Source organism: Balaenoptera acutorostrata, chromosome 14 (genome assembly GCF_949987535.1).
Source record: "Balaenoptera acutorostrata chromosome 14, mBalAcu1.1, whole genome shotgun sequence".
NCBI lineage: Eukaryota > Metazoa > Chordata > Mammalia > Artiodactyla > Balaenopteridae > Balaenoptera > Balaenoptera acutorostrata.
In genome coordinates this window covers 265,661-336,720 of record NC_080077.1, presented here as the reverse complement: position 1 = coordinate 336,720, position 71,060 = coordinate 265,661, and the positions used below count along the sequence as shown (strand labels likewise).

At 54.3% G+C, this 71,060-nt stretch overlaps 1 long non-coding RNA gene across 1 annotated transcript; it reads right to left on the bottom strand.

Moving 5' to 3' along the window:
- Nucleotides 1-32,381: 32,381 nt before the first annotated feature.
- On the bottom strand, nucleotides 32,382-67,287 carry LOC130704749 (uncharacterized). The gene is made up of 7 exons (XR_009005212.1): nucleotides 67,183-67,287; nucleotides 38,807-39,009; nucleotides 38,570-38,732; nucleotides 37,714-37,795; nucleotides 35,071-37,478; nucleotides 34,153-34,833; nucleotides 32,382-33,733 (listed from the first exon to the last, which is right to left on the bottom strand). It is a non-coding gene; the product is annotated as an uncharacterized LOC130704749 (long non-coding RNA).
- Nucleotides 67,288-71,060: the final 3,773 nt, after the last annotated feature.

Genomic DNA, 71,060 nt, shown 5'->3' with positions numbered 1-71,060 from the left:
TCCTTGGCCTGTTCCTCTGGGCCAAGCCTCAGGCAGCTCTGCTGAGAGAGGCCCGGCAGGGATATTAGTGAGGAAAGGGTGCTGGGCCTGCCGCCCTCGTGAAGCAGAGGAAGCCACGTGTTCCCTGGAAGCACCAGTTTACGTCTTCGGGCCAAGGGTGTCCCCTCTTTACAAAGCACCTTTCTCCCTCCCAGGCCGGCAGGCCATCTGGACATGAGAAGAGCCGATCCGCTCTGCCGGCCCCCCGGCTGTTCCTCCTTCCTGGGTGCAGCCCAGCCCGTTGCCCTGTCCCTCAGGACGAGGCAGTCGATCCACCCGGTGGTGCCCAGGGAGCCTCAGCCAGGTCCCCGGTTTAGGGGTCAGAAGCTGGCGTGGGGCTCAAGGTGGGTGCTGGCAAGGGTGGAGCCAGTTTCCATGGCGTTTCATGAGCCACACCTGCACGCGCACCAAGCCCCACCCTCAGAGAGGCCACTTCTGCAGGACCAAACTCTCGGGCTGGCTGTTCAGCGAACTGCCCCCAGCCTGCTCCCGGCCCCTCCCGCTGTGCCTGGGTGGGGGGCCAGCTCGCCGTCCCCGCCCTCCTGGCCCCGCTCTGCCCGGCTTGGAGCTCCTCCGGCCTCAGAGGGCTGCGCTCTGGCTGGCCTGGCGGGAGCTGGGCACTGACTCCACTTGTGACTTGATCCTGGTGTGTTCTCTCTATGGACTGCTTCACCATTAAGAAAGGGAAGAGCTTCAGCCCTGTGGCACGAATTCCTGACACATTCGACGTCCTAATTATCCAGGATGAATCAGCAGCTCTGCCCGGCAGGGCGCTGGGAAGGCTTGGCTGCCAGCCCACCGCTGGAGGTCTTCAGGGAGAGCTACATCTATACCTGGGGAGGCCCCAAGTTGACCCCATCCTAGAGATTCCTTCCGTCCATCTTATTTGTGTCACTGGGGGCTGGAGGGGAGAGCGAAGCCGGCCGTGAGATTTTCATAAGAGGCTCGGGTTCCGGAAATGAACACCATTCCCTGAAAGTGAGGCCTTCGAGGTGGTTTCCACTGTAGCCTTGAATCCCCCGGGACTGCCCTCGTGCAGGAGTGCATCTCTGAGAAACCAGCCTGCCCACAGCCCCTGTGGCCACCGTGGTCTTTGCTGCTCCCCCCTTTCCTGCCCCCGTGTCCTCCAGTGGTGGGGGTCCCCAGTTTACTTGCGAATCCACAACCAAAGCCCAGAAAGAAGAAGGTTGGGGACCCCTGCCGAGGAGTGACGCACGGGTGTGCCAGGCGCGCTGCTCGAGAGAGCGGCACCTCCTCCTAAGTCAAGGGCGGCAGGTGGAGAGGCCGGTCCACGTTCACAGGCTCTGTGGGTGCCCACTGCTTGCCTCCCCCTGCACCCTGCTTGCCCGTATCAAAGGGGGTGCTGTGATCAACTCCCACCCCTGTCCCTTTGAAGCCCCACTAATCTCCCTTTTCACCCCCCAAGCCCGTGTGCTGGCGTCGGTACCCCTGTGGGGTGTTGGCCACCAGGGACACGCCGGGGCCCCAGCTGGTCTTGCCTTGCTCCCATCATCCTTGTCCGTCCCATGCAGTCGGACTTTCTCCATCTCCTCCATCCCCCTGGTGTTGTCCCCAGGGCCCCTCCTCTGACCTCCTGTGTCCTCACAGCCCCAGGCTCCTGCGATTTTCTGCCGTGTGCCCACAGGCTAGAGATGCCCACACTTCCTGGGCAGGGCCTTGCGTGCCAGCCAGACCTCTAAGGAGGGAGGTAATCCCGCCCAGGCTTCCTAAGGGCTGGTGCCTGGCGCCCTGTGTACATTCTGGAACACAGCCCACCCTGAGCACGCAAAGCAGCCCCGGTGGGGGCCGCTTGGGAGAGGGTGAGAGCCTGGTCTCCCCTCCTCGCTGCTGGGCAGATCCTTTGGGGACCACCGAGCCAGGAGCAACCCTCCGCTGGTGAAGCGGGACCTTCTTGGCCGTTCTGTCCCCTCCACTGGGGTCAGGGGGGGGAGAAGCGGACTGCTCTAATCCGCCCCCAGGGCTCCTGAAGACCCCGCTCGTGCCGCTAACAAGGAGCTGCCACCGTGGTCTGCATGGCCCAGGGCTCAGAGCCAACCCGCGCCAGGCCGACCTAGAGCCCAGCTCGAGGCCCTGTGAGTGTGGAATCCATGAAGGTCCCACAAGCGGACGCATGGCTCGGGTGGAGGGGGGAGGCACCGAGCCTCTTTTGGTCCATGTCCAATCTTGCAAATTAAGGAAACTGGACGAGTCAGTCGTTTTTGTAAGTTTCTCAGTCATAGACATCTTTACCTATTCCTCCAAAGTCATATTCTGGAGCCCAGTACAGGAAAACAGTGGAAGTGAGCTCACTCACCCTCATGGAAGAGGGAGGACTGACCAGAGAGATGCCCCCAGAGGACCCGGGGCTGCGAACCCGCATCAGAGGACCAGGCCAGGTTCTCTCTAAGCCCCGTCTCCGTGTCCTGCTGGGACTTCCAGAGAAGCCAGCTTCACCTACAGGGAGGGCCCTGGCTGACCTCACGCTCCTTCTAAAAGTGGGTGTGAGGAGGCCTGAGGGCCCTGGGGTGCTGTGGACACGGGACTTCTCTCCTGTTTGCCTGTCTCCTGTGACCAGCATTTCTCGTCCTTCTGACTTTCCCAAACCAGGCCCCGCGGCTGTGCTTCTGCATCCACAGAGACAAGCTGTCACATGAGCAAGAAGAGAGGAGACAGGTCTGCAACTTTATACGGGCCCCGCTGAGGCGGAACTCCGTGGCGAGGTGGACGGCTATTTCGGGAATCGAAGGGCTTATGACCACAACTGCTGCATTCAGACGGGTAATTCAGCGGGTGAGGGGCTGGCTGACAAACTTACTAAGATATGGGACCCATTTCTCATCAAGATAAAGGACCAGGGACACGATGTCTGGCCGTTTAGGGTATAAAAGCCTATTTCAGGGAAGTAATTATAGGCTTGGGATAGAATCTTAAACCCAAAGAATAAGAAATCAACTTATAGCCAAGATAAAGTGAGGGCTAATTTGGTGCCACCTTCCAAGAGCCTGGGTGTTCATTTCAGAAGCAGAATCTTCCCACCAGTGTTCCTACAGGAGGCCCAGCCGTCTGTCCTGGACAACAGGTTGCTGTCTGTCATGAACCAGGGGGAGGCTGTGCCCCACGAGGGCAGATGTCCCAGGAGGGAACAGAGGGGGCGCCGCCAAGGTCCTGAGCCATGTGACCTTCCCTGAAGGGGGCCGGCCTAGTGGCGTGTTTGGTCAGATGAGCGCTGGACACACGCCGCTGGGTTGGGTGTAGGCACACCCCCCGCCTCGTGGGGTCTTGTCCCCTTAGCTGCACCCAAGAACAAGCAGTGGCATGAGAAGAATTTTCCAAGGGTACCCTCTGCTCGGGGCCACAGCTGCCCCACTGCCCTGTCACAGCCAAGCCCTGCTGGGCTCCCGGGCGCGTGTCCTCGGGGAAGAGGTGCAGGGCCCCCGCACAGCTTTTCAGGGCTGCCTGGAGCCCGTCAGCAGGGGCCTGCCCTCCCCTGTGCGGTCAGAAGAGGGCTGAGCAATGCCGACAGGACCTGCACTGGGCCTGTGCTGGGGACGGGGCCGCTCCGGACTTCAAGGGTCCCCAACAAGAGCATCACACTTAGGACAGAGGAGCGGCAGCCCTCATCCACGTCGAGAGGGGAGGGATGCGGGGTGTGGCAGAGAAGACAAAAGCTGGGAGAAGGTGCCACGTGGGCGGAGAGGAGGCCCTGATTCCGGCCACCGTGGCTCTCAGGACGGGCCCAGTCATCCCGACGGAACTGGCTGGTCATTCAGACTGAAGTCAGTTCACAGGTGGAAAGGATCAAGCAGGTCAATAATTTGACTTAGGCCCTCATCATCTCTCTCCTAAGCCAGTGCAAGCCTCCTAACTGTCCCTGTTTCCATCCTTCCCGGTCTGCCAGGGCCAGCTGGGCCCTGCCCTCTCGAGCCCCGCAGCCGTCCCATTGCCACTTCAGACTTGACCCAACTTCTGATTTACGCAGCAGCTGCTCTCAGAGGTGCCGTGCACCAGAGCCCCCAGGAGACGCGTGAAAGCACAGACGCGAGGCCCCGCCTCCTTCCACAGCTGCCAGGTCAGAATCTGTCCGTGTCCTACTTCCTGTTGCCACTGTAACAAGTTATCACACTTAGCGGGTCCACACAGCACCACTCACCACCTCCCAGGTCTGTAGGTCAGACATCTGAAAGGGGTCTCCCCTGGGCTGGGAATCAAGGTGTCCACAGGGCTGGCTCCTTGTGGAGGCCGTACGGGGGAATCTGGGCCTTTTCCAGCTTCCAGAGGCCTCCTCTGTCTACAAAGAGCGTCTGTACTGAGTCAGATTCTCCGTTAGTCCCGCACTCCCCACTGGATGACAGGTTTCTTGCCTCTGCCCCTCATAGGCTTCGCTGGCCGTTCAGCTGCTTGGGAGCTGCGCCGAAGGAGCCTTTTGTATCGAGGCCCAGACCGGACCAAAGATCTACCCAGTGGCGTTGCTGGGTGACCACAGACCTGGACACCCCGTGCAGGCTCACCTGGCCGTCCCCAAAGCCATCTTCCCAGACGTCCACGTCCTTGCACAGGCTGGAAAGCAGGACACCCGTGCGGCCCCTCCGAGCGAGTGAAAGGAGCTGATGACAGCCACCGTGCAGGAGCTTCGGGGCCCCGACAGCCTGCTGAAGGCTGTCCCTCGAGCCCTCCTCCAGGGCCGCAGGTGAACGCCCCCAGACATCCGTGTCCTGATCCCTGGAACCCGGGAATGTGGAGTTCAGGGTGCTGGTCCGGCGACCCTGAGGTGGCCAGTGTCCTGGGCTCTCCGGTGGCCCAGTGTGATCACGGGGTCCTTAAAAGTGGAGGAGGCAGCAGCAGAGGAGGTCAGCAACGCGTGCGGGAAGGACTCAGTCCTCCAGAGCCGGCCTCGGAGACGGAGGAAGGGCCCCGAGCCGAGGAAGGCGGGCGCCTCGAGAAGCTGGAAACGGCCCTTCGGTGGATGCGAATCCTCCCCTGGAGCCTCCAGAAAGTGGGCAAACTGAACCCCAGGAGGAGCAGCCTCGGGCCCCTCAGAGAGGAAGGGAGATGGTTTACAACATAAAAAGGCTTCACACTGACTGAATTTTTGAGACACATAGATCAGAGTCTGTAAAAAGTGTGTTTACATTTTTTCACGTGTAAAATGGACTAATTGTCAGGGATGATAGTCTGCATTTGTATCTGGATTTGGCATTTGCAACGCACATTAACATGCATTAACCTCTAAGAATGTGGAGGTTACAGATGGGGCTTTGCTGGGCAAGGGCAAGGCACTCACTCAAGGTCACCCGGCTACCGGTGGTCCGGCGAGAGGGATGCAGCTTCCAGCACAGCACAGACAGACAGACAGACGCTGGAAGGGCAGGCAGACGCTGGAAGGGCAGACAGACGCTGGAAGGGCAGGCAGACGCTGGAAGGGCAGGCAGACGCTGGAAGGAAGGGCAGGCAGACGCTGGAAGGAAGGGCAGGCAGACGCTGGAAGGAAGGGCAGGCAGACGCTGGAAGGGCAGGCAGACGCTGGAAGGGCAGGCAGACGCTGGAAGGAAGGGCAGGCAGACGCTGGAAGGGCAGGCAGACGCTGGAAGGGCCGTCTTGATTACAAAGGCAAAAGGATTGTTTTCAAAATTAAACTCATGCTCCAAGTCTTCGCAACAAAAGCAGTGAGAACGTGAGTGATTCCCCGAAACTGTTTCATAAAGCTTTACCTGAGTGGATGCCCAGAAAGCCCCGTAACAGAACGACTGTTTGGGAATAGCCTCCGGAAATCCTACTGGAGGGGGATGGGGTGTGTTAACTAGAACACGAGTCTCCCAGAAGCCTGTCCTCCCGCTCACCCTGCTCTAGCCCAGAGCGTCACGCCAGCAGAGCCCACGCCCTGGACCTCCTCTCCTCATGGCAGCGAAGTTCTCCGCGGTGACAGGCCGGCTGTACTGCCTGCTTCGTCACCTGCTCTATAATTGGGAAGCCCGGTGTCCAGGCCCATGGCACTGCCCCCACCGTCCACTCCCCCGCCTCGCCAACCCTGCTTCCTTAGTGCAAGCTCCTAATTGATTAAACGGATGACCGATCATCGGGCCCGAGCCATGTGTTCTCCAGACACCCGTTTGCTTGGAATGGAAGGAGCGCGGCCGGCATCCATCACTGCCCGCTGCCCGCAGACTCGGAGCCAGGGTCTGCTGCGGACCCCGCCGCCGTAATTGCCGCCAGCCTCCCCTGAAGCAGGTGCACACCCGCCATCAGTTTTGCTGTCTTGATGTGAGCGTGCTGCCAGCAGGCCACTGTCAGATGCTGCTGACGCAGGACTCGCTGCTCCCAGCCTCCCAAAGCAGGCACACTGTTCGGGATGGGAACGTGGTCCCACCGTGATGCCCAGTGAGGGTTCCGTCAGGGAGCAGGGAGTGAGGAATTCAGGTGCCTCCTGGTCGCGGGGCTGCTGGGGGACATGTGATCCGGCACTTTCTTCCTGTCTGATGAGATGGAGTGGTGACTCCAGGTTGGTCCTGGGAGCAGGAGAATGTTTCCCCCCTCCTAAACTTTGGCCCTCAGGTTAAGATGCTATTACCCAGGCCGCCCTCGAAAGCCGGGGTATCACTTCACCCCCATCTGGACATGAGAAAGTACGGGGGAAACGGGAATCCACTCGGTCAATCCAGCCACGCGAGGCCCTTTATTCTGTGCAGCCTGGGAGGCAGGAACAGCGTCAAACGGGAGGTGGGGTCAGTGCATGAGTGTCACACACAGTCCTGAGACTCGACGTCTGGAGGCTGACGAGGTCCCTTCTGCAGGGCTGCGTCCATGCACTGTGCTTCTGGCATCTTTCTTGCTTCACCCATGAATTTCCACGAAATTTGTGCTTCTTTAAAGTGAAGCAATGATTGTAAGGCAAATATAAAGCTACGGAGTGCAAAAGCATCTATGTTTCTACAGTTTTCTCCTCAATCTTTTAACGGTGGCTGGTCTCACCCAGGGCCAGTTTGGAAGCAATATTTGTGCTACTCAACTTTACCGAGTCTTTCGAAAGCATTAGGCTCAATTTTCGTAAAACATCAATTCCCTCTCTTTTCACTCGGCCTCCATCATTTTGCATCCCAGTAAGTAAATCACATCAGTGCAATAAAACGGTCCTAGACAGGCTTGGGACCAAGCACACTGCTTCCAGCTGCATACAAGTAGCTCGAGACGGCCACAGGCTCCGCAGGCCAGCTGGAGGTCCTGCCACGGGAAGGCCAGCCTGGGAGGAGGGTGCCCTGGGACGAGGCCAGGCGTGCCCTGGTGATGCCTAGCGGCCGCGGGGCCGCAGGCGCCCAGGAAGAGCGCATCCGACAGGGTCACAGACTCGGGCTGAGAGGCGCAGGTCACATCCACCGCGTGGTGACCGGCAGTCAAACTTGAGCCCCAAGGCGACGCCATCTCCCTAAGAGCGAAAAATAAACCCGAAGCCCCTAGCTTTCCAGAGCCCTTAAAGAGAATTTCACATTTTGGAAATTTACTTTATTTGCGTTTTTTTTTTTTAAAGCTGAAGACATTTTCAACTTAAAAATTTATATAATAATGTATTGTGCAATGTACACATCGTATATTATTGTACATAATTAAAAGCTTGAAATAATAAACCCATCCACATGTGACTCCCATGTGGGTGTAGCATCTTGTCAGTAGCTTCCGGATGCTGACGGCGGTCCCGAGGGACGCACCCTGGAACGCTTCCACCGGGAGGGCGCGCTGGGAGCAAGTCGTCACCCTCACGGCCCATGCACCCCTCTGGGTCCCGCCGACTGGCAGACCAAACCTAGCAGCCTTTTAAAAAGTTCTCCTGTCTATAGCACGTTCCATGTCAGAGGCTGAGTTGAGGATCAGTCAACGGCCAAAGAAGCAGCGTCTTCAGGAAGCAAAAGTGCTCTGGTCTCACGTGAGGACCACTCTGCCACCTGTCCTTCCAGGCCCAGAACAACTATCTGAGCCACAGCCAAATCCCCTCCAGGTTCCGGCCCCCAGGCCCCCAGGCCAATGCTCCAGCTGGACCCTGCGCTGAGGGACAAGTGAGGGTGTGCTGTTCAGGGTGGCCCCCGGGGGCAGGCTGTGTGGACTCAGACCCACTCTCCCGGGGTCGCGTTCCCGCCCTCCTCCAGGAGCGGTTTTTGTGTCTGGACAGGGATTTTCCGGAAAGAACCTAAGCCGGGGACCATTCTGCTGGTCGCCCTCCCAGCATCCCGGCTCAGGCGGAGGAGGCGAGATTCGCTGGTCAGAGCGGGAGGCAGTCCTGTCAGGCGGGGACGCCTCCCGTCCCCTCGCAGCGAGAGGACAGTTCCGAGAGGAGCGGGCGGCCGTCGGCCTGGCCAGGAAGGGCCGGGAGTCGCCAGCGTGGGTCTCATTAGCCCCCCGTGGGGAGCCGGCCTCCTACCGCCTGACCCCTGCCTCCGGCTCATTCTTCCACAGACTAATTCCCCAAATTGACAGATTTCAGAGCCCGGCGTGCCCAGGGTCACTCAGTCACACTGGGCTCTGGTCAGTGTCAACCAGGGCTTTACCCGGAGCAGGGGCTGCAGTGGGAGAAGAGGATCCACAGGCCCAGCACGTGTGAGCTCAGCCCGAGAGGCCGGCGTGGGGAGGGCGCTCTCGGGACCGCGGACACGGCCGCGCCGCGGTGATGGGAAGGCGCCGAGCTCGGCAAGATTCCCAAGCACGCGGGAAGTGTCCCAGGAGAAGCGGTTTTCAGGTGAGGGCGCTGTGCCCGGGACAGAGCCTCGCGGGTGTGTAACACACACTTTGCAGAAACATCTTTTATGTCCGTGCACCTGTCACCTGAGGCTCCCAAACTGCCATGTAGCTGGCGGACGGAAACCTCCGTCCCCTCGTCTTCAATGGAGACCGGACACGCGGGGCCGAGTCGCCACCAGCCCAGGTGGGGTGAGGGCGCCGTCCACGCCGCCTCCTCAGCGCCCCACCCCACCACCTGGCCCGGCGGAGGACTCGTGGCCAGGCCCCCGGGGCTAATGACGGAGGTGCCAGGTCGGTACCAGCAGCAAATCAGTTAAAGGCGTTACACCGCGTTCTTCTCTGTGCCGAGAGCTGAGGGAGCTCAAGGCTGGGAGTCGGGGCTCTGCTCACCTGGGATCTGAGACACGGACCCACAGATACCCTGGCAGGTGCCCAGAGGTAAGGACCCCAGTGGGCGGCAGCTCCGGAGGGACCCTGGAAACCCGTCCTGGGGAAGGTGACCAAGGGTCCTCTCAGCCAGCAGCCCCTGCTCCTGCCAGAGAAGCAACACCACAGAAAAACCAGGACAGGCTGGTCACCGGGTCAGCAGGACCCAGAAGCCCGGCCTCACGTGAGGAAGGCAGCGTGTGGTCACCTGGGCCCTGTCCGCTCATTTGTCTAATCGAGCAGCCCCCGGCTGGCCTCATCACACACGCGGGGGCCCGGCTGGGCTCCAAGGCTGGGCTGCAGGCCTGGGCACCGGGATTTTGAACATTCCTCAGCGGTTCCAGGCTGTGGCCGGGCTGAGCATCCCTGGCCGAGCAGACCGGGCGTCCGCACAGCCTGGGCACATCGTGTGCAACCGAGAAATGACAGCCGCTGCGGGTGGGATAATTTTAGACTTGGGCGCATTTGTGTACGGGACACCATACTGAGTACTTTAAATACAGAAGCCTCAGTACAAGCCTGAAGGCACTACTATTATCCCCAATCACAGATGTAAACCCTGAGGCCCGGGAGTGCAGGGACTCGCGTGAGGCCGCTCAGTGGTCAACGGTCCAGCCAGATTTGAGCTCCAGTTTCCCTTGACCCTGAGCCCATGCTCCCCACGCCGAGGCTGTAGCATCTCCCCAAATACCTGTGAGGCTTGACCCTCCGGTCACAAACTTCTCTTCAGTCATTTCATTCTGCACTAAATTATATTTTTGCCTGATCTCTGTCTATTTTTTTATGAACCTAACAATGATAACTGTGTTCCGTATTGCACATGTAATTTTGTACATGTACATCTCTATACATACATATACATGTATTCATATTTCTGGTGCGGTCATAAAATGTGCTTCTCCAGGCAACAGAAAGATCGGGTCAGCACAAAGAGGTCTTAATGCTGCTTTTTTAGGACCCCTAGTTGAGTCTGCTGCCTGCGTACCCACTTGCAAGGCATCCTGACTTCGGAACGTGAGCCCACAAATGCTGCGTCATCAGCTGTCTTCAGCCTGAACCTGCTCCGCCGGAAGGGCGGTGTTAGACGTCCTCCCCCTTTACACATCTTCATTTTTGTAACAGCATTCCTCAGCTCAGAGCTGCCGTAGGTGGGTGAGGAAGGAGCGATGAGGGGCTGGCCTGGAGAAGAATGACAAGACCAGTGCCACCGGTGGGACCTGGGGCTCGGAGCCCCAACTCAGGCAGAGACGGGAGAAGCAGTCCTGTCGGCTGAGGCTGCCACTCCCGAGACAGGACTGGAACACGACGGGAGCCCCGCCGGCCCCTCTGTCCCTTCTGGGGGGGACTCACGCACACGCACGACAGGCGCCCCGTTTCCACAAATAAGGGCCAAACTACCAGCAGCCCAGTGGTGGCCCCCCAAGAGGTGCTCCTGTCCCCCCGCTGGGAGCCCCGCTCCGCCGCGCGCATGGAGCAAGGGGCCTGCACACACGTCGGGTCCCGCTCGGCTGTGTCTCCCTCCTGTTGGGAGATGACCCCCGAGGCTCCGCACTGCCACATGGCTTTCCAAGGGTGGCCACGGCCCAGGCTCTGGAACCTATGTGTCGCGTTCCCTGGGAAGGGGGACTTTAGGTTGCTAATCAGCTGACCTGAGACGAAGGAACTGGAGAGCCCTGATGCTGCTGGTTCTGAAGACGGAGGAAGGGGCCGGGAGCCCGGAACGCGGCACCAGGGGCGCTTCTGGAACGCGGCGCCCCCGAGGCTGGAACGCAAGGCCCAGGAAGAAGTATGGACTCTCCTCGGAGCCTCCAGAGGGAACCAGCCCTCTGACTGCTCGATTTTAGCCCAGTGAGACCCGCGTTCGAATTCTATCCCAGAGAACGGTGAGTGGGTGCATTTGTGATAATCTCTTACAGCAGCAATGGCTCACCAGTTCAGTCCCACTCCAAGGAGAAAGTCAGAATCTGAGGGAGGAATTGTAAAGGAGGGTTTGTGAACAAGAAACGCGACGAATGGGTTTCCAGCAGTCACCTCCAGAGTTTCGTCTCCTCGTGCCCACTCCACAGGGTGGTGTGGTGTGAGGTCGGCCTTGAGGACCGTGCCGTGCCCTTCCCTGTGGAGTCAGAGTCACCAGGGGAGACCCCGGGGCCCTCTCCTGGCACCAGCGACCCAAAGGGGTCAAGATAACGAGGTTTGCAGACTTGACCCGAGAGACCGGGCCAGCCCCTGGGTTCTGCTCACAGGACGGTGGGAGGAGTCACACGGGACACCCTGTGCCCCCCCAGACACCCCGCTGTGCGCTACCGGAAACACCGTCCCTGCGACGGGCACCAGGACTGGCACAGCCCCTCGTGGGCAGAGAATCACGGCTGCCTTCCTGCTCCGGCTCCCTGGGCGGCCCTCACGGGGCTGTGAGGAGCTTCTGGAAGCCTGGGTGTGGGGGACCAGGCAGGGCACGTGGAACTCGGGCTCCCTCCTCCCTTCTCACTGTCTGTCCATGTTCATGCCTGGGCTGGACCTTCCGCAGGCCTGGGGTCAACCACCCAGCCCAGATCCTCAGCCTGGGCGTCACGCGGAGCCTCTCTGGACCCGGACATCGCAGACACACACGCTCACAGGGGCACGCACACGTGTGCACACCAAGATGCACATGCCCAGACACACGTGTGTGCTCACACACGTGTATGCACGCATGCACGCGTGCCCACCCCCACCCTGCGGGCTTGCTGGCTGGGCTCCAGAGCAGGGCCTGGCCCACGGGGATGGGCCAGAACACACTTGGGAACTCCAGCCACTCCCGTGTTTACACTACCGTCTGCTGCTAATCCCACTTGCTGTAAACTGCAGAGTTGGTTCCGTGGAAGGAAGGAGAGTCTCGAGCTCGCGCCAGCTGCTGCGGAGGAGGAGCAGGAAGAGGAAGCTCTGTGCCTTCTCTTCCCCAGACGGAGGGCTGAGGACGGCATTTACCACTGGGGAGAGCCTGGGGCCGCCTGGACGTGCCTGCCCCCCGGAGCAACACGCCAGCCGCTGGGGCAGGCCTCACTCGCAGGCAGCCCCACTGGGGGGCTCCGGGTGTCTGCACGGCGGTCCCCAGGCAGCTGGTGGCCCCCCTCGCCTCCCCCGAGCACAGCCCAAATCTACCCGAAGGCAGCCGGCTGCACCCCGGCCTCCTCCTCCCTCACTGGAAACCTGCACGCAGAGGCTGTGTGTGCTGGCTCCTGCGGAAAGCGCCTGGCACACCCGGCCTGAGGCGAGGTGGCAGCGTGATGCCCCTCCCGAAGCCCCCAGCCCCTAGGAAGCCACCACCTCTGAGGCGGCCCGGAGGCAGGCGGCGGGGCCCCGGGAGCTCCCGCCACCGAGGGCTGAGCCCGCGGGCCTGGGTCGCACAGCTGCTGGTACCGCGGTCGAGCGGACGCCTCGTCTCCAAGGCTGGTCCGCCCCGACCACAAAACCTCGAGTCTCCTCGGCACTGGAGTCCTCAGGAAAGTGCCACTGGGCGTCTGTGTGGGAGCCCCCTCCTCTCAGGACCCGCCTGACAACCGTGGCGAGGCTGTGACCCAGTTCTCCGGGGGGGGGGCACGGCCGTCCAGTGTCTGCTCCATCGCACGAACGGTGGGCTCTGATGTGTGGACCCACCTTGCAGATGAGGAAGACGGGGCTTTGGGCACATGGACAGGAGATGGGCCCGGCCCCCGCTGACTGCAGCTCAGACCCCTCTGCACCGTGGTTTGCCGCCCTTGCCGCCTGGGAAGCAAAGTGTCATCCTGAGCATGAACCCGAATGCACTCCAGTGCTGGGCAAAGCCCGGAGCACAGCACACTTGCAACCCTCACGGCTGTCAGTGTTACCGCTGCTACAGCGTCCCTGCAGAGGACCCGCCAGGGGCTGGACCCCGTCAGCCACCGAGGCCACGTTGCAGGAAAAGAGCTGGCGTCAGGGGCTGGGCCCCTCCCCTCCTGGGTCTCCGCCCTCCTTTAGGAAAGATGGACCCGCCAAACTCTGTTCCTGCTGCACTTGGACAAGCCGTGGCGCCTACCCACACCCACTCCGTCGCTGGCCCTTCCCTGCGGCTGCACCGGCCTGGCGGCTCCTCCCGGCCCAGCCGCCCAGGCCCTGCCTGGAGGCAGAACGGGCATTATTCACGTTGCTCCGCTTTTGAAAGGAAAGGGCCAGGCCTCAGGCCATCTCCTCAGCCTCTCACTCACACCTGTGCTTTCTGGCTTGGAGGAGGACCCTGCCATCTCACCAGGAGGCTCCAAGGCCAGGTGGCCCGCCAGCTCCCCCCTGCAGGAGGGAGGCTGGTCTACACAGGTCGCCAGCAACCGCTCTTCGGCTGTTGACTGGGTCCTGCCTGCGCGGCTGTCACCTAAGACCCTCCCTCGGGGCTGCTACCAGAAACGCCCAACGTCCAGCGAGGTTTCCCCTTGCTTCCTCGCCTCTTAATCCAGGACGGGAGACTCAGAACTTCGAAGCACAGCGGTCCAGGCTCTAAGATAGTTTGCAGGGAGGCCGTGGGCAGGTCGGGGGACTCGCCGCACGCCTCTGGGGGCTTGTCTGTCAGGTGGTCCTGGGGGTCTCTGAGCCGTCCTCCACCCCGATGGCGGCCATGGGCGCTGCAGCCCCTGAGCTGCATGTTAATCATCTGTAGGACAAGCCGTCAGGCAGGAGGCCGGTGAGAAATGTGGTTTCAAAGAGAAGCGACCTCGGGTCAGGGGCAAACACCACCGCGCTGCTCAGGGGGCAGGAGACCCGCAGACGGGAGATGGGGAGGGTGGGAACCAGCTTCACGCACACTCTGTGAACAGAGAGGAGATTAGAGGCTTAGTTAGTTACTGCTGAAGACAGAGCAGTTTGGTAAAATCTGAGAGAGCATCTAGAGATACTTTATTCTCAAAGCGCCTCCAAATTGTGATATTTCTTTTAAAACCTGTTTAGGGTGATCATTTCATCCGTCTTTTCAGAGAAGGAGAGAAATTCTGAAACAGTAGGAGTGTTTCCTGTGCCGATGGTGCTGTGCTGATGATTTACTCTCCAGGTGATGTTTACAACTGCAAGGCCGTAGCCCTCTGTTCAGAGCGAGTGGGAAAAGCATGATGACGTGATGGTGGTTACACCTCCCGCTCACAAGTCTGTAAGGAAACGTGAGCTCCTCCAAAGGCCCGGTGCTGCTGGGCCCACCGCCGGATGGGCAGTGCCAGAGTATAGCCACGCACGTCTGCTCTGGGCAGGTGGGGACACTGGCTGAGGGGTTGTGCTGGCCGCTGCAGAGACTCCGGGGTAAGCGTTTACAAGGCCAGGCTGGACCGGCGCCCAGGGTCCGTGGCCAGCTGGCCTCTCCTTTTTCCTCCACTCTAGTCTCTTGTATCCTCCTGTGCAGCCTGGCCCTGCGACCCCAGGACCGAAGAGGACACTACAGAGGGTGTCCTGGTCCTGCAGTCGGGCCAGCCTCTGCCGATCACCGTAGGAGGCTGCGTGTCCCGGGACCTGGGACTTTGTGATGTTAGGTGCTTGGAGTTCCCAGGGCCCATGACCCAGAGTGCTCGAGGCCCACAGGCTGAGGGCCAGCAGGACAGGCACCCACTGCCCCCAGCCCCACGAGTCCTCCTTCCATCCTGTGTTGTCACGGGGAGCGCCGCTATCAACAAGCTGAGAGAGCGGATAAAGGGATTTAGAAGATCCTCCAAAGAGGAGACGTGAGTCTCAAAGGCTCCCACATCGCGCGGGTCCTCAGAGGAGCCCTGGGCGCAGGGATGATTGGGGATCCTGCTCCCAGATTTTCACTGAAGTTTTTTCATTGGTCAAGTGCAACCCACCCCTGCCAGACGCCCAGCCGAGGTCCCTGGAGAGCTGGCGACCCCTCGCAGACCAGAGCTCACAGGACACCACAGTCCCAGGCCTCCAAGACGCGGGAGGGAGGTCCCCACCTGCGCCGACAGGACTGCGGGCCTTTCCGGGACGGTGCTCTGTTGCCGTCGCCGAGTTAGTGCTCCCACGGTCCGATGGCGGCTTTCGGTCTGAGACTCTCAAACTCAGCCAGGCAGAGCCGCGTCTGGGCCCCTGCCTGTCCCCAAGGCCCTCAGGGGCTCCCAGCGGCCGCCCCCTCCCGCCACCACAACCCCAGCTGCTCCAGCCCTGCCCTACTCATCCCAGGCCCTCCTCTGGTCTGCTGGTGCCGCCAGGCACTCCGCTTCTTCCTGGGGACGGAGCCCCCCTAAGTGGCCTCGTGGCTGGCCACAGTCCTCACCCGTCACCCTCACTGCGGCCCCGGGCCCGGACAACCTCACCACACCCGGGAACCCGTCTTTTTCTTCGGCGTGAGATGATGCTCAGAGAAGAGCCCTGTGCTTGGTCCCCACCGCCCGTGAGACCACAGCGCCTGATGCTAGGAAACGCTCGGCGTATGTTGGCCGTCAGGACCCCCGCTTCCTGCGGGGCCCGCTCTTCCTCATCACCACGCAGGCCTGGTTTATCGTGAGGCGTCTGCACTGGAACTGCTCTCCCCACATTAGAGGAAATCTGCTTAACTCAGTGCCAGACCAGAGCACCAGGGGTACTCAGCGCCCTGATTAGAGCACCAAGGGATACTCAGCACCCTGATTAGAGCACCAAGGGATACTCAGCACCCTGATTAGAGCACCAGGGATACTCAGCACCCTGATTAGAGCACCAAGGGATACTCAGCACCCTGATTAGAGCACCAAGGATACTCAGCACCCTGATTAGAGCACCAGGGGTACTCAGCACCCTGATTAGAGCACCAGGGGATACTCAGCACCCTGATTAGAGCACCAGAGGTATTCAGCGCCCTGATTAGAGCACCAAGGGGTACTCAGCACGCCGATTAGAGCACCAGAGGTATTCAGCACCCCGATTAGAGCACCAGGGGTACTCAGCACCCTGATTAGAGCACCAGGGATACTCAGCACCCTGATTAGAGCACCAGGGATACTCAGCGCCCTGATTAGAGCACCAGGGATACTCAGCCCCCTGATTAGAGCACCAGGGGTAACTCAGTGCCCTGATTAGAGCACCAAGGGATACTCAGCGCCCTGATTAGAGCACCAGGGATACTCAGCGCCCTGATTAGAGCACCAGGGGTAACTCAGTGCCCTGATTAGAGCACCAAGGGATACTCAGTGCCCTGATTAGAGCACCAGGGGTAACTCAGTGCCCTGATTAGAGCACCAAGGGATACTCAGTGCCCTGATTAGAGCACCAGGGATACTCAGCCCCCTGATTAGAGCACCAGGGGTAACTCAGCGCCCTGATTAGAGCACCAGGGGTAACTCAGTGCCCTGATTAGAGCACCAGGGATACTCAGTGCCCTGATTAGAGCACCAGAGGTAACTCAGCGCCCTGATTAGAGCACCAGGGATACTCAGCACCCTGATTAGAGCACCAGGGATACTCAGCCCCCTGATTAGAGCACCAGGGGTAACTCAGCACCCTGATTAGAGCACCAGGGATACTCAGCACCCTGATTAGAGCACCAGGGATACTCAGCGCCCTGATTAGAGCACCAGGGATACTCAGCCCCCTGATTAGAGCACCAGGGATACTCAGTGCCCTGATTAGAGCACCAGGGATACTCAGCCCCCTGATTAGAGCACCAAGGGATACTCAGCGCCCTGATTAGAGCACCAAGGGATACTCAGCGCCCTGATTAGAGCACCAAGGGATACTCAGTGCCCTGATTAGAGCACCAGGGGTAACTCAGCGCCCTGATTAGAGCACCAAGGGATACTCAGCACCCTGATTAGAGCACCAGGGGATACTAAGCACCCCAATTAGAGCACCAAAGAGTTTATTCATCACAAAGGTGACCCTTCACTTAATGATAGAATCACATGCATGTAGCACTAAAATAACCTGTGCTATTCACGGTTTTCTTGGCAAGGACCTACCTTTGTTTGAGGGAAGTTGTATTAACCTGGATCCCAGTACTTCAGACTCTGTCCTCACCTGAGAAGGATGTAGCAGAGAGACCGGCTCTGTGCCCGCCCCTGCCCCGAGTCAGCCATATTCGTTTCTCAGGGGAGATGTGGTGCTTTGATCTAGTCCTGTGACCTACCCGGGAAGATGGAATGTCTGACCCCAGGTTGCCCCTGGGGCAGTGGCTCATGAGTCAGGAGAAGAGTAGCCTCCAAACACACCAGTTACCTCTGCTTTCCTAAAGATAGGACTTCAGCTTATTTGGGGCAGAACTAAAAGACCCACAGTTTTCTTCCCGAGTCATTGAAGTGCATGAGGAAAGGAATATAGACAGGATGAGGAGCAGGAATGAAAACCAAACTCTGAGAACAGAGTCCTAAGACTCGACAAGTGGGTCGTGCCCGTGAGGCCCAAAAGAGCAAAGCTCTGGGTTGTCAGCCAGCTCTGTGCACGGGGGAGACACTGAGGCAGGTGGAGGAGGGGCCCCACTCAGGCTGCACAACAGGGCAAGGGGAAATGGGCTGAACCCACAGCAGTCAAGTTTCCCCTTGACAAGGGTCAGACCCTGAGGCCCAGCTGCCCTGACTGGAGGAGCTTCACAAGAACTCTCGTCTCCTGGTATCACGGAACTTGTCTCCCAGACCAGCTACAAGTCTCAGCTAAGTTGACAGTACTTACTGATAGAACTAGGGTGGCAGGGGCCCAGCAGCAGACATCCTGCAATTCAGGTGAGATGTTTGGAAGTCACATATCAGTTCCAGGCTGTAAGCACCAAGTTCCACAGGTACCAGAAGCAGTGAGAATTGCCATGGAGACCTCCATCCACCCATCCCTCCACATGCAAGGAGCTGACTTTGAGCCACTCTGAGACTTAAGACTGAGATCAGCAGAGGATAAAGAGGAACAAAACCCAGGACCTGCTCCTGAAGCCATCACATGGGGGAGGAGAGGCCAAGAGGACCCGTCGCATGTGGGAGGAGAGGCCAAGAAGACCCATCATTTGAGGGAGGAGAGGCCAAGAGGACCAATCACATGGAGGAGAGAGGCCAAGAGGACCCATCAGCTGAGGCAGGAGAGGTCAAGAGGATCCATCACATGGTGGGGAGGAGAGTCCAAGAGGACCCATCACACTGGGGAGAGAGGCCAAGAGGACCCATCACATGGGGGAGAGAGGCCAAGAGGACCCATCACATGGTGGGAGGAGAGTCCAAGAGGACCTATCACACTGGGGAGAGAGGTCAAGAAGACCCATCACATGGGGGAGAGAGGTCAAGAGGACCCATCACATGGTGGGAGGAGAGTCCAAGAGGACCTATCACACTGGGGAGAGAGGTCAAGAAGACCCATCACATGGGGGAGAGAGGTCAAGAGGACCCATCACATGGTGGGAGGAGAGTTCAAGAGGACCTATCACACTGGGGAGAGAGGTCAAGAAGACCCATCACATGGGGGAGAGAGGCCAAGAGGACCCATCACATGGAGGAGAGAAGCCAAGAGGCCCCATCACATGGGGGAGGAGAGGCCAAGAGGACCCATCACACTGGGGAGAGAAGCCAAGAGGACCCATCACATGGGGGAGAGAGGCCAAGAGGATGCATCATATGGGGGAGAGAGGTCAAAGGGACCCATCACATGGAGGAGAGAAGCCAAGAGGCCCCATCACATGATGGGGAGGAGAGACCAAGAGGACCCATCACGTGGGGGAGGAGAGGCCAAGAGGTGTAGATGCTACAGTGTTGTGTGGACTCGAACCCTCAGGTGGGACGTGGAGGTGTAGACACCCCTGCTGTCATGTGGACTCAGCACTCAGGTGAGCCCATTGTGGCTCTCAGTGGGTGTCTGGGCCCACACCCTGGGCTCCGATGGCCTCTGCTACCTTTGTTTAGATGGTAGAGTTTATGTTCTTTAGGAGCCATGATTTCCAACCCACATGCCTGGGTCTCTCGTCTGCTAAGGACCTGCATCGACAGATTTGGTCTCCGTGTGATAATACCTGGTCCATCATAATGGGGAGCGAGATGGAGACGCGGGAACCATGGCTTCAAACCTGTTGGTCCAGCCCCTGGGATAGGCCCTTCCCAGCCTCCTCCAGGGGAAAGGCGCTCCCGCCCCCTCCCCGTCTGTCTGCTGCTTTCCTTCCCCTCCTTTACAGAGACCTGGTAAACGTCGACCGAGGTGAATTTAGTGAGGAAGCAAGTAGGCGAGGTCTCGGAGTCCCCTCTGGGTGGACCACGTTGCTTCAGCGGATGAAGGCCCAGCCGCATGCAGAGCCTATCCGGATGGATCAGTGGGTCTCTAGCCACCGCCGGGCAAGGTCTTGGCCTTACAGCCGCTTCCCCAGCAGGCACTGACTTAACTCTCTTCCTTACTGGTTTTGCCCTAAGCGTTCACTGCCAGATTTCCCAATTTTTCTCTAAAAACTAACAAAGTACTTTATTATTTTCTGATATTTTCCCCAAGGGAAAAAAATTTGAAAGTAGCAAAATGATTGTAACTGAGCAATTATATTGTGCCAGAGACTGATGACTAATTGACAAGTACTTTCACATATTCAGTTTAACAAGACAGCAGGAAGATTGCTGAAATACTTCCCTTCTTCTTTCTTCTCTTTTTCAGCCGTATTTGTCGGGAGTCCTGGGAGCCAGGAGCTGCACAAGGGCCTGAAGGGAGGTCATGGCTTCCCCACGTCCCAGGCCTTGGAAGTGCCGTCTTGCTTCCTGTTTCCCCTCCCAGGGACAGTCTCATTGCGGCATCACATCCCCCAAGACCAGTTTTCAATTCGCTAAATAATTTACCCCTAGCCTCCCCTGGCCTCCCTCCGTCGGAAACACACCAGCTGACTCATGGAATCAAACAGTCCTTTCTTCTCTCTCTGAGGATGTGAAGCTCCGTAATCTTTCACTGACCAGCTCTGTCCCCTTATGAAATATTCATTGCCTGGAAGCATCCCCCCCGGAGCGTGACCCGACCTCCTTCACCCCAGAGATGAGAGAGCGGGCGGGGTGGCAGGGAGGCGGGAGGGCTGTGCTTGTTTGGGGTCTGGTACCATGTTCAGCCAGTGGGGGCCGGGCTCTTCCGAAGCTGCCCCTCCCCCGATTCCTCAGCTGCCTCGGTGCACAGGCAGCCAGATGAGTCATGGTTACCATGAATATTTTAAGGAGGTCTTTTCGATGTTGCTGGATGGATTGCAGCTGTAATGCAATCCACACCATCACCACCATTGCTTCCTGGGAACCAGGCAGAGATGGCAGCTGGGGAGCCCGGGCCAGGGGAGAGGAGGACCGGGAGGGGGCCGGGCGGCTCGGGTGCGGGGCGGGCTGCAGGCCTGAGAGCTGCCCAGTGCTGGAGAGGTGGAAGCAGATGACCAGCCTCCCCGTGGTATCACGCCGGGCCCTCCCAGGGAGCCCAGGAGGTCCACTGTAAGTGCTTCAGAAATGAATGTGTAAAAGAGAGAAAGAAAGAAGAACCAGCGTTAAAACTAGCCTCTTCTGAAGTTCAGAGACCTCAGTTCAAGGAATCCCCACCCACCCCGAGCTCCGCCTCCCTCTTCCTGGCACGCCTCAGTTTCTATTCCAACTGGAAGAGAAAACGCTGCCCCGTAACCACCACGGGAAGGTCTGGCTCCTCAGTTCCCACTTGATTCGCACCCAGATGGGATCCGACGCGGCAGAGGCCTGAGGCCCGCTAGCCCCGAGCTGTCGCGGGCCGGGGCCTCCACCCAGCGCGCCCACCTTCTCCCCAGGCTCAACCCAGAGCCCTATGCGGGCGGAGCCCCGCCGGCGCTGCCCAGTCTCCTGCCGTAGGGAACAGCACGCCTGGAACAGCACCTGGCAACGTCCACGAAGCCCCTCAAGCCTGAGGACTTGAGAAGCCTTTGAAACACGGCGACTAAATCGTGAAGAACCTTGTGCGCGTGAGGACCACCTTGTTCACGCGGCCGTTCGTCCATCCGGAAGCCAAGCGGAGTCGGTGCCACCTGCGCATCTCTCTGGGCGGCAGCAGGACCACAGTCTGCGGCCGACACAGCGAAAGCATGCCGCGCACACTTCTGAAGGCCTCAGACAGTGGTGTCCAGGGCCTGCCCCCCGAAGGCCCCCGGGGACCATCTCCCCCCTGCAGAGGGCCCGCTTCTCCCTGGGACCCTCCACGTCACCTTCCTCTGTGTCCAAATTTCCCCTTCCGATAAGGACAACGGTCCCGGGTGAGGGTCCACCCAGCTCCGGTGGGGACGCTATTTCCACATAAGGTCCCATTCTGAAGGACTAGGGATCAAGACCTCAGCATACGAATTGAGGGGGACATAACTGAGCCCATAACAGACCCCGTGTTTGCTCACAGGCTGCTGGGTGATGTGCTTTCTGCAGGCAGGGAATGGGGCTGGGGTCCCCTCACTGCACCCCAGGGACCCCACGGCCCCTCAAACCTAGGCAGCACCCACGCCTTCTCAGCAGACAAATGCGCAAGCTGCTACCAGGTTTCTTACGGATATGGAGTGGGGTCAGCTCCTGTCCGACGCCAGCAGTCCCACCCCCCGAGGGGCTGGGCTCCATCAGCCCCGGCCTGGGCCGAGAGCAGCAGCTGGGAGGTGGTCCAGTGCATCTTCACGAAGTCTCGGCTCCCCCCCTCGGGAGAGCGTGGAAGGCGCCGGGTCGCTCGCGTGGGCCCCATGCCTGCCTGTGAGCGGCCCCAGCGCCGCTCAGCCCCACTGGAGGCAGCTCTCCTCCATCTGATCCCTGCGCTGTCTTCCGAGTTTGTCTCAGAACCACAGGGCAGCGACCAGGAGACACGGGGAGGGTGGCGAGGGCCCACTCTCGGGAGGCACAGCAGCCGGTCCCAGCAGAGCGCACCGCACCCGCTCCCTCAGGGAGTGATGACCACCGCCCCCGGTGCTGGGCGCCCACCTGGGCTGCTTTCTTGTGTGGAGATACAGCCCATCAACAAGCGCGCTGCGGTCAGGCAACCATGCTCCTGACAGGGGACAAAGTGGGGGGGGAGGTGTGGCTAGCGTGTCAGGGGCCTCTCTGACTGGTGACGTGGCGGGGAGTGAATGACGCGGGAGGCCAGCCCAGGGTCCAGGGAAACAGCCCCTACCAAGGCCCAGGGGTAAGAACAGGGAACCAGAGGAGGCTGGAGAGGCTGCGGCTTGGGTCTCGGGGGACCACGGAGTTTCCAGGTGACAGCCTGCATTGGAGAAGGCCCTCCAGCTGCTCTGTGAAAGCTGGATGGAGCGGGTGGGGGGAGGAACGCAGGAGCAGGGAGACAGCAGGAGACCTTTGCAGTAATCCAGGGCGCTCGCGGTTGGCCTGGTCCAGACGATCCTGGTCCAGACGACGATCCCGGTCAAGGGCGGAGGGGAACTTGCATTCCGGCTGTGCTCACGTGGCCGGTTTTTGCTGATGGGCTGGATGTCTGTGCAGGAGACAAGACACACCTGGGGTCCCCCCAGCTCTCAGCTCGAGCAGCACCGGTTGAGGCTTGAGGAAGGTAGTAGGATGTAGGGGAAGCCGATTTGGGAACGTGGGAGCCGGGACTCCTTTGACCTGGACCATCCTAGTGCGGGCAGCTCATCAGGCATCCCAGTGCAGATGCTGGGTGGGCTGAGGGTGGGCACCCTGGGCTGGGGAGGCAAATTCGGTGGTCATCAGACTGGACGGCTCTGAGGGCCGTGGGGCTGAATGAGACACCCCCGGAACGAGCCCCGACGAGGAAGAGAAGGCGGCTCGGACGGAAGCAGGGAGGCCGCCCTGGGGGAGAGGAGACCCGGGTGGGGGGCTCCAGGCCTGACCCAAGTGGTGCCCTGATGGGCCTGAGGAGGAGGGGTCCCGGCCGGCTGGACCTGCGTCAGGAGTCTGCACCAAGAAACGTTGGCCAAGATGCTTCTGTCTGGAGGAGCCTTGCTTTTTGCCTCTGCTTTATGTTCAAGTGTAAATGTCTACTGCTTTTGCACTTAGAAAACAGCAGTTGCTGAAAACAGGCCTGGCCCACCAGCCTTGCTAATTAATCCCACCCACTCTCCCCATCTTGGAGGCCTGGGCCTCGCCTTCCCGCAAACCCAGCCCACGCTGCTGGGCCGGCCCAGCTGTGAACACACACACCCCGGCTTAAAGGGGCTTTGCCACCAGGACCCTGCATGACAGTGACGGGTCTCTGCCGCCAGAGCCTGGGTCACAGGGGAGACAAGACAAACCTAAGCAAACCCAGAGAGGGAGCAACTCCTCACAGACCTGGCAAGTCCTGGGCGCCTTCGATTTGGGGTCGGATTCGCCTGCGAAACAGCAGATGCTCTGTGGGCATCACGCCAACCCCTGGCTGGTCCGGATGAGGCCGAGAGTGCAAACCTCAGCGTCCTCGGGGCCGGGGGCAGGGCAGCTACTGTCCCTGGTCTCGGGAGCAGACAGGTCGCAGGAGCACGGGAGGCTGGCAGCTGCCCCCTTGGGCCAGACGCCACCCAAATTCTGTTTGAATCTCTGGGAGTCGCGGGACGCTACACGGCCGCTCGGCCTGGCAGGAGCTCCCAGCCCCCTCTCGGCACCCTGCCCCGCGCTGAGCAGCTGTGGCCTCCGGGGACGGGACCGGCACACTCAGCCCCCGTGTGAGTCGTTTCAACCTCCAGCTCCACACGACAAAACTACTCTCAGCAACACTCATGAGATAAAACAAGCAATAACAGTGGCCAGAAAAGAAACAAAGACAGAAATCTTCTGCTATTAAACTTCGTATATAGAATCACACCAGTAAAGTTTAAAAAATTAATATTAAAAACTGATAAAAAGTAAAACAGATATTACATTGCTAAGAAAGGAAAAGTCATAGATGAACACTTCTTGATTATGTGAATGTCTCTTTTCACCAGAGGGGAGCTGGCAGCACACCCTGGGTTCGCTGTTTTCGCCCCCGGGGGCCACATTCCAGTGGTATTGGAGTGTCAGGCGCCCCTGCTCCGTGGTTGCTGTCGCCGTTCATCCTGAATGTAGAATTTTGAATTTAGAACTACTGGCTCATGGTGGTAATAAAAGCAAGCCAAGCTTTCGCTGGCTGAATTGTTTCTAAATTCTCTCAAGACAGGCCCCCGCCCTTGTGCCGAAGCCCCAGAGCTTCACCCCACAAGACAGCCAGCCCCGGGCAGACCTGCCAGATGCCAGCACCGCTGGTCAAGGACGAACACTTCTCACAAAAACCAGGGCTTTGGACAGGCTGCCAGCTTACACTAAAGCACATCTGTTCTCGAGGGTGACCCGGTCCTGTCGGGGCCAAGGCACTGCCCACGGCGCAGTCCAACTGGCCAAGTTCACGTCGCCTCCAGGTGGGTCCCATGCTCCACAACTGGTCAGTGCTGTGAGAGAGGCACCTTTAGGTGGCCACGGGCAGGGGACACCTGGGTCATAGTTGGCCATGGGCATGGGGAACCTGGCCTTGTTGTCCAGAGGTTGTGGGACTGACTGCAAAGGAACCTGCTTGTCAAGAATTCGGTTCTTCCTGGTCACAAAGGCTCTGCAGGGTGCTGAGGGCTCTCCTGGCTGTTGGCGTTGATGCCACCTGGAACGCACCTGCCCTGCAGAAGCAACCTGGCCTGTGGACTCAGGAGGGATGAGAACCCAGGCCGATGGTTTCTAGTGCGGTTTCTGAGAGGGCTGAGGGTCCCCGCAGGGCCTCCCAAGGGGAACTGCCGTTGAAAACATGAAGGTTTAATGAAATGGTTTTTCCTCTCCCCAGCCAGGCAGCGGGTGCCGCCTGGGGGCTCCTGGGAGGTGAGGGAGGGCTGGGCCTTGCCCCGGCTGTAAACAGCTATTACACTGATCAAAGGAGCTATGTGCACCTAATTACAGAGCTTAAAAATGAAGGAAGTGCAAGGCTTTTGCCCACGATGGGGATAAATCTGGAGTTAAGATAATCCATCGTGACAACGTGGGGGGCTCCCATGGTCATCTCCTCAGGCCTCCTGCTCCTCCCCACCGCACTTGTCAGCAGGGTAGGACCAGGCAGGGGACACGCCAGCCTTGGACGGCCGAGTGTTTGCTGCATGAACAGACGCGTCACGGGAGAGGAAGTGAGATTTTTCAAGATTCAAGTGAAAGGGACAAACCTTCACGCTTCATTGATGGAGATGCCGCCGTTTGGACCGAAGGCGAAAACAGCCGGAGCCCACGTCCAGGTAATGAGGGGACAGCTGGGACGGACAGACTCCCTGCCGCCCGACAGCCCTGTCCAGGCAAGACCTCCCCCGGGATGCTTTCCAAGCCCACCTCCTAAGGGGCACCGCGGGGCTGAGGGAGAGCAGAGCCTCACACCGGCCTCAGCGCGGCCAGGAGAGCGCCCCCAGGCCCTCTGCTGCAAAGAGAGAGAGGACAGGGGCCCGGCGACACCCCCCGGGCCCACCAGCACGTTGCCGACTTGTCCGCTCCCAAGAGTTGCCTCTGGTCAGGGGTTGTAGGCCCCTCCAGCCCCCATGCATCACCTTGGCCCGAGGACTCTCGGTCAGCCTGGGGCCTGGTCCTTCCTGCTCCCTCCCAGGGGACAGACCTGTGTCCCAGGCCCAGGGCTCTCCCTGCTTCCTGATCCCTCCCCCCTGCTTCACAGGCGCCGTCCCTATGGTTCCCTGCCTGACATCCTACCTGCCGTCCGCCTCCCGAAGGCCCTGCCCTGGCCGTGCCGCATCTCTGCGCCCTGCAGACTGTGCGGGGGCATGTCAAAGGAGTTGGGAGCGGCCGTGCCTGTCTGCATGGAGGACCCGGCCCCAGGCAAGGACGGCGACAGCGGCCCCGGCACTGGGGTCCTGAGACCATTACAAGGTGGAGCTGTATCAGTGTCTCAGCCAAGGTTCTCCGAAGAAACACACAGTGTGTGTGTGTGTGTGTGTGTGTGTGTGTGTGTGTGAGAGAGAGCTATTTTAAAGAACTGACTCACGTAGTCCTCGGGGCTGCCAAGTGCGAAGGTTGCAGGTCAGCCCAGCAGCCTGGACCCTCAGGCAGGATTTCTATGTTGCAGTCCTGAGGTAGAATCACTTCTTTCCTGGAAAAACTCCATTCTTTTCTCTACTGTCTTCAACTGCTTGGGTAAGGCCTACCCCCACCATGGAGGGTCGTCTGCTTGAGGCAAAGTCCACCAATTCTAAGGTTGATCTCGCCTAAAAATACCTTCACAGCAATTAGAGTGGTGTTTGACCAAACACTGGGCACCAGGGCCCAGCCAGATGGACTCGTAAACTCACCACCCCTGGGACCGTAAGTCACTTACGCGGTGGCTGGCCTTGCCGGGAGCCCGTCTGGGGGCTGCACGAGCTGGCCCCGCTCCCCCCTGACTTCGCAGGGCTTGCTCCCCCTCAGGGGTCCCCGACCACTGCTGGCTTCGTTCCTTATCAGCACTTCATCGGTAGCATTGGGGTTTACTGTCCCCTCAGGTCCGTGGCTCTCTGTGCCACCCCTTGCTGGACATGCCACCCCCGGGCCCAGGCTGCTCTGCAGGGGCTCAGAGAGCAGTGAGGGTCCCGGGCCCCAGCCGAGCAACGCCCCCAGGCCACACCCTCAACTGGCTTCTCTCGGGCACTGTCTGGGGCTGACCCTGACCTGACTGAAGTCTCCTCACTCAGCAAGCACCCGCCCGGGAGCCGCGCCTTCGCAGGTTGCGGCGGAGAGAGGGACGGGGGCCCAGACCCAGGGTTGCGGTTGCTGTGTGGCCGCCAGCCGGTCCCCGGGCCTCTCTGGGCCTGTTGCTTCTTCTCTGCTGAGGGCAGCGAGATTGCGGGCAGAGCAGTGTCGCTAAGGTCCCTACAGCCCAGAATCGCGTGGTTCTCAGCCTTCGTTCTTGGAAGGAACCCTTTGGATGAGTGGGGACAGCGGCAGTCTGGACACGGGGGGACAGCACCTCCTTCTGTGCCCATTGGGCTGCCTCAGGCCAAAGGCGCCTTCCAGGCAAAGGGCGCATGTCCAGCGGTGACAGGCACGGTGTTGGCTGGCCGCTGAGCGCCCGGCATGTCCCCTGCCGGCAGAGAGTCCTACCTGCGCAGAAACCCAGGGCTGGGGTGGGTGTGCCCAGCCCACAGGGCCTCCCCAGCAGAAGCAGTGGGCGTCAGGCCCCGAGGAGCTCGGGGGCTGTTCTCATCACGCGCGCGAGGAGAGCGCGTCCATCAGGAAGCAGCGCCTGCCTGCGGCCCGACGCCGGGCCAGGGCCTTGGCAGCTGCTTAGGCTCCGGCCGCCTCGCCCACACGCTGAATGCCTGGAGCGGACACCCGGTGAACACCGGTTTAGTGACGGTGAACAAAGGCAAGTGACGGTCTCTTAAATACCGACTTCCCTCTGAGATTAAGAGCCAGGTGAAAGGCGCCTCCCGGGCTGGCGTCTTGCAGTGGAGCTGCGAGCCTCTCCCAGGCGGGCCGCGCTCGTTCACTGAACAAATACTTGTCCTTGGCACCAGCTAAAATGTTGGCATGGTGTTGCATTCCTATTTTTTAACTATTTTTATTAAATCCATTAAGCCAACCAATTGCCAGAATTACTAGATTAAAATGTATAATATACAATTCGAGCAAATGTCAAGAAATGCAAAACCTAGGCAGGATTCCTCACAAATATTCCACGATTGTGAGTCACTCTTTAGTAGATCTTTCTTTTCCTCCAAAGGAAGACCACACTTCAAGAAGAAGAGAATTTTACAGTCAATTTATATTATATAAATATGTAAATTTGCCACCTTCTGAGGACATATATAAACACATAATTGGTCTCTTTATCAATGCCTCTAAGAAATAATTCCTCCAGAATAGGCAGAATTAGCCTTATAGCAAAGTCAGTTTTAAAAGAAGACATGCCACTATTTATGGATTATAACTTATTAATTATATTTTAAATAAATAGAAATGCTTTCAATATCAAGATTACAAGTCAAGTATATGCTGAGTCTCTCCTCATCTGTATTTCAAATCCTGAAAGGATGGGGAAAAAATAGCAAACGTGAGGAGAGAAACAAGGAGCAGGGATTCTCAGAGTTCGCCCACACGAGGAACCCCGAGAGACCAGAGGAAAGGTGCAGGGCCGCTCCAACGCTGGTCCAGAGCACTCGGGAGCAAGCAACCACAGGGGGACCTCCACTCCCAGAGGTGAGGACAGCAGGGCGGGCACCCGAGGGGACACCAACAAGGTGTGCACGGGGGCCCCCAGCAGAAGCAGCTGGGCTGCCCACCTCCTCCTGGCCCTCACCCAGGCAGGGAGAGCAGGGACGAGGTAGAACTGGGGGTTGGGGGCAGAAGTGGAGAAAGCAGATACAGAGGCCCCTCTCAGCAGCATGGCCTGCCCACCACCTGCCCCCTGACCACTGAGGCTGACCTAGGAATCAGGCCCAGAAGAAAAGTCTTCGACGTTTCCCTGAGCAGGCTGTACACGGGAAGGTGTCTGCACAGGAACATCTACTGCAGACACGAGCAGAGCTGATGCCTGAGGAAGCAGAGCTGATGGCACTACCCAAGGAGAACATTAACACACAGGATACGTGGTGTCCAAACCAAGAAGGTGGAGTGAGGAAAGAGAACCAAACAGGAGCACTGAAAATTGAGAGCATAACTGTTGAAATTTAAAAATTCAATCTATGTTTTGAATTTTAGAGTGGACACAACAACAGTGTGAATAATGAGCCATGAAAGGAGGCTGAGGGATTTTTCCAGAATGTCTGAAATCTAGATAGTATAAAAGTTAAAAGACATGAAAGGGAGATGAGACACATGTTCACTCAGGCTCTCCAAGGAAACAATGGAGAAATTACAGAGAAATCAGTATATAAAGAAACAATTCTTGAGAATTTCCTGACAATAACTTAGTTCTTAGCGCCTATCAAATGCTAAGCAGTATAAATAGGTTTCACTTACCCCTCCACGCTCTAGAGAGAAGTATCAGAACATGAAATAGAAGAGAAATCCTCAAAGCTACAGAAAAAATCCTATTTTCCACAAGAAGCAAAAATCCTGTACAATCAGATTATTATCATTCCTGGATACATGAAGAGAAATGGAGTAATGTTTTCAAAGTACTGAAGGAAGAGAATTTTGAATCTGGAATTGTGAATCTAGCCAACCCATCATCCAATGAAGGTTAAGAAAAAAAATCTTTCAGACTCACCAGGAATCAGAAGGCTACTCCTCACAGGCTCTTTTTCATGAACTGCTAGAGAATGCGCTCAAATAAGAAGAAAAATTAATCCAACAGAAGCAATGAGATATAAAGTTTTATTAATAAATAAATTAATAAAGTGCATCAGTACCTAAATATGTTATCTTTAAAATCTTTTAAAAATACTTCTAGCATAAAATAAAATGATTTTTACAAACTTTTAAAAACAATAATTTGAAACTAAAATCCCAGTGAACAGGGCAGTAACAGATTGATGAGTGTGGAGGGAATTATGATTATGCTAATTTTCTTATTTTCTCTCTGGGGAGAATTTAAATACTTATTACTTTAGAAATTTTTAGAAAAAAACTACATATTTGTTTTAATAATATAAAGGTAAAAACTAAAAGAATAGAAGTACGCTATGACTTTAAAACCTACAGAAGAATAAAATTAAAAAGGAAACTAGATCAATATACAAAAAGGAGAGAAAAAAGCAAAGAAAAAAGTAAAGAAAAAACAGTAGATAGAAGATATAATAAGATGGCTGAATTAAGCACAAATATTTCTGAAATCATAAAAACTGTAAACTGGATCGATCAGTCAGTTAAGAAACATGCCTCACTGTAAATAAGAAAAAAGCAATCTAGATATATACATTTATTATAACAAGCTCAAACAAAAGCGAAAAATAGAAAATAAAGGAATAGGAAATATTACCAAAATGGAATCCGGGCAGCACTATTAATACCAGGCAAAATAGAATTTAAGGTGAAAAGCATTAAAAAGTACAAAAAGGAATATTTCTGAAAGACTGAAGGAAGATACACCCAGAAGATATGATTGTGAGCATGTTGGAAGGTAGCGTTGAAATCCGCCCAGCAAGACCTGAACTAACGACAGGATTCCTGACGATCACGGTCGTGGGAGCGGGATGGGGGTTGGGTGCGGTCCACAGACCTCTCGGGAGCTGAGAGATGAACCAGGGAAATACGGGAGGAGGTCAGAGGTTTGAACCACTTGACTGATCAGCTTGATGTACTAACTGACACCTGCGCGGAGAGACACAGAGCACGACGCCCCAGAACACAGGCATAAGAATCCCTGCGGAGGGCGCTGCGCACGAGTGATCGCTTGGGCGTCCGGGACGTACCCCACGCAGTCCACGTTATAAATACCACGTGCTCTGACCTCCACCGCTGACTTTGGGAATCAACAGCAAAAAGACATCTTCAAATGCTACTCATCTCGCAATGTGAGGCCACGGGTCGGAGCGGAAAGTTCGCGCCCCTGGGTAGTTCCCGGTGCTGAGATGGGCGTGGAGTGCAGCGCGCCCACCTGGGTCAGTCCCGGTGGAGGAGGAGGGTAGGGGCGGTAGACCCTGCAGAGCTGGGCTGGCCACACACTCAGGAGTCCGCCCGCCCCCGTGTCCAAGGGAGGCTCGAGAGCTCCTGAAGTGCCGAGAGCACAGCCTGAGGGGAGGGTCTGGGCGGCGTCTCCCCAGGCCCACCAGACCCCGCAGGCCCAGGAAAGCACGGGAGCAGGTGGCACTGGCCCCTCGCTCAGCCTGTGGCCCCTCGGGGATCCCTCTTCGCCACGTGCCTGAGGCAGAGAGAGACGCCGCCTGGGGCGTTCAGACGGCTCTGGCGAGACGCCCCTCTGCATGGGAGAGAAGACCCTTCTTGCCGGATGTGAGAAGAGCCTCCGGGTGGTGTCAGCTTCACCTGAGGCCATGCCCTTCTTGGGCAGCCCAGACCCAGTGACTGAGGGGGGACAACGGTTTGGCCATTTCAGCCCCCCAGAGAGCAGCTTTCCCATGGCGTAGACCCTGGTGGTCTTGGGTCCAGCCCTGCTTCTCTCCTTCTTCCGCAGGTGTTAACCCCTAATAAACAGCCTGCACCCCAAACATCGTGGTCTTTGTTTCTGGATGCCCTGCGACACCCCAGGGGGGACCACTGACCGCGCAGGTGCTGGCTGAGAGCCAGCACGGAGGGCGTCCTGCCTGAGGGGAGCCAGACACCAGCTGTGACCCTGTGTCCAGCTGCAGAAGCAAGGGCTGCGGTGAGTATGGTTATTTCCTCCTCACTCTGATACAAATTTGTCTCCATACATATTTGCCATTTTCTCCCTTCTTTCCCCCATTTCTCACTATGCAGTGTAAGCGGTGTTAATAGTGATTAAGGAGACATCTCAATGCTCAAGTCGCAGGCCGTCAAAGGGGAGCATGGCCCTGAAGAGGAAGGAAGGTCACCCAGATCGACCTTCGGGTGCTGTGCCCTCCCGGGGGAGAGGGTCGGCATGCTTATGGTCAAACCTTCCTGATTTGGAAGGTAAATATACTCCAAGAGGTCCTTGTGGTTGCTGGGTCCACACTGAGTGGACTCTGGTGGTTTGCACTGGGTCGGCTGGGAGCTGGCAGAAAGGAACTTGCAGGAGCTGTGAAGGCAGAAGAGGAGCAGCCGCCGTGGCCCTGAGGGTCGTTGGGTCAGAGACGGAGATGCACGGAGCTGAGGGGCCGGAGGCTCCAGCTGTCCTCACCCTTCCTCTCGGTGTCCAGCAACTCTTCCCAGCCGCTAACCCCACGCCCAGCGCCGGATGTTTGGCTGCACACCGCACGGAAGCACAGCCTCCTTGGGTCTCCCTGGGTGTCCCCTCGATCCACAGCAGCCGGACACGCTCAGCTTCTCAGACCAACAGGTTGTGGCATCCTCTGATCGCCATTTCCCTTCTAGACTGGTTCCCTCAGCTCTGCCACAGTCCCCACAACAAATTCCTCATCCAGGGACACTGATTAGCGACCCTGCTCCTCTCACGGAACCCATATTGAGGCACCAACACATAATTATTGATTTTCGAGATTGGATGGCACTGTGCAAGGTGCTGGGTACTCACAACCCAGCTAGATGATATATTTATCCCTATTATGTCATATAATAAATCGTCATTTATTATGTTCATGGTCCAAAGCATCTGCTGTTATTATTTCTACGAAGCACTCCTTTTGCTATTACTGTAATTGTCCACATGTTACTGTTGCCATATCTTTAAAAAGTTACTCAAAGTGTTGGTGAGGAGGTAGAGAAGCTGAAACTCTCACTCACCACCATGACAGTGTAAATCGGTACAACCCTGTGGAACCACTTGGTAGTATCCATGAAAACAAAGCCTTTAGTAGGTGCCTATCTGATGATCCAGCAATTCTGCCCTGAGGTATAGACCCATCAAACAGCATGTTCGCGGCAGTGCTATTTTAATAGGCCAAAGCTGGGAACCACACAAATGCTCATCGTTAGTAGAGGGATAATTTGTGGTTTATCTTCAGCAGTAAGAATCTACAACGGCAGGCACCAACAAGCATAAATCTCACATAGTGTGAGGGAAAGAAACCAGATACACAAAATACATATTGTCTGATTCCAGTCATACACAGTTCAAAATCAGGAAAAGCTAATCTAAAGGTTAGCAGTCAGGCTATTCAAGGTTGAGGGGGAAGGACATAGTGACAAAGTGGAGAAGGAACAGGCTCCTGGAAACTGGCCGCTGATGATCATCCCACGGTGCTCGTTGTAGAACTTCACTGGGTTTGCGCCTAAGATGTGTGTATCTTTCTCCTCAAAACAAGTGTTTTCCCTTCAGAGTTACTCTGCTTTATCCTTATTTCATGTTGTTTCTGTATTTCTCTTCATGTCCTAAAAACATATGAGCTACAGGTGCCTTATCGTCCTTCTAATAGCTTTTAGTCATAACGGGCAAGTACATCTGTGCGATTCTCTTTGTATCTTGCAGGCCAAAGGACATTGTGCTCTCAGGTTCTTGATAGAGGTCTTTCGATGATGGTGGTGATGATGATGGTGATGGTGGTAATGGTGGTGGTGATGATGATGATGGTGATGATGGTGGTGTTGATGATGATAGTGGTGCTGATGGTGACGGTGGTGCTGATGGTGATGATATGATGGTGATGGTGGTGATGGTGGTGATGATGGTGATGGTGGTAGTGGTTGTGGTGATGATGGTGGTGTTGATGATGATAGTGGTGCTGATGGTGATGGTGGTGCTGATGGTGATGATGATGATGGTGATGATGGTAATGATGCTGATGGTGATGGTGGTGATGGTGGTGGTGGTAATGACGATATTTATCTCAGAACATGTGACAAAAACAAATGGATGATTTTAATGCTTGAATTATTAGATAAAAGATATAATTAAAATCAAAATATTAGTATTTTATGCCATGTTCCCAGTCCCAGATGGACTTCTGGAGTACGATTCGCAGAAGTGGCCCACGGTGGACCGCAGCGCTCTCTTGGACGGCGCAGCACGCCCCCTTCCTGCTCCCAGCGCCTGTCTGTCAGCATCGACTGAGGATCGGAAAGGGCTTTAGATCCCGCCACCCTCTTGTAAGTACATGAGACCTTGTCCCTGGGGGTGGCTCTGTCAGATACAAACATGCACCCACTTCAACAGCCAAGGAACGCCCCCCTCATTTCCATCTCCCACTTGGTTATCCAGAGGCCTGGGGAAGAAAGGAGAGGACAAGACCAGAGTGACAGCCCCGAAAGCCCCACTGCTGCCAGCACTTCCCAGCAAAGCAACAGGCCCCATTGTGCGACTGGGCTCATTTACATGAGGAAGTGCTGCAGGTTTGCCTGCAGTAAACAGAGGGGCGTGATCAGGGCCAGGCCGCAAGGCCATGGCTGTGGTGACCGCCTGCTGGAGCCATGTGAGGGGCCGCTGGCCCTGGGACTGCCGATGGGGGTCTGCCGCCACCTTCCTGAGCCTGGGCGTTGTCATGGCTCTGGTGAACTTCTCCACCAGTGTTTTTTGTCTTTGTCTGTGGCAGAGATGCCACCAGTAGCTAGAGCGTGTGGCAAACAGGAGGGGACTTATTCTCACTTCCAGAACTTACTGCGGCCGGGACAGTGGGCAACTCACCCCTTCTCTCCAGGTCTTCGTCTTCCTCTCTCAACCAGAAAAGTTAAATAATTAATGACTTTTTCTTCAATAATCATGGAGTATCTCAGGGATGTCTATGGTGTATCTATGCTTTTCAGAAGTTCAGGAAAGGTAATTGCCATTACTCGCCTGCAGCAAATAAGGGGAAACAAGTGTATCACCCCCTTTAAAATAGACCCCAGTCAGTCATCAGAGCACTTTCTCCAGGAAGCCTTTGCCAATGCCCGTCCCCCCTCCCTGCAGGCTGAGCCCACGCCTCCCCCTCGCTCAGGGGGACGCGGCGCGGGAACCACGCTCAGCCCCACACGCGTTCTGTCCACATGCACACGGCCCGCGGGCGCTGCTCTCGGGAGAATGCTGCATTTGTGCAAAACAATGACTCGGGGAGTCTCAGGGCCCCAGGAGCACCAACACGCGTGGGGAGCTCAGACCACACGACGGCTCCGTAGTCTCAGGCATCTTATCTCATTGTCACCAGCAGGCAGGCAGGGCTCGGCCCAAGGAGCAGCGGACCCGGTGGCTTCTCTCACCAGCCCAGTGCCCTCGTGGCCCCAGCTCAGCAGTGAGCCCGGGAGCCTGGGCCACCGACCGACCTCACCATCCAGAGCCTCCTGGGCCAGTCTTCTTTTTCTGGGAAAATGGCAGCAGCCACCTGAGCCTCTGGGGAGACATGAAGAGCTCGGGGAAGCACCGAGCCAGGAGCCTGAGGACCCACCGCCAACTCACGGCTAAGTCAGAACCCAGGACGCGGTGAGCAGCTGCGCTCGCCATGGACACGGGCCGCGCCAGGCGCCGAAGCCACTGTCACGGCCGTGTTAAGTCCTTGTAGGACAGCAGCGCGCCAGGCCCGCCTGAGAGCCGGGGGGGCCTTCCCAAGCGCTGAGACCGTGAACTGACCTGAACTCCAAGGCTGGGCCCCCGGCGGACCCCCGGTCGGGCGCAGGAGCAGGGATGAGCGTCCTTGGGAAGGGCCGAGACGTCGTCACCACAACAGAGGGCAGGTGACTGGCAGCCCTGCCCCCTGTGGGACGTGGTGGCCGCAGGCAGCCTCACGGGACACGGAGAGGGTGGCACCGGGGCCGCTCTCTTCCTGCGGGAATGTCTGAGGACAGTCCCCAGCGTTCCGTCTCTGCTGTCTGGGTCTGAACAACATCCCGAGAGAGAAGGGCCTCCCGTGACAAGCGTTTCCTGTCTGTTCTAGGCGCCTCCTGGGTCTTCACGGGCGGGAGACGCACTCCCGCCCCTCGGCTCTCCCGGGCCCGCTCCCCACGTGCCCCCCTTACCTGTGTTCTCGCCTCCGCAGCGCCCGAGCTTGAGGCCTGTGTGTGATTTATCTTCACGGCCCTCAGCACATGGCAGGTGTTGGGTGAGTGAGGACAGAGCTGAGTGGCTGGAGGGGGACCCAGGATCTGACCTTTACATTAGGACCAACACGCACATGGCCCTGACTCCAAATCCTCCCCACCGCGAGGTCTTGACCTCGTTCCCCCGAAGCCAGTCTCCTCCTACTTCCTCAAGAGCCAGCACGGCGAGGAAGCCGCCCCGCGGCGACCTGGGACACCCGTTCTCAAAGCGGCCAGAGGCGGTTAGAGGGACGGAGGGACGCGGACCGTCACACGGGCAGCAGCCCATCCCCTTGGCCTTGCAGCCGCCATGGGCCACCGCCCAGCTTCGCCCACCCGGTGCCTGCAGCTCCCGGCCCCGCAGGATCTTCACTGACCTCAGCCCCGTCAGTGTCCAAGGCCGTCCCCCCAGGAGCAGGTCCGCTGCCGTCTCCCCCGCCTCACTCCTCTTCCCCGCTCACTCTCACATTCCTAAGGGCCCCTCCCACCTCCTTTCTGAGGCCCTGAATCGTCCTTCCTTCAAAGCCCAGCACAGCCGGGCTTGGCTCTGGGCTCAGCGTCAGGTGGAGACCTTCGGGGCTGGCGATGAGGCCTCGTGTCCAGCTGTGGTCCCGGGGCTACCGGAAGCCACTGTGCCATCAGCTGCCTCCCGGGTCATGCCTGGAAGGGCCTGAGCACGCTCTCTGGGGGTCCGTCTCCCCTATCTTGCAGTGAGGCAGAGGGGAAGCACCCCCTCCCGGGAATCCGCATTGGAGGCTTGGTTGTGGCCGTTCAGACGTGCCAACCCAGCTCCCATTAGGAGAGGCGGCACCGCTGCAGCTGGGACACCGAGCCCTGCCCTGTTGGTCCTGCCCGGCCACACCCTGGGGGCAGGTTGCTTCTGAGCTGCACCTGTGGCCACAGGCCCCACAGGTCAAGTGGAGCCCAGCAGGGCAGAGACCCCCCCTCCTGCCCTCTGCACGAGCTGCCCGTCCTCCACGGCCAGGTGGGGGGTACGCCAGCCAGCTCAGGGTGCCCTCCTCCACCCCCCGGGGAGCTGGGAGCATCGAAGTCCCCAGGTGGGAAGTGCAGACACAGGGGACCACGGAGCACCCAAGGGTCGCGAGGACCTTGCGGGGAGGAGGACTTGCGAGCCAGAGGGAGGCCCACCGAGGCTGCTGCCCAGACCGCAGCCCACAGCGTAACTCACCGGGGACCTCGGGCTGAGCCCAACCACGTGCCTGAGTGTGAAGGCCCAGCTTTATCGTTAAGCCGCCCGGCCTACTGGAAGATCTCTCCTGCGTTAATGCTGAGGAAAACCAAAACCAGCTTGCCCCGGGAGCCAGGCCAGCACCCGAGCAGACCGCCCACCCCACCCCGGGCAGGACAGCATCCACTCCACCGACGGCAGTTCCGAGCAGGCAGCCTCGTTTGCAAAGGATGCAGACGACCTGAGCTCTGCCCAGCCAGAGAACACACCCGGACGCACCCAGGTAATGGTGAGACCTGCACCCCAGGTGGGGCGAGCAGGAAACCTGACCCTCCAGCCCAGCCCTGAAAGCGAGTCAGGACTGCTGGCTGGTTTCCTGGCCTCTGTGATCAAACGCTCGGGTCCATGTTCCAGAAAATTCCTGCGTGTTTGCACGTACGTCGTATGTAGACAGGTTCCAGAAGCAGTGGTGGGCCCGCTGACCTCCAGGACTTGGTCTGTCTCGAGAGGCAGGGAGCCCCCAGGTAAGCAGGAAGCACACTTACTTTGGGGGGGCACACAGAATCAGGACACGGGCGGGGGGTTTCCAGGGAGACTGGAGACTGCTGGGCGGGGGCCAACCAGGGTGACCTTGGGGCAGAGAGATGCAAGTTGCGCCCGCCCGCCACCAGGCACAGAGAGATGCACGGATGCTGTTGAGTGAGCTCTGAAGAAGCAGACCGACCACAAAACGTGTTTGGCCCTGAAGGCAGAGTTCCAAAGTTGACTCAGGGCTGTGAATATAGATTAAAAAGAGAAATCATACCTGGAACCTACTAAGATTTAAAAAGCAATAATTTTACTCTATCTTCTCCCATTTTAACTTGAGAACCATAGATTCAGCTCTGCAGATCTCAGCACCTCTGAACCGTGAGGACTAAGTCCTGACTCTCCGTCCTTGGTGCACCCCTTCTCAGTCTACCACGTGTGCCCACAGCCTTGGGGTCCCTCCTGTTCCCGCAAACTGACCACATTCTCTGAAGATCCCCCTCCAGTACGCAAGCACCCTGAGCAGACTGCAGCACAAGAATAACTGCTCCGTATTTTCTTACTAAAAAACAAGAGAGAAAGATACATAGAACCAATCAACTGGAATGTTTCACAGGCCTTATGCAATTTCAGTGGAATCTCATGCAGAATGCTCCAATTTGGGGCCTTTTGCTAAATTCTGCTCAGCATGAAGGAAAATCATTTCTCACTTGTTAATTCCTTGTCATTCACATTCTAGTTATTCGTACCCCTCCCCCACCCCCCCAAACATTACGAACTTGCCTTTTTCTTATAGGCAAAAGATTTAAAAAATACTACTTTGTGACTTCTTTAAAAGTCCCTCTTGCCTGGAGAATATCTTCTCAACAACGCTGCAAACCTGTATGAGGCCGTCCTGCTTCAGCAGGACAAACTCCCCGACAGGTACCTCACTGCGCCCACCCTACAGGGCCAGCTTCCACGCTGGTGTCACCACTTGTTCCAAACACACAAGCCCACTGCTCACAAAAGGGTCTGTAGGTCACACACAAGGCCATGAAGTAATTAAAGAGCAAGCCTCTGGGTGGCCTGATCCTGGGGGGACGGGGAGTCACCCACAAACCGTGAGTGTGAAGAAAGAGGAAGTCTTGTCCAATGACACTGACTTCAGACATTTTCTCACCAAAAGTCCCAGAGAGCTGTACCCCACCCCTCCTCCCAAGCCTGGCACGGGGAGACCCAGCGCAGGTGTTCCTGGCAGCTGCTCCAGGTGCTGGCCCATGACGGGTTCACGCATTGGTTGTGGAGCAGGGCAGGGAGCTGCAGAGCCAGGTTGACAGGGCATGTGTGCCTTTACCTGAACTCAGCAACTGTGGGGACTGCAGTCTCCAGGATTTTAATATCAGTTATGATGTCAGTGGCCATTGTGGACCATGAACCGGCATATGGGGTGGGGGGTCGACATCACAGAGCCAGCTGACCTGGGCAAGTCCTGGCCAGACATTTGCCACACCCGGGCCCTGGTGAAGAGAGATGGTGTTAACACAGAGCCACATGTGGACTCGTTCCTTGTAAGTGCTTGATGTGTGTATACCTGCGCTTCAGTTACTGAGTGATCTGTACACAACTTGTTAGTAGATGATTTGGTTGCTCTCAACTGCATTTACAGAACTCCTTCACAAGAGAAGCCTCTTCAAGTCCGTCTTTAGGGCCTCGGCCCCACTGTGGTCAGGAATCTCTCTAGGGCGTCCTCACAGACAACACAGAGCAGGAAGTGTCTCTCTGCCGGCCCACATTCTGCAGAGAGAACAAACCAGGAATGAAGAGGAGGAGAAAGAGGAGGAAAAGAAACACTAATCAAATAAATGAGAGTTGAAAACCTCTCAAATTTAGCAAGAGACATAAACCTACAGATTCTGAATATGAGCAAACCCAAACAGGATAAATTTAAAATCCATATCAAAACACCTCATATTAAACTTCTGAAAACTAAAGACACAGAAAAAAAAAAAAAAAAAAAACTCCTGATGTCTGCCAGAGAAAAACTGACATCCTACCTTTAGGGGAAAAACAGTTGGAATAATAACATATTTCTCATCTGAAATCATGGAGGCTGGAAGGAAGTGGCCTAATATTTTATGTGTTAAAAGAAAATAACTGTCAATTCAGAATCCTATATAATTCAGAAAATGTCCTTTAAGAATGAAGGGGAAATCAAAGCATTCTCAGATGAAGAAAAACTAAGAGAAGTAGACCTATCCTAAAATAATGACTAAAGTAATTTCTCTAAACAGAATGGAAATGATGAAAGAAGGAATTTGAGAACATCAGCAAGAAAGGAAGAACACAGTAAGTAAAAATACAGTAAAGTTTATACAGTAGGCTCTTCTTGAGTTTTCTAAATTATGTTTGACAATTACAGCAAAAGTATACCACTCTCTGATATTGTTCTAAATGTACATTAAAAAGATATTTAAAACACTGTATTATAAATAGGACAGACTAAAGGGACATAATAGGAGGAAAGGTTTCTAATCTTCACTCAAACTTGTAAAAGGACAACATGTGACATGTTAGGTATATATACTGTAATACCAAGAACAACCACTTAAAAAGCTGTACAAAGAGATAGACTAATGAACACTAAAGGTAAATCAGAATGGAATTCTAAAAATGTTCAAGTGAACCACAGGAAGGCAAGAGAAAGAAAATATACAAATGAAAAGCAGAGAGAATAAAGAGGAAATAAAAAATAAAATGTCAGACTTAAGCCCTAATATATCAATAATTACATTAAATGTAAATGGTTTAAATATACCAATTAAAAGACAGAGGTTGGCAGAGTGGACTAAAAACTATGACCCAACTCTTTGCTATTTAAAAGAAGCACTCTTGAAAAATAACAATACGGGAAGACTGAAAACAAAAAGATGGAAAAATATATATCATGCAAACATTAATCAAAGGAAAGCAGGAGCAGTTATATTAATATAAGGTAGATTTCAGAGAAAGAAAATTACCAGAGACAGAGAGGGACACTATATAATAATAAAAAGTCAGTCCACCATAGCAATCCTAAATATGCATGAACCAAACTACAGAACTACCAAAATACATGAAGCAAAAACTGATAACCAAAAGAAGAAATGAACAAATCCATAATCATAGTTGGAGACTTTAACATCAACAATAGATAAAACAACTAGGCATATAATCAGCAAAATTAGAGAACTCAGTGATACAATCAACCAACAGGATTCAACAGATAATTATAGAGCACTCCACCCAACAATAGCAGAAGATACACACTTTTCATGTGCCTATGGAATATACACTAGGATTTGCCATATCCCGAGTCATAAAAAAATACCTCAACAAATTGGAAATAAACGAAGGTATAAAGAGTGTGTTTTCAAACATAGTGGAATCAAACTAGAAATCAATCATAGAAAGATAACAAGAAAATTGCCAAACACTAATTGGAAACTAAGCAACATACTACTAAATAATCCATGAGTTAAAGAGGAATTCATGTAAAAGTGAAAAATTACAATGAACTAAAATGAAAATGCAATATGTCAAAATCTGTGGGGCACGGCTAAGGCAACATTGAGAGGGAAATTTATATCACTAAATCCATACAGTTCATACATTAGAAAAGAGGAAATGTCTCAAATCAATAGTCTAAGCTCCCAGCTCAAGAACCTAGAAAAAGAAGAGCAAAATAAGCCCAAAGTAAGCAGAAGGAAGGCAATAAGCAGAAATTAATAAAATTGAAAACAGAAAAACAATAGAGAAAATCAACAAAATTAAAAGTTGCTTTTATAGAAAGATCAATAAAATTGGCAAACTGCTAGCAAGACTGAAAAAGAAAGAAAAGTAGAAGACACAAATTATTAATAGCTGTAATAAAATATCAGAGAGGATATCACTACAAACCCTGAAGACATCAAAAGAATAATAAGAGAATACTGTGAAAAACTCTACACATATAAATTTGCTAATTTAGACAAAATAGACTAGTTCCTCCAAAACCACAATCTACCAGAACTCACCCAAGATGAAATAGATAATTTGAGTAACCCTTTAATTCTTAAGGATATTGAGTTTGTAATTTTAAAAGTTCCAGAGGAAGATATCTCTAGGCCCAGATGCTTTCACTGGAAAATTCCACCAAATGTTTAAAGAAGAATTAACACTGATTCTATACAATCTCTTCCAGAAATTAAAAGAGGAAGGAACACTCTAATTGATTTAATGAAACCAGTGTTACCCTGATACCAAAACCAGTCAAAGACAGTGCCAAAAAGGAAACAAACCAATATCCCTCATGACTATAAATGCAAAAATCCTTAACAAATATTAGCTAATAAAGTTAGCTCTATAATATATAAAAAGAATTGTATACCATAACCAAGTGTGGTTTATATACACTTGAAATGCAAGGCTGGTTCAATATTTAAAATCAATCATGTAATCCACCATATTAACAGACTAAAGAAGAAAAACTGCACAACCATAGAAGCTGATGCAGAAAATTCATTTGAAAATATTCAACACCCACTTAAAATTTTTTTTATATCTCATAAAAATAGGAATAGAGTGGAACTTCCTGAACTAGATAAAGAGTGTCTATGAACTCCTACAGCAAACATCATATTTAATGGTGAGAAACTGATACTTTCCACTAAGATTGGTGACAAGGCAAAGATGTCTGTTCTTACCACTCTTATTCAACGTAGTGCTGGATGTCCAACCAGGGCAATAAGGTAAGAAAAGGAGATAAAAGGCATGCAGTTAGGAAAAGAGAAAATGAAATTGCAGATGACATGATTGTCTATGTAGAAAATTCCAAGGACTCTACAAAAAAAAAAAAAAGTTCAACAAAGAATTTCAACAAAGTTGCAGGATATAAGACAAACATATGGAAATCAATTGTATTTCTTCTTGCTACTTATGAACACATGGACACAAATGTCAAATACAACAACATTTACTATTGTTCAAAAAACATGAAATTCTTAGGTATAAATCTAATAAAACAGAGGATTTGTATGTAGAACCCTACAAAACACTAATGAAAGAAATCAGAGAATATCTAAAGATGCAAACATCCAGTCCATGGCACTCTCGCACATGTGTTCCAGAAGGCCTGCAGGAAATGTTTAGAACAGCATCGATGGAACAGCAAAGGTACCAAAACAGCCAATGTCTGTAACCAGTAGAATGGGTTCATGAACTGTGGTATATGCAGAGCTGGTAAGTAAACTACAGTGATATGCGTCATGGCTGTGCATCTCAGAAACTTCATGTTAAGTAAAAGAAACGAGTCCCATAAGGACACTCAGAGTGAGAGTCCACTTGTATAAAGCCCAGACCCCTGCAGTACTAAACAACGTGTTGTGTGGAGATGCATAGATACATACACATGTTGTAAAACTATAAAGAAAATCAAGGCAACCTTTATAAAAATTCAGGATCATGATTGCCTCTAGGAAAAAGGAAGTGCGATGCGATTGGTTAGGGGCACACGGAGGTTTCAAACAGATTAATGAGGTTCTCGTTCTAAACTTAGGTGGAGGATACCCAGGTGTTTATTGTACTAATATTCTTTAAAATACACTTATATATTGCAAAGACTTTTGTATACTTTTTCGGTTTTCTATCACTCTTAGAAACATCTTTTATGCATGTGACTTTACACAGTGTATTTCATGCAACAGAGTATATCAAAAACATTCTTTTTCTTCTTGGTAAGTGTTTTTGTGTGTACACATAGCATAATGTGTACCATCTTAACCATTTTTAAATGTACATTTCAGTGGTATTAAATATATTCACATTTTTGTGCAACCATCACCACCATATATCCCCATAACTCTGAAAAAGAGTTTTCACTCTGAAAAAAACTTTTGCATCTTGTAAAATTGTAAGTCTATACTCATTAAACAGTAACTCCCCATTCTCCCCTCCTCTGGCCCCTGGCAACCACCATTCTACTTTCTGTCTCTATGATTTTGACTGCTCTAAGTATCTCATAGGAGTGGAGTCATATAGCATCTGTCCTCCTGTGAATGGCTTATTTCATTTCGAATAATGTCCTCAAGCTTCACTCATGTTGTAGCATATTGCAAAATTTCCTTCTTTTTAAGGCTGAATAATCTGCCATTGTATGTATAGAACACATTTTGCTTACTCATTCATCCACTGATGGACACTTGATTGTTTCTATGCTGTTTTAAATAACGCTGCTGTGAATATGGATGTGCAAATATCTCTTCAAGACCCTGCTTCCAATTCTTCTGAGTATATACCCAAAAGTGGAATTGCTGGATCATATAATAATTCTACTTTTAATTTTTTGAGAAACCACGATACTGTTCTCCACAGTGACTGTTCCATTTTATATTCCCATCAGCCATTTACCAGTGTTCCAATTTCTCCACATCCTTGCCAACACTTGTATTTCCTTTTGTGTTTATGCTAGAGTTATTTTCTTTGTGGTTACCACAGGGATTTCATTTAACAACCTGAAGTTATATACATTGTGTGCCCCAAAACATAATCATTCTTTTAAATGCATTAGGCTCTTAAATTATGTAAAAAATAAGTTTTGGAGTTACAAACAAAAGTTATAGTAATATTAGCTTTTACACTAATAATTGGTTTTCTTTAAATATATTTGTCTCTTACATCACTGTAGAAAACAAAAAGTGCAATTACAAGCCATTGTTTCAATAGTATTAGCTTTTATACTTGCCCATATATTTACCTTTATTGAGACCTTTATTTCTCCATAGAGCTTTGAGGTCTGGTCTAGCATCCTTTTGTATCACCCTGCAGGGTTCCCTTGAGCATTTCCTGCACAGCAGGTGTAGTGGTAACAAGCTCCCTCAGCTTTTGTTTACCTGAGAATGTCTTAATTTCTCCTCACTTTTGAAGGACAGTTTTGCCAGATACAGGATTCTTGGCTGACAGGTTTTTTTTTTTTTGCTTTCAGCACTTTGAATATATCTACCCATCATCTCTGGTCCCCAAAGTTTTGGTGGAAAATATGATGATTATCTTACTGAGGATCCCTTGTGTGTGATGATTCACTTCTCTCCTGCTGTTTCCTAGATTCTGGCTTTGCCTTTGTCTTTTGAAAGTTTCATTATAAGATGTATCAGTGTGGGTCTCTTTGAGTTCATCTTACTTGAAATTCATTGACCTTCTTGGATGCTTATATTCATGTCTTTCATCAAATTTGGGAAGTTAGCCATTATTTCTCTTTGCCCCTTTCTCTCTCCCACAAGTCCCTTAGGCCTGTTAGCCTTTCTTCAATCTTTTTTCTTTCTGTTCCTCTCTTTATTGATATTTCCATTTTGTTAACACATTGTTTTCTTGACTTTATCCACATCTTTTTTTAGTTCTTTGAGCATATTTAACAGTTGTTTTAAAGTCTTTGTCTAATATATCTGCTATTAGGTCTTTTTCAGGGACACTTTCTGCTGAATTTTTTTTCTTTGAATGGGCCATACTTTTCTTTTTCTTTGTATGTCTTTTGTTTTTTAATTGAACACTGGACATTTCAATTTAACAATGTGGTAACTCTGGGGCTTCCCTGGTGGCACAGTGGTTAAGAATCCACCTGCCAATGCAGGGGACACGGGTTCGAGCCCTGGTCCAGGAAGATCCCGCATGCCACAGAGCAACTAAGCCCATGCACCACAACTACTGAGCCTACGCTCTAGAGCCCATGAGCCACAACTACTGAGTCCACACAGCACAACTGCTGAAGTCCACACGCCTAGAGCCTGTGCTCTGTAACAAGAGAAGCCACCGCAATGAGAAGCCTGCACACAGCAAGGAAGAGTAGCCCCTGCTCACTGCAACTGGAGAAAGCCCACGTGCAGCAACGAAGACCCAACACAGCCAAAAATAATAATAATAATAATGTGGTAACTCTGGAAATCAGGCTTTCCCCTTTCCCCAAAGTTTGCTGGATTTTGTTACTGTTTTTGTTTATTGTTTTTGCTTCTCCTATTGTTGTATGCTGTCTCTGTGCTAAGGACCAGCCTAAGGCATAAACTAAATGCCTTCTTATGTTTCTTCTGAACCTTTCCTCAGGCATTTATGGGCACTTGCTATTTTTCCCTGTATATGCAATCATTTTTTAATGTCCTAGTCTTCTAATGTCAGGCTCCCAAAAGAGGGAAAAGCAAAAAATAAAGGGGGAAAACAGGAGTGGGCCTTTTAAATCCCCTGGCAGTCACTTCAGCCTGAGGGGGAGGGGTTGCAATAATGGGGGAGGTGCTACGACCATAACTGTGCTCCTCCTTGTCTGCACCTCTGTGACCAGAAGCAGTAATCAGTGATCAGAGCACAAATCCCAGTATTTGTAGGACAGGATCCTTTTTGCCCACCCCAGCTCCCACAGTCTATGCGCATAGCTGTCTGCCAGGGGCTGAGGGTGGCTGGTAGGTGTCTGCTCCTGTGGTAAGAGCTGACATTGACCAAAATGGACCACAATTTACAATCCAAGCTTTCAACAGACCCCAGAGTTCCAAGATGGTTACATCAGACAGACTCTGCCAGTGCCACTGTTATCCGGGTGGGAAGACAGAAGATTTCTGCTGTGTCCTACTCTGCCATCTTCCCAGAATCCTCTGAAAACACAGTCTTTTAGTGAAATAACACTGTATTCACTCATATGTACAACTAGTATTCTTAGAAACATCTTTTGCACCTGTTCTTTTACAGAGAACATTAAATACAGCACATGAAGTGAACACATTCTTTCACTGAAATAACACCATCCAGGTGCAGTAAAATCCTTCCACCCTTAGAAGAATATTTTTCTTGCTGTTGCTCAATGGGTATCACATCTCTGTCATGCAAGATGAATATGTTCTAGGGATCTGCTCTAAACATAGTACCTAAGTTAATAATGTAGTCTGTGCACTTTCAGATATGTTAAGAGGATAGATCTCATGTTAAGTGTTCTTACCACACACACAGAAAAAACCCGCAAGGAAAGTTTTAGTAAAAGAAATAGTGCAGCACACAGTGGAGCAATGCCTCAAAATTCTGAGGGAAATAAAGTGTGAAGTTTAATGCCATAGGCTTAGCCCCAGCAAGGTCATACATTCTCAAGTCTGTATGAATTCAGGGGATTCAGTAGATTTTCAGTAGACTGAAAAATCTACTTAATGGTGAAATTTAGTCAAACAAGAAAAAAATCAAAATTAATAACTCAAAAATGCAATCTTTGAAAAAGTCACTAGACGAAATAAAACTCTAATTTGAATGCAGTCAAAGAGAATATTTGATATTTGGAAGATATCATTGAAGCATTCACCCAAAACTCAACATTGAGTGACAGTCTTTTATATAAAAGAACAATTCAAAAATAAGGACAAATTTTAATGTCTCATAGACATTCTAAAAGGAAAAAAGGAATAAGAGTAACAGAGAGACAGCATTTGAAAAGAATCTTCTAGAACAGAAGAAAGATATTTGTCCTCGGAACAAATGTGCACTTCATACACTGAACAGGGTAATTAGTGATAATCCACACCGAAACACAATATAAGGTCACTATAACATCAAAGGCAAAAAGAACATCTTAAAATCTTCCAAAGAGAAAGGCATATTACCACAGAGGAACTACTTATACCAGATTTCTCATCAGCCAGAATAAATGAGAAATGGTAATGGAATAACATCTAAAACATGCTTAGAGAAAATATCTGTCGGCTGAAAGATTTATACCTATCGCTTAAGAATCAGGGCAAAATAAAGACATTTTAGACCTTCAAAGACAAGGAACTGAGCAACCACAGATCCTCACTAAAAAGAAGTTAAAGGAGTTCTTCAGCCAAATGATAACTAAACTTAGAGGGAACACACAGGATATAAGAAACAACTAAGCGCAGGAGATTGATTGTTAAGTCATTTATTTATGTTTTTAAAAACTATTTTATAAAATAGCTTTTTTGTTTCAAAAAAATAAATACCCAAATAATAACAATTTGGAAGGAGGGATCAGTGATAATTACAACTTGTTATTTGGGAGAAAAGGAGAGACATACTGAATAAATTTCTATAAATAAATTCATCAGAAAGACAAAGGCTAAAAGGAACTAGTTACGTTTTTTTTTTTGTTTTTTTGTTTTTTTCTAGTTATGTTTTTGATTTAAGAAGATAGAAAGAGAATAGAGTGAACCTAAGGAAAGTAGAAAGAAGGAAATATTAAAGAACATAAAGTAACAAAATTGAAAATAAGTGATCTGTAAGACAAGAAAGACATTAAGTTGTTCTTCGCAGAACTATAGATAAGAGCCTAGCAAGACTAGGCCAAGAAAAAAAGACACAGATTACATACTTGGAATGAAAAGGGGAGGATAATTACAATATAGAAGACACTTTCCAAATTACAAGAGAATCCTATGAACAACGGTGTATTGATAAATTTTAAAACCTCTATAAAATTAATAGTAATTTTATCAATATAGATTGTCAAAAATTAAACCAAGATGAAATCAAAAGCTAAATGAACCTATAATCATTAAGCAAAATAAAAATTCATTCAAAAGTCTACCTTTGCCAGAAGTTTCCAAGACACGTATCATTCCCCTGTTTTCAACAGGAAAATGTACCACATGAATGGAAGCTGAGGAAGGGGCCGTCATCTTCCCGTAGATGTGCCCGACCCGTAACACACGTGCAAAGACCCTCAGTGGCCCTGTCTTGCCTACCAACACTGATCCCGCATGCACCGTCGGATGCAGGCTGATCTGAACACGAGACAGGAGTGTGGGAATCTTTTTGTTCACAACCTTCACACTCTCCTGGGGCCATGTCACACAGGCTGGTCACGGTGCTGATTACCTAACTGTATTTCTGCAAACTTGGAGAAAGCCTCAGTCAGGTTTTGCTGCCGTGGTGGTAACTGCTCTGTTTTCCTGGCATCCGTGCCCCAGAAGGCAAAGCACAGAGCAGATGCCAGCTCCCGGGGGAAGGCTTGGGCTGCCGATGTGGACTCATGCTAGGGCAGAGCCTCATGACCAGCCACTACCTCAGAGAGAGTCCCAGCAGCAGCGGGTTAGAAGCCGGAAGCTCGCTCAGCCTGCTGTGGAGCTGCAGGCACGCGGGCGGCTAGTGGAACCAACGCGCTGCTGAACACACATCTGGCGGATGGGAACGTCCTTTACGGACTTTTAAACTTTCTCCCTGGTGCACTAGAGTCTAATATCACGCTCACCCAATGTGACCTCCGAGACAGATGACAATGGTACCAACGAAAGGATGGAACAACCCAAGACCCAGTTCACGAGGAGCCGCACGGACCCCAAGGGTGGGCTGGTCAAGCCAAGCTGCTCGGCAGGGGTTACGAGCATGGCCGTTGCCTTCCTGAAGCTGCTGGGGGAGCGGCTGGGGGCCTGGGGTGTGTGCTGAGCACCCCCCCGAGGCCCAGGGCAGTGACCTCCTCCACCTCCTTTCCTGGTTTCAGCCCAGACCACTCTGCGACCCCGTCTTCAGCCACCCCTGCCCGCTCACCTCAACCTGCCCTCTCCCGAGCTACGGACAAGGAAGACGCCTGGTCCTGGAGGCATCCTTTACCTCATCTCACCCTGGGCTCTGCAGCTTCTCGCCCCACACCTTCAAAACCCTCTTTGACCCGAGCGTGGTCTCCTTCGCCAGCATCTCTCTAAAACACGCTACAGTGTCGCCAAATCTCCTCCTGCAGCGCCGGGAAGTGCGGCCTCCGCCTGAGCCTCCCGAAGCCAGGAGGCCCCCAGTTCAGAAGAGCCCTGTCCCACTTGTGAAGACGGATGAAGCACCTGCAGGCAGACATCCTCAAACAGAACAAGGGCAAAACCGTCTCTTAGACCAAAAAAAGAGACCGGGGAGATGGTTTAAACTATGGCTCTTTCCACCAGCTCAGGGCAAGACAAAATCAACTTTAAATTCCACTTGGCTCGGCTGTGCAGACTTGCGTCAGCCCAGATGGTAGCCACTAGCCATATATGGGTTCACATTTGAATTCATTAAAATTAAATAAGATTTAAAAAATCAGTTCTTCATCCTCACCAGCCACAGTTCAAATGCCCAGTGTCACATGCGACCAGTGGCTACTGCGTTGGACTGTCTAGAAATTTCTACTGGACAAAGCCAGCCTCAGGCATGAGCAGGGGAAGAACACCACGTTGGGAGCCCAGTGCCTCCTTCGCCCTTACAGGCACGTGCACGGGAGGCAGTTGAAGGGCTGCAGCGATGCTGTTCGCATGGCCTCTGCACGAGTGGCTAATGGCACTTGCTGTGGGTTTTATGATTTTGGAGATAAGCTGATGGGACGGCAGCGCTCCCCATCCTGCCTTCCTGCTCCCAGGTCAAGAGGAAAACCCCGTCCCCTGTCCTGGGGCTGCCCGGGGAGCCCTGAGCTGAGTGGCCTCGCGGGGCACAGTGCAAGGGGCAGAGCGCAGGCTGCCTGCGGGGCGCTGAGGCCCGGGCTGGGCTCACGGGGGGTGGGGGGCGCTCACAGACTGGGGAGGCGGCGGGCACCCAGCGGGAGCGCATCCTGCGAGCACGCACGCTGTGGCGGAGGCCACGTGTCACGCAGCACAGCCCTGTGAGCTGGCTCTGGGACCGCTGCTGGCAGCAGCCTGATTCTACAACAAGGAAAGTGAATTGTGATGTTGAGAAGATCCTCATCTCAGGCTGTAAACATCCGGCAGTGGAGTCAGAATTGGTGACCTGGCAGCTCTGAGACACAAACTCATCTGGGATTTTAAAAATTTCAACCAAGGAAAGTCACTGCCTATTTATTTGGCTTTTTTGTGTGGCCGAGCTCTCAGCTAATGAGACAGGTTGGCAAGTCCCCCTTCCTGGGAGCAGCGGCTCTCCTGGGAGAGCTTGGAATTGGGAGATGGACTCAGATAACCCCTAATGCATCCTGCTCCCTAAGTCTCCCCTTGATTCCCTCCGGGGCCAGGAGACTAGCGTTCCTGACCTACATATTTTCAGGTAGACTCTATAGAGGTAGCTCCCGGTCTCCTTCCCAGACCCCGTTCTCCAGTTTCATCTGCCGGCCTCCCTCTCTTGTGTCGGGGCAGGGGAGGGTTCAGCTTTCCCCGTGTGTGCCCTTCCCCCGGGGATGTCTGGCCCACACGCCGGTCCCTGGTGGCAGATCTGGTCCTCGCTTCTGTAACAGGAGCTCAGTTGTTACCAACATCGGAATCAGACAGATCACTTTTTCCAGAGAATCTTGGGCCACAATGAAAACAAAGCAAAATAAACCCACATCATCCACCATCTGGGTTTCCTTTGGCTTTTGTTCATGGTAGGAATGTGGAAACACTGAAATTCAGTCTCTCCCCTGGAGATGCGGGATTTCGTTAACGTTTGGGGAAAATTGAGAGAGGGGCCAGCGCTAGCGACCTGACCACTCCAGGCATCGGATCCCCAGAGGGCAGGCGAGGGCTGGTCCCTGTGATGCAGGGAAGGGGCTGAGCTCCTGCACACACCTCACGGGGTCGTGGATGTGAAGAGCCTGGACCCTGGGGAGAGTCCTGACCTTGTGCCCCCCAGAGACCCCATGCATCGGATGGCCCTTCGAATCCTGTGTGAGAGCCTCTCCTCACGACAGGGCCTGCAGCGTCCTGGCCTCAGGGTTCGGTCGCTGCGCAGGTCTGTGTTAGCGCCTAAGGGTAGATTTGCGCCTGAGCAGGAAAGTGCCAAGTGTGTGACCCACTCGCCAAGGACGCCAAGGTGTCCTGGGTGCCCGGTGTGGGTGGGGGCACAGGGACAATTCTGCCCAGGGGTGCAGGACACGGAGCAGAGCTGTGTCCTCTAGCCGCTGGCTCAGTCACCTGCCCTGCCATTGCTTTGTTTCAGGTTTGTAGTCATCTCCATTCCACCAGAAGGCTCAGTGCCGAAGAAAGTGCTTTGAACTGAAATGTTCTTGCCCTCACGAAATCTTGAAGCCTGTAATCTTAGGGAAAGAGCTCGGGGCTGATGTTTAGAATGGACTCTGGGTCCACGAGGACCATGGAGGGCTCAGTGCTGGGGTTCTAGGGCCAGACCATGTGGGTTTGAATCCCAGATCTGCTACACACAAGCTGGGTGACTGGGAGGATTTACTTAGCCTCTTCGAGCCTTGGTTACTCCTCTCCAGATGGATGTACTGGTCCCTCCTTCGTGGAGCTGCCGTGCAGACTGAACGAGCGCTGTCTGCAAGGGGCCTGCAGTGGCCTGTGGCCCCTAAGGACGAGCGGGTGCCGGCAGGCTCCCTTAGAACGTCCGGCCTTTGAAGCAAGTGGGTGCGAGGCCCTCCCTCTTAGGGAACTAGTGGTGGGCGGCGTGTGGGCAGGGAGGGGGGGCCGTGTGGAAACCCCTCTGGCTGGGGAGGCTCAGGGCAGGTCGCGTTCCTGCAGGCTGACGGGGACGCCTTACCACGGCTCCCTCGGGCTCCCTGAGCAGGGTCCGGGGGGGCGTGAGGGGAACCTCCCGAGGCCCACACTTTTCCACAGCTCCAGCAGCGATCTGGGGGGCTGCTTGGGGAGAGGTGGACAGCTGTGATGCCAGCTGTGTTGTTTCAGCTCGAGGGCTTTTTGCTGCGACAGCCAGGGCCCCGGCACCCCTGAACAGGGCACACAGGACCACTGAGCCCGGGGCGAGCATCAGACGCCCGTTACCACGCCCGCCTCCTCGCAGGCCCGGGCAGCGGGCGGCTGGCAGCACGCGTTGTCCGCTCGCCTTCCTGAAGACGCCAGCTCGCCGACACCACAGTTTGCAGTCGCACAACCAGCGGTTCCTGGAAGCAGAGTGACAGCGGCCCCGGGGCTGCTGTGACGGACAGGTCCTGGCACTTGCTGGACACTGGACGGGCCTGTGCCGAGGGCGTGCACGCTGGAAGCAGGCAGCCCAGTCCGGGCAGGAGGGCCCTCGGGGAGGTGCTGGGGATAGAACTCACAGGCTCTCGGGGGCGTCTCCTCCCCTGTGGCCCTCCGGCCCTCCCACGACTGTGTCCTCTGTCCCCCACCTCAGGGGCTTCTGACTGTGCCAACCTTTTAAAATCAATGTGAAATTTACTTTGCAAAGCTAAGACAAGACACAAGCCCAGTCTCTCTTTGTACGAGCCACCACCGTCCCTCAGACACTGAGCCTCCATCACCGCCCCGAGCTCATGTGAGCTGTGACCTTCGACCTCACAACAAGTCAACAATATTGCCTCTACTGCTGTTGAGGCCTGCGGCTTGGCGCCTGTGTGCCCAAAGTCTCCAGGCCAATAAACAGAGCAGGTGAGCTGGTCCTGCAGCATGGCTCTGCCCACACGACTGACCACACGGCTCCACGTTGGGAAAGGGCCCGACCAAGAGCATCTCGACTGAAGGACAGATGAACTTAATGAGTCAGTGCACACACCGGAGGTGGATGTAAGCAGCCTGGCGCCTCAGCAGAGCCTGGACCACGGCAGAGCCTGGCACCTCGGCAGAGCCTGGACCACGGCAGAGCCTGGTTCCAGGCTGCACCTAGCATGCCACAAACGGGGCCCTCTCTGCAGCCAGACTGTTGAGTGTCAGTGTGGTCCCAGCTCCTACCTCTCCCCCCGACCTTCGTTCACACGCCCCCTCCAGAATCCTCTGCCCTACCTTCCTCTGCTGGGCGTGCACCGCCGCCGGGATGCTCTCAGCTCCTGCTGCCTGGTCAGGCCTCACCCTTCACTCAGCTCCAGCCTCACTTCCATGGGGAAGCCTTCACTGGCCTCCTAGCAGGGTCATAGCAGGGTCATCGCAGGGTCATGAGCCTCTCTTTTGGAGCATTTCCCACAGTTTACTTTGCATATTGTTAAGTAATTATTTGACGAGTGTCTGCCTCTCCCAGTAGAGTATAACCGCCATTCGGCGGAGGCTGTGTCTGGGTTTGCTGCCTGCTGCACAGCAGCGGCTTGCAGGGTTAAGTACTGAATAAACACTTGTCGATAAAGGCCTTGCGGCCCAGGGGATGGAGGCAATGGTGGCTCTATTGGTTGGAAACTCACTGCTTGGGACGGAACGAGGCTTATCTTGGCTTCAGACCAGTTGGGTCTGGGGCAACACAGGTGAAAATGCCCTCCGAGCGGCACACGCTCAAGAAAGAGGTGCAGGTGAGACGTCCCTGGGGACATCACCATGGCGGTTGTACGTGGTCTCCCAAAAGGAGGGAAGCCTGGAGACACAGCCACGTAAGGGAGGGGCAGGTGGGAAGCGGCCAGGCTGGGGGCCACCGGTGAGGAGGACACAGCAATCCAGTCTGGCAGAGGGTCGAAAGGCTGGACCCTGGGAGACAGAAGGGATGTCACGGAGGCAGGAGACAGCGGGATGTTCAGTGTCAAGAAGTCCAAGGACGCTGGATGGGGAGGAGCCCAGTCCTGAGCTCACACGCGGGATTTGTTATTTTGTTTCAAAAACAGATTCCTCGGGGCTTCCCTGGTGGCACAGTGGTTGAGAATCTGCCTGCCAATGCAGGGCACGCGGGTTCGAGCCCTGGTCTGGGAGGATCCCACATGCCGCGGAGCAACTCGGCCCGTGAGCCACAATTACTGAGCCTGCGCGTCTGGAGCCTGTGCTCCGCAACAAGAGAGGCCGCGATAGTGAGAGGCCCGCGCACCGCGATGAAGAGTGGCCCCCGCTCACCGGAACTGGAGAAAGCCCTCGCACAGAAACGAAGACCCAACACAGCCATACATACATACATACATACATACATAAAACGAATGTAAGCAGACAAGAATAGCATTAAAAAAATTAAAAAAAAAAAAAACAGATTCCTCACGTATAATAATCTGTATCATCATCTCCTCACTTGTAAGCGTTCTCCGTAGGTTATCAGAAAAACACAACTTTGAGAATCGTAGCATTTGGACTTGCAGGTCAGGAACAGAAAGGAGTCCAGTGGGTGGGCGGCGCTCCGGAGGAGGATGCAGCCCAGGACCGCCAGGCAGGGTCTACACCTGAAACTCGCCAGTCACACCCTGCAGAGCAGCACGTGATGGGTTTGTTGGACCGTCCAGCCCAGGGCTCTGTGAGCAGAGGCCCCAGCCGGCAGCCTGAACGCTTGTTAGAAGAGCAGGGACGGTGGGGACGTGAGAAACAGTGCTTGGGCTGACTCTGAAACGCGATCTCCAGACCCCCTGGGCCCCTCTGGCTCTGAGCTCACCGGGCAGGGCCCCCGAAGGCACAGGAGAGAGGCTGAGGCCCTCCTGACCCACCCTCGTCTCTGTATCAACACAGACTCACAAGTGAGGGGCCGCAGTGGGCTGGGCTCGCTGCAAACACAGCTCTGAGCCCCGGGGGCAGGGACCCCCCAGCTGCCGGCGCCACCGCGGGTGCACGAGGACTGGAACCTGAGGGGCTCCCGGCACCACGGCTGCCCTTCCCCTCCTCCTGCCACCCCTCCCACCGCCCAGCCCAGCCACCTGCCTGTGCCCCACCTGCCCGGACCTCCCTGTGGAATCCCTTCGGACTGTGGGCCCCTAATTAAAACGGATTAATGTTCTGGAGCAGAAACTGTACCTAATGGAGCCGTGCTGGGGTCCTTCGAGGCGCTTTGCCTGCGTCCTTACCAGCCCTTCCGAGACGGCTGCCACCCGGCCCCAGCCTCTGCCACCAGCAGGTAACGCCAGGTGACGTTCCTCACACCTTCACCACCTCGAACTGTCCCTGTGCCCACGGCGGACGGGCCCACCTGACCTCTCACGCCGTCCCCGGAGGGGGATGCCCCCATCTGGATAAAGTGGACAAAGGCGGGGCATTGCAGACCCTCCCTCCCAGTTGGGGTCTCGTGGTCCCAGTCTTGGGTCGGCACTTGCACACCTGCTCAAGCCTTTGCTGCTACCACCATTTCTGGGAGGCGCCCCAGGAGGAAGGCTGTGAGGACTCCGCGTAGTCCGTCTAGAGATGGGGTGGGCCGTGGCACAGAGGGTGAGGTGCCCCAGGACGAGGGACCTGCCACTGCTGACCCGCCCATGCCCTCCCTGAGGCCAGGGCAGAACCTGGAGTCCATGGTACTTTAGGGACCCAGGTAAGAGGGGAAGGCGGGCTTCAGGTGGAGTGATGTTGACCTACTTGTCTTTTTCCAATGCAGCCAGTGTCCTGTGTCCTCTTTGAGGTTTCTGATGGGGGAGGGCCCGGCATCTGCAGCCCGTGCAAGGGGTCGGGTCAGCAGTGGGCCACTCGTCCTCCCAGGGCCTCTCTCGGGCTGCCCTGCATGGCGTGGGGCATGGGAACGGCAGAGCTTCCCCGCCCCCAGCTCTGGGCCTCCCGCCAGCTGCCCCCGCTCAGAAAAGGCCTCCACGCAGAGGGACCCTGGGCGGCTCTGCCCCGACTGTCGCCCGGCACAAGGACGGGCAGGCCAACGCTTGTCTCTCGGGTCACTGCGCCGACCGCCCCACCCTCCGGTGCCAGCGCGGGGCTCACACAGGCCCGCGCCTGCTTCTGGGTAGGCGTCCAGCCCGCCTCAGATCCTGCCTGCTGCCCTCTGCCCTGCATTCCTGGCCCTCGCCCGCAGCCCCAAATTCCTGCCGTGCTGAAGGCGGGGTGTTCTCCTCGAAGGTACTGGCTTAGGAATTCACCCTCTCACCTGGCCTGTCACGGCCTGAGCCCATGGCCCGTGGGCTCACACAAGTCCCGTCTGCTCCCCGGTGGAGGCTTGGAGGTGGTGACTCAGGGCAGGGGAGGTCCTGGACCACACACCCCACACCCAGGAGGCCAGTGGCAGCCCTCTCTGGACGTCAGACAAGGGGTAATGAGTTTCCTGCACACCAGGCTTCTGAAGAGAGATGGTCCACAGGTGCTGGGGTGGACGCGGACACTGATTTGTGGTGCGGGGGAGTGTCCACCGTCTGGAGCTCTTCTCCTCCAGGTGTTTGGGCCTAGAGGCCGAGGAATGCCGGTGGCCTCAGGAATGTTATCTGCTGGGCGGGGCTCAAGATTACATGAAGCAACCTAGCCATGCAAAAGAACAAGCTCCCAAATCAACTCGTTCAGAACGAACTGGCAGCTAAAAAAAGAGACGTTACCCTGAGCAGGTCCTTAGCGCGCAAGCCGCACCCTCCCTTCAGGCTCATGGACGGCGCTCACCTGCGACGGCGCTCACCTGGCTCGCAGGAGGCCCGGTGCGCTCTGCACTCGGCTCCTGGTGAGAAGCCAGCCCAGCCGAGCCTTCCTGGCGAGCCGTCCGGAGCCAGGCCGCTCGGGGCCGGGGGCCCTCGGCCTGTGCTCACTCCCTCCGGCACCCTGGGTTCACCCCACGGAGAACACCGCTGAGGTTAAATGGATCTTGTACACAGATTTTTGTCTCCTTAAGTGAATGGACTTTATAAACAGTTTTATTTTAGTCTCATCATTTCTTTACAAATAGGGGGTGGGTCTCCTAGAACTGTCCTAGATCAGATTTCTCCCAACCAGCACCATTTACCAGAAAGTCAGGCCCAGGATCGGCACATGATAAATATCTATGGGTGGCTCCTGTCAAACCCCCATTAGAAATGCAGGATTTTTCGGACCACTGGGGCCAGCACCCTCTTTTTGCGCGTGAGGAAACGAGAAGTGTTCCTGGCCTGCCCAGGTCGCAGGCCGGCCACCTGGAGTCCTGCCCATCCGGTACTCTTTGCTCCCCTCCCGGCGCTGAGCCCCTGGGGTGTTGTCAAAGGAGCAGCCAGCGCCCATCGGCAGTAACACCGCGGGATGAGTCACGATCGTCTCGTATGCCTTGCTTCTAAGCCCTAAACCAGCTTGGACCTGCCCTGCTCCTGGCGTCCGCAGCACCCCCACGAGCCCCAGCCCCGCTCTCCATGGGGCTCGAGCAAAGGGCTTGGAGGGGCAGCTCTTCCAAGAGACTCCTGCATGACACTAAACACCTTTGCAGTCTTTAATCGCTACAGGTAAAAATACAAGTAAGCCTAAGACGTGCTTGGTAAATTCATGAAAGATGGAGTTGCCGCATTCAACACCTGGGCCCTGGGATCACTTGGGCACAGTTCCTTTCTCTGACCGCATGCCCACTGGTGCTGGGTACTGGGTTCCACTGCTTTCATCGTTCAGCACGCAGTCTGTTTTTCAAGAACATCCCAAAAGGGGGCTTCATTTTTTTTCAACTTGTAAGGGGCACCTTCTCTAAAGGTCCTCGGTACAGGCCTAACATCACTGCCCCAGAGTGTGCAGTGCATCCTGTCTTGTTGTTTCCCACCCAACTCTCAGGTAGAATAGAACTACGTCCGCATCTGTGGTCACCAACCGTCCTGATTTGCCCAGGACTGTCCTGCTTTTAGCACTGGAAGTCCCATGTCCTGGGAAAAGCCTCAGCCCCCGAAACCCAGGATGCTGGTCTCCCTCTGACTGCCTAAAATCAAGGCTGCTTTGTCTTACGTCAAGCAGATTTTTTTTTTTTTTTTTTAATGAGGATCTTGAATCAGATGCGTATGTTTGATTGATTGATTGATTGATTGATTTTGGCTGTGTTGGGTCTTCGTTTCTGTGCGAGGGCTTTCTCCAGTTGTGGCAAGCGGGGGCCACTCTTCATCGCGATGCGCGGGCCTCTCTCGTTGCGGAGCACAGGCTCCAGACGCGCAGGCTCAGCAGTTGTGGCTCACGGGCCCAGCCGCTCTGCGGCATGTGGGATCTTCCCAGGCCAGGGCTCGAACCCGTGTCCCCTGCATTAGCAGGCAGATTCTCAACCACTGCGACACCAGGGAAGCCCACGTCAAGCAGATTTTTACACCAAAAACTTTTTTAAAAAGTTCAAGTGGAATTTTTATTTTATTTTATTTTATGATTTTTTTGGCTGCGCAGCATGTGGGATCTTCGTTCCCTGACCAGGGATCAAACCTGTGCCCCCTGCGTTGGAAGCATGGAGTCCTAATCACTGCACCGCCAGGGAGGCCCCTCAGTTGGGGTTTGTAGTGATGGGGGAAATGGTGGGAAGAACTGGGGAATGTGCTCGCGACCTCCGATGACAAGGTGGCGAGAGGATTGGAATCGAGGGTCTTTTTCTGCAAAAGCTCTGAAGCGCCTCCTTCCTCTGCAAGAACTGCTGTTGTTTTTATTCACATTCAGTGTCGCTCCACATTCATCAGGGAGAGAAAGTCCAGGATCCAACAGGTTTCTCCTTCTCAGATTCCTATGATGTAACCAGCAGGGGAATCATCTGGGCTTTCTCAGCGAAATGGCAGCAGGTCACGGGGCCGGCCGCCTGTTCATGCATAAACATCACCACTAATTGTCTCTTTGTTACCCCATAGCTCTCCTCCCGGGGCTGCAGTGCACTTGGTTTGGGCCCACTCCCCAGTGCGGGAGAGCCATGCAAGGCCCTTCCTGGGGCTGGGTTACACCCCAATCCACTGGCAGGGCCGGTGGTCCAGCGGCAGCACAGAGGGCAGGGGGACACCCAGGGTGCCGTGTCGCTTCCACTCCTGCTTCGTCCCCGGAGGGTGCTGGGCCGGTTTCCTGGCGCTGCCCGAGGGAGCGCGGCCGTCTGGCCGCTGGGCGAGCTGCTGCCCATGTGGCTGCTGCCCTCTCTTGTCAGGAGCCCGGGGCCTGGGGCAGGGCCCCAGGGAGGGTCTGGCACAAGTTCACTCCCACGTCCGCCCTGGCCCGGGACAGAGAGGGGACAGAAAGGACCGTGGCAAAGTGTCCTCACGCGCATCTGTGTGCACACGTGTGCCACTCTCACACACGGCGCCGACCGTCTGGGGAGGCGTGCAGACGGGCACGTGAATTCGGCGCCACCCGAAGAGCACGGCCCAGAGAAGTTGGAAGACGAGGTCTCCGAGGGCGAGAGCCAAGAAAACCTGTGCAAAGGGGAGGGAAAAACAGGAGCGGACGGTGCGAGGAGGCGGTCAGACAAATGAGGACGAGAGACGGGCAGGAAGGATGAGGCAGCCCTGCGCCCGACCCGCATCTGCACTGCCCCGCACGCCAGGCGGGACCCCCCGCGAGGCTCCCCCTGTGCTGCGCCCCCTTCTCCTGGCGCGTTCCCTCGTTTGTTTGCAACATGTTGATGTCAGGCACTCGCCAAGAGCTCAGGGGCCAAAGTCGCCTCACACTCAAGAGTGGGAAGAACAAAGCTGTTGAGGGAAAGTTTGCTTTTTCTGAAATGGGTGCACCACAAGGGCTCGAGCCGGCCGGCATTCTGCAGGAACACGCCCTGCCGTTATCTGACCCTCGCCCTCGCCTCTGCCCAGGGAGACCTCTGACTTGGAGCCGTCCTGCCCCTCTGTCCCCCAGGGGCCCCCACCTGGAGCACATCAGCCTTGGCCACTGCCTACGTGGGCCTGTCTGATCCACCACCTCGCAGCGGGGTTTGCACAGCGTGCCGGCCACGCTGTACAGAGAGAAATGTCATGAAGCCACCCTCTCCGTGTGGGGAAAATGCACCCCTCCCAAGAGGCGGAGACAGAGTTCATAGCAAACACTCGTTGCCATGCTTCTTCAGGAAAAAAATAAAAGCAAATAAAAGTGTCTGGTCACGGAGCCTCGACAGTTGAAGTAGGGAAGGAAATGGCAGCAACCCCCCTCCTCCTGGTCCTTGCATTTCTCCTCTGGTGCCCACGCCACAGCTGTGACATCACAACACGAAGTGCCAGATGCTGGTAATGAGCTCCTCTAGGAAGGCCTTTTAGCGTCCACCCTCGCGCCTGTGATGTGAGGAGGCCACGTGCATCCCTGGGCGTCTGATGACTCACCCGGAAGAAAGACTGGTCAGGGGCAGTGAGCTTTGCTGGGTAAATTCTTTGGAAATTGTTTATTTATATACTTGTGTGTATGTGTGTGTGCATGTCTATGTATGTGTATGTGTATGTATGTATCTGTGAGTTTGTGTGTTGTATGTGTGTATGCGCATACATGTATCTGTGTGTTGTATGGCCGTGTGTATGGGCACGCACGTATCTCTCTGTTGTGTGCATGTGCATACGTGTGTGTTTGTGTGTGCATGCATGTATCTGTGTGTTGTGTGTGCATACACGTGTGTTGTGTGCATGCATGTATCTGTGTGTTGTGTGTACATGCATACACGTGTGTTGTGTGTCTGTGTGTGTGTGTGTAACATTTACATAGTTCTCTTGGGCCGTTTGCTCACTCAGACCCCTCGCCTCCTGGCTGAGGACAGAGAAGTCACAGGAGCCGCAGGAACCAGGCTCAGCCGGAACGGCCCTGACACGGCCTCGAATTCTCACAAACAGGCTCAGATCTGAAGCGTTTACCCCAGTCAGGGAGGAGCTGGAAATCCTGCAGGAAGAGGACCGTTTGCTTTTCAAGACTCCTAGTCCAGAGGGGCTGAAAAAGAGAAAAGCAGGAAAATCCCCTTTTAGTGGCGTCTTGAGTTGCTGGGTCTGCGCCGCAGACACGCAGGAACTAGGGCCGCTGCGTTCTCACAGTCGCCACGCCGCTCACCCGCGGGAATAGTTTTCTGCACTTTCACATCGCGCCACGTCAGCGCTCTCACAGCGGGGAAGGGTTTGAAACTAGACACAGAAGAAGTTCCACTTGACCTTGCCCATTGCCCAGCGAGTTCTGGTCAGGAGCTGAATACCTGGCTGCGGCTCTTTAGAAACGTGGGCCCTGCTCGCGCTTCTGCCAGTTTGTTCTGGAAGCTCTCGGAGGCCGAGGGCAGCAGCGGCAAAGCCGTGCCGGGCTGCTCGTTGCCGTGGCGAGAGGTGAGATGCGCCGGCACCTGCCCCCTTCTCTGGGCAGCGGGGGGACAGAGGGCGAGGCCCCTCACGGGCTCCGGTGGCTAAAGCACCCAGGGCACAGGAGCCAGCAGGGAGGCACGTGATCTTGGGCGTGAGTGGCATCTGACGCGAAGTCACCCCACACGAGGACGTAACTTGAGCCCTGTAGCCGGTGGTCCCTGGCGGCGGCAGGAACAATGGCTGGGGGTGTGCGGAGTCCCCCGGCTTTGTGCTGGGCACTGTGCGAGCACGTGCACGGGTGTGCCTCTGCGGATTCTGGAAAGCAAGGCGCTCCCGGTGCCAAGATCCTATCTCAGCTCCAGACGGGACCCTGCACCTGCCGCGTAGGCTTCGGGGCCGCCGGGGGTGGACGGGAGGCTTTGCGCACAGATGAAGCACTTCTGAAAAGCCAACTCACTAAATCGGCTTCTGCGGGGCTAATTGATGTCCCGCACAGGCTTCCGCAGACTGGCCTCAGGCAAGTCCTCCTCAAAATTGAAATCCTAGTGCAGGGCCGAGGCAGGCCTGCCTGGGGTCCCCACTGTTGATGGGCCTGCAAATCAGCCGAGGAGTCAAAACTCTTTTATCAGCAGTAAGATGGTGCGTGTCTGAGATGAACTGCACACGCAGTTCGCAGACACGTTTTCCCAGCGGAGCCTTGAGCTCTGAGTGACGTTGTGAGTGTTTCTGAGGAGCAGAGACGCGAACGCCTGGCCGGCCATCACACAGCTGAGCTGGGGGAGTGGGGATGTTTGCAAACCCCCAGGGCAGTGGGAGCGTGGCATCTGGACGTGCGGGACGAAGTGTGTGGACAGCCTCTTTGCGGAAGCCACGGCTCCTCCCCAGTCTGAGGCTGGCAGCGCCCTGACCTCACAGGAGAGCAGAGGGGGAGGGCACGTGTGTCCGAGTCCTGGGATCCCAGGACCCATCCACGCTGCTGGCCGCCGAGACCACAGAGCCTTCCCCGAGGCAAGTCCAGCCCTGCGTGTCTGGCAGCAGAAACCGCCACCAAGAGCACAGTTTTCAGGGGGAAATACTTATGACTGTTGGTGTAAATCCTTTTCATTTTTTCCTGCAGCTACGAGACCCCCTGAGTAATTCTGACGCCGGTCTCTTCCCTTCGGGAGGACGAGGAGCCAGCCTGTGGAGCTCGGCCCGCGTCTCTCCTGACCTCGGCCTGCCACCGCGTCTGGGGGGCCATGTAACCACAGAGCGGCTGTTCCCTGTTGGCTCCAGTGGGGCTCAGACCTGGCCCTACAGCCCTACAGACGCCCATCCCCCAGCGAGTCGCCCCAGTTCGCACGCCCACTCTCACCGCCGAAGTGTTGCGTCGATTGGGTGGGTTCAAGAAAGCCCTGCAGGAGAGGTGGAGACGGGCCCCACCCTGAGGACAGGGCCGAGGGGCCATGAGAGCTGAGATGGGTGGTGAATCAGCACAAGGGCACAGAGCTCACTGGCGATGGTCTTTAAATCAAAGCCCTAACATTCAAGGAGTTAACGTGAGATGAGGGAGGTCAAAGCGACAGACGGATGGCGTGTCAGGTCCACGTCACACGCCGCTTCATTGTGGGTCAGAGACCCACGTTTGTGTGTGATTAGGTCTAGAGACCTGTGAGTGCTTCGCAGCTCCACGCCTTTGCTGCCTGGCTGAGCTTTCCCACAGCCAGGGCCTGAGATGAATCAGGAAGAAGGAATATTCCCGTACCCGGCCAGGGGCTTTGCAGCCCCACACACATCAGGGGTCAGAAACCGGATGCTGTGGGAAGACACAGACCTGCTGCACCAACTACCTGATTCTGACGTGCTGAGCAAACCGCGGGTCCCAGGATCTGGTGGACCCAGGGCTGCCCGGTCGTCTGAACCCAGGACACCAGCCGTGGGCCCTTGTCCCCGCTCACCCAGAGATGCGACGGTCAGGAGTGGGCCAGCGGGGCCTCCTGGCTCAGCGCATCCACCAGAGGCTCTCGGGCTCCACTCTGAGGTGCCCGGGTTCCAGGGCAGAGCTCCTTCCTGGAGGAGAGGTTTGATGTGAAGCAGCGAACGCTGCAACTCAGGCCAAGCTCATCTGCGCCGGCCCCTCTGCCTGCCTCTCTCCTCTGCTCACCTTTGCTCGTCTGTTTTCTCTCCATGTCGACCGAGGTCAAACGTCTGGCCACGAACCCTCCATCCAGCATGTCCCCAGGCACTCGGACCCCCCTGGCCAGCGTACCTAGTGAGTGGACACCCCACCTCTCCTCCACAGCTGCTTCCCGCTGGGCTGCTCCCTCACAGGGACCCCGCGGCACCGGCCCCAGAGCCAGCGCCCTGCTCTCAGCCGGAGGAGTGGGGTCTGGCTGGGGCTCTTCCTGAGCCGATGGCCACCCACATGGCCTCCCGGCCCCTGTGGTGAAGGCTGGTCCTGGGGACTCTGAGGATCGCGCAGGTGACTCTGTCTGCTTGGAATCACTTCCCTCTGGAGGCCTCTTAATTTCTAGACGCTGAAACACCCAGATGTGCGTGTAGGGTTTGGAAAGGGAGCGTGCAGACCGAGGAAGTGCTGAGGCCAGATGAGCTCAGCAGTTTTGCTTGACACCCTGGATGGCGGCGTCCTTGCCTCTGGAGGGGGAGGCTGGCTGAACTCGTGAGGACGCACAGATGCTGAGATCGCCCTGGGACCGAGGTCGGGCGGGGGGGGGGCCCACCTCAGCAGAAAGGCCGGTGGAGCCAGGGGCACGCCCTGCCCAGCAAGGCCGTGTCAAGGCCGGAGTCCGTGCTGGAGCCATCTGGTCAACCCCTGGTTGCCTCTACCGGCCAAGAGTAAGCCCAGGCGTGACAGACTGGTGAGCTCACAGGAGAGGCTTTCTTTAGATCCTCACGTGAAGGAAGCACCGAAAGGTGTTATTAAGCCACGGTCACAAAAAACATGTCTTAGAAGAAAAACGCCAAGTCAGCTGCCGGCCCTTCAGCCCAAGGAGTCGCACCGCACCGAGGACTGGTCCCGGCTTCCGAGATGTCACCGGTGGCTGGAGGCGCCCGTGGTCTGTGCTGCTGTCCCTAATATATAGGCGTAGTCTCCGTCCTACACAGTAATTGCGTCATCTAGCCAGCCGATTTACTACTTCTTTAGGGTTCTGACCCAGATGTACATATCTGACTCCCTAATGTACGAGTCAGCTCTTGTGTTCAACCACCTCTTGGAGTCGCTTCAACCCAAATGTCCTGACTGTCTTCCCACCCAGGACCGTCGGCACCTCCGAGGGGCCTCCTTTGCGGGACCCTCTGGGCACCGTGGGGGGCAGCCACACGGGAGATGCAGGTTTCAGATGAACACGAGAACCCCTGGTTTCGTTCAAAACACCATCTGTGGGTTTAGTGTTAGATCCCAGCCCCCAGATAATGGTATTTCGTGCAAGGGAGGCACCATGTTCAACAGTCAGACATCTGGAGAGCGACAGGCCGGCTGGGGCGCTCGCTACTGCTTCCTCTCTGAGCCTCAGTTTCCCGACAGGCAAGGGACCCATCTTCCAGGGCTGCACCGAGATGAACTTGGGGCCGTTCGCAGTGCAGTGCAGGAAGGTTCCCCAGGGGTCGTGTCAGGCTCCAGAAGCACTGCCAAGTTTATGAATTAAAGTCCTTTATTTCATCAGCCGCTTTGGGTTTTCTGAGCATTTTCTTTTGTCACAAGGAGCATCGTTTTCCCTCATTTTTACTGTGTCCTGCTGAAATAGCAGCTTTACAAAAACACTTGTGTCACAGCAACATGCACTGTAGAAACAGAACGAGAAAGACAGACGGCTCTTTGCAGAGTAGTTTTCTCTTCATAGTAAGTGAACTCCAAGGTGACTTAAAAAATAGGCCCCTTCCAACTAACAGCAAACATATAATGTATTTACTTCAAACACAGGAGGTAATCTTATACACAAGAGCCACTAGAATTGATCAAGTTTCTGAGTGCAGGAAGCTTATTGTTCATTAGATTATTCATAAATAAAGTTGGCTTTTTGGTTTAAAAAAAAAAAGACCAAGTCATGAATGCAAAAAAAACCCCTGCATTTTAACCCCAGACTCGCTTTCCCCGAGCTCGGGGGGCTCAGTTCCTGCACCTCGCCCCCCAGGTCCACGCCGTCGTCTGCTGTGACGGTCACAGCCCTTTCCTCGGCTTCCACCTCTGTCGGCTGGATCATTTGTCTCCGTGTTGCGTTTTCCCTTCATTGTTCTGCTACTTCCAACTGGGGTTTTAAAGATTACATGACTGGCTGCAAAGATCCTTAGCACCAAACATAAAAATTTCAGTGAAATTAGTTGAATTCTCCACTAAATTTTGTTCATCCAGACTAGATATTATTGTTATTAAACCTTTGCTTTCAATGTACTCTGATAGAAAATTTAAAACTCTGTAAAAGATGTCAGATGATGGTTTATTTGAAGAGATGGCGACTCCATTAAAATATTTAATCAGTTAATAAAACATTCAAGAAAAAACTGTGGCCAAAGAAAAAGTATATTTTGAAGAAAACGTAAGAAGATTCCACCAAAAGTAAAAGAAGCTTCAGAACCAACTAGATTTTTGTTGTTGTCTTTTCCTTATATATTTTCTTTCCTTTTCTTTTTAAACACTGCCAATTAGATGGATTTAAAATTCAACCAAGGTATTTTTTTATTCAAAAGAGACCATCTTAGTTTGAAGAGGAGCGTATTTAAAGCAGAAATTCCTCCCTGCTGTGCCTGATCAGCTATTGATTAGGGGAGGGTTGCTGACCTAAACCATCAATGCCAGATAACAGGCCTGCAGCCTGACAGACTGAACGGAGCACATTTGTTGTAGGAAAAGTAAAGCCGACCTTTTGTGGAGAACCAAAGGCTCTGGTCTCTCTCAAGGAAAAGAAATGTTAATTGAAAAATTCCTTAAATAGGTGAAGGCTCTGAAGCTGCTTTACAGAAAGGTGTGAAATCACAATCAGAGGTCAGGAAAGAAAGGACCCAGCCGTTCAAGTGGGAGTTTGCTCTCTGATGCTGCTGATTAATTTCCCATTCACGGCGGCCTGGGCGGGTGGAAAGGACTCCTTTCAGCAATGGGGCCGATGACAGCTGGATCTGCGTGCTCGGGGGGTCTGGATTAATTGGCCCCTTGACGGGGAAAGTAAAACAAAGAAACTTCCTATTGGATGCTGAGAACTAAACCTGACGATTTACATAAATAATTAATGCATGGCCGTCTTCTCTTCTGTCAGTTAAGGACCTTAGACAAACAATCACGTTGCCACCGTTAAAGGTTCTCAGGGATCCTTATGCGGAAAAGCGACTCTGAGCCCATCAGGGCATCTACACATAACCCACTGTATCCTACAAGAGGAGTATCGAGTGTAGACAGGAAGCCAAGAGCGACTGACAAGCCAGGAGACCTGGGGGCACAGGAGTGGCCAGCGGACAGAGGCTCTTCCCCAGAGCCCGGATCCTCCGCTCCTGCCGTCCACGCAGGCCGGGGCTCGGTGCCCCTCCTGCCCTTCCTGCCCTTCCTCTGACCCTCACACTGTCCACACCACGAGCCAGACTTGATGGAAAGAAAACACATCCATTCCTTCTGCCTCAGCCACAAAGCCACCCAAGAAAGTGGCCGACGCGGCCCCAAGCTGGGCCTTGGCACTGGCGGTTGGGACCGTCCCAGCTCCCACGTTCACGGGGAAACACGGGCAGGCTCGGCAGGGCATCAGGAAGCAGGAGCAGGTCGGGTTCCCTGAAGATGACAGGGCTCCCGGCGGGCAACGCGGGACCCGGGGCAGCAGGAGAAGCTGGGCAGCTCCCATCTGCCGTCGAGAGCTGTGGACCCCCCTAAAGTGTGCCCATAACCACTTCCCACTACTCGGCACCCTGCACGGAAACCAGCCTGACAGGCCGAAGACGGAGCAAAGATTCAGGTTCTGGCCATCAAATCCCAATGGCCAAAATGCACCCGCCGAGCACCACCAGCTTCGCAGGTGCATCCAGAGCCTCGCTGCGGGGCCCGGAGGTCTACCCGCCCACCCCCGTCAAGTAGAGACGTCCTCGTAACATGGAGCGTCTGTTCTGCTAAAATTAGATGAAGAGTACATTTGGGAGTTTAAATAATTCAACTAATTGATTAATTTAATTGAATAATTTAAATCTTTCACTTCTCGCTAACTAGGAAAGATGGCTGAAACCAGTGTGTGTTCTGCCCCCTCCCCCAACCTCCAGACTTCAGTCAGTGACATGCAGGTGACACGCAGGTGCCTGAACCTAGTTCGGCCCAATGAGACGCAGTGGTGAGAAGGAAACAATACCTGGGCTCGATCAGGTGTGGGAACGGCGGCTGACAGCAGAACCCGTCTAAGGCGGAAAGGGCCATGGTGACCCCGTGGTCCTTGCTGGAGAGCGGGGTCTGCAGCCCTGTGTGCAGGTCATCAGGAGCCGGGTGCTGGAGGACAGGCAAGCCTGCCTTGTCTCTGAAAGAACCGCAGGAGAGGTCTCGTTCGCTTCGAAGGGGCGGGAGAACACACAGGGGAGCTTATGTGGGTCCCATTGCACGTTCTCAGGCACAGGAGGCGCCCAGCGCAGCGGCTCAGCCTTGGGGCCTGGCCCAGGCGAGTTCATGCCACACCGTGTTTGCTGGGTCTTAGGTTCCGTCCATCCGGGGAACGCGATCGTCTTACCCACGGGACTGCTCAGACCCACCCCCAGGGACAGGCAGCCCCGGGCCTCCCTCCTAAGGGGCAGGCACTGCCAGGAATTGGCCTCGTGTCCTGCGAGAAACAGCTAAAGGGGGGGGGGGGGGGGGTGTGGCCTCCGGCTGAAGACGGGAATTCAGAGCTGCTCGAACAGCACACCTGGCCCTGGAGGGGAAATTGCCCGGAAGGCTGCTCTGGACTCTTGGTTGGTCGGCTCCACCCCCTCAGGCCTTGGCACAGGCGTCATCCTCTCAGGGCCGTGCCCATGACCACCCCCATCCTCAGACTAGGCTCATGGCCACTGCCTGGCCTGTCCTGCTCTGGGAGGGAGGGCTGCGGCCCCAGGACCAGCCCCGCGCTTGCCTCTGGACTAGTAACAGTGAAAGCGCCAAGCCCCAGGTCACAAGGGACTCAAAGCAGAGTTCCCATTGCCCAGGCATTCAGAAGCAGGGCCCATCGAGGGGACAGCACCGGGCAGGTCTGGGGGTCCTTCTGCTTTAACGTGTCTGCACTTCAATGGGATTTTTAAACAATCAAACAAGAGGACAGAGAAGAAAATTCTGCATAGACTCTACAGTGACGCACATCCCTCTGAAGAAGCCCCGGGACAGGGTCCTCCAGAAAGGAAATAGGGCAGCAGATGCTAAAGATGGGAGAGTCAGAACTGACTGAACTGGCCAGTTTTCTTCTAAGCTGAATGTGTTTCTAGGGAGTCCTGCACGGGCCCATGGGGTTTCGCCAGCCCCAATGCCTACAGAAGCCTTGGCCACCGCAGTGGCAGGAGTATGGGGGTGGGGGTGGGGTGGGAGGCGTCCGTGGGCCTCTGGGGGTAAAGACTGGTGTGCGACAGGTGTGCGACAGCAGAAGGAGCTCCCTAACGAGAAAAGTTACAAAATTACAGGTATTAGAAAGAGAACTCAGTCATAACAAATGTACTTACAACACCAAAATAGACCTAGAACAGAAATGTCCAGCAAAAGTGGATTGGATAAATAAATGCAGAACCTCCGAGTGACAGAGACTCTGTTCAAAGGAGATTCCAAACCAGCGTAAGCAGCCATCCAGCCTGTGCTTGGCCCAGCCGAGGGCCTGGACCACTTCTAAACTCTCGGACTAGTCTCCCTTTTAGGCCAAAGAGCTTAATTTTTTGAGAGACATGATTGCTTTGACCAGCTGAGGAAAGAAACTGACTGTCTCCCTAGAAAAGCTCTCAAGCACCTGCTATTTTGCCCACAGTTTGAAGAGTTCCACGGCAACAAGGAGGCCCGAGCCCAGGGTCCCCACAGCCTCTGTTTCCGCGGGGACATGCAGGTGTCAGCCAGGGGCGTCCAGTCCGTTCAGACCCACGTGCTTCCCCATCCCCTCGTCTGCTAATGTCAACACAAGAGGAGCCCCCAAACCCAGAACTCAGGTCCCACCAGACCCTTAGGCTCAGGAGGAAGAATTGTCCGTCCCATTGATTCTCTGGCCCCAGAACTAGGAAAGTCTTTCCTCCACAAGCATTTTCCACTGGACTCTCAAGTTCTTCCAATAAGTGAAGAGAAGGGGAACAGCCACTCCAGCCACGGGGGAGGGAGTGGTGTCACGGGGAGTCCAGGCCCGTGTCTGCGGGACGAAGCCCCAGACGCAGTTAGAAGAAGACAGTCCTACCTGAGACACACGCAAGCAAGGCCTGCTCCCCAGACCTGCACACCCATGTGGGAACGTGACAGGCCACGCTCCGGAGAAGCCACGGCATCACTAGGGATTAAGAGTCTTCAGTGAGTTCTAGAGCAGCCAGTTCACAAGTAGGAAATGTAAGTGAACAACAAACATATATTTTCCTAGTCCAACTTCATAAGTAATAAAAATCTAAATTAATATGTATCAAATTTGCAAAAAATTTAAAGTATCTATATTTATTGTTAGCAAGGATATAGGACATACACATTGTCAAACGCTGCTGGGACACCCGAGTTCAAATTTTTGGAGGACAATGAAGCAATGTAATCAAGAACCTTGAAAGGGTTTATGCTATTTTAACCACTAATTCTGCTTCCTGAAATTTATCTTAAAGAAATAATAAGTTTACACAACAATTTTTATACCAGGACATTCTTTACAGTTTTATTTAGCAATAATAATAAATAGACATGACATTAATAACCAACAAAAGGGGATTAGTTAAATAAATTTTAGAACATCTATATAAAGAATACTCTATAGACATTATAAAATCCTATTTTAGGAAAGAGTTAATGACATAGGAAGTGCCTACAGTAACTTAAAAGGCTCATTACATTGCAGTGTGTATGGTGACAATATTGTACCATAACTTGGAAATTATTGGGAGGGTGAATTTTATGTTATGTGGTGTTTTTTTTTGGCCACAATTTTTTAAAAAGCTGGCCACAAAGGTGGACAACCCCAATTGTGATGAAAGCTTACGTAACATGAATGGGCCCCGCTTGCTTCTCACTTTCCTTTTTCCTTTGATCTAAATCCTCTCTTCTTTCCCATGAACATGTGTTGCCTTTATGAACAGGAATAAAGGGAAACTAGTTTTTTCCTGTTCCTACCTCTACCCCCATTTTTCTACTCCTGGAAAATTAGCCTAAGGAAATAAATTGAGCTCTAGAAAAGATTATTTTTAAAACAAGTTCATGCCAGCATTATCTATAAGCGTAAAGAATTTTACTACTTCAAATATTCAAATCAATATTTTTTAAAAGAAAATCTTTAAAAATCTATCAAGTCAATGGAATATTATATAGACAAGATAATGCTTGAAGGGCACAGAAGTGCTTACATTGTAATATAAAGCAAAATATCAAGATATAAAATCATAATCCTATAAATATCTAAAAGTGATGCATAATCTATAAGCAATAAATGTGCATGGAAAAAAGGAGGGAAGAACATACACCAAGATGTGACTAGTACTGCCTGTGGATGGTGAAACACAACGATTTTATTTTCTACTTGTCTCTGTTTCTAAGTGAGCAGCTATTACTTTTGAATTGGAACAAACGATACATTTTATTTTTAAGTGTAAAAAGCATATCTAGATTTCCTTCCTCAAGGAGAGAAACGTTTTCTTTATGAGCCAAGACGTCAGCCTCTGCCCACTCTCTCCACCATTGAGGACGAAGGCCCAAGGACCGGCCTCCACCAGGGTCCCCTGTGGCGAGAAAACACTAGAACAAACCTCGTGAGAGAACCGCCGGCTGTGTGGACCTTGGATATGAGGTCAACCTCAAAGGGTCTTTCGACACACCTCTGAAAGCTTTTCAAACCTGGGTTTAATGCGGCGCAGCGTGACGTGTCCACGTGTCCTCACGCAAGGCAGGCACACGCACGCGCAAGCAGCTCAGGCCAGCCCAGCCCCACGCAGACGCGGCCGGCACGCCAGCAGGGTCCCTCTGGGGTGGTTGCGGTGCCCCTGCCGAGCCACATCCTCACGGGGTGAGAGCAGCCCCCCCCCGAGGAAGCCACCAAGGTGGGCGCCCCCCCCC